At 45.2% G+C, this 72,089-nt stretch overlaps 2 protein-coding genes and 1 long non-coding RNA gene across 6 annotated transcripts; 1 reads left to right on the top strand and 2 right to left on the bottom strand.

Annotated features, from left to right (window-relative positions):
• Positions 1-37,102: 37,102 nt before the first annotated feature.
• LOC115126438 (uncharacterized) lies at positions 37,103-38,124 on the bottom strand. The gene is made up of 2 exons (XR_003863153.1): positions 37,706-38,124; positions 37,103-37,521 (listed from the first exon to the last, which is right to left on the bottom strand). It is a non-coding gene; the product is annotated as an uncharacterized LOC115126438 (long non-coding RNA).
• Positions 38,125-39,137: 1,013 nt separating this feature from the next.
• LOC115126437 (uncharacterized) lies at positions 39,138-60,590 on the top strand. 4 transcript variants are annotated; one of them, XR_010461810.1, is made up of 4 exons: positions 39,138-39,375; positions 41,360-41,481; positions 60,160-60,248; positions 60,503-60,590. XR_010461810.1 is itself a non-coding variant. In XM_029656051.2 (3 exons), exons 2-3 carry the CDS (start codon positions 41,471-41,473, stop codon positions 43,591-43,593), a joined length of 1,458 nt encoding a protein of 485 aa, XP_029511911.1. In that variant the 5' UTR covers positions 39,213-39,375; positions 41,363-41,470; the 3' UTR covers positions 43,594-43,750. The 4 variants fall into 4 exon arrangements, 3 of the variants coding, with proteins under 3 accessions (XP_029511909.1, XP_029511911.1, XP_029511910.1); XM_029656051.2 differs by lacking the exons at positions 60,160-60,248; positions 60,503-60,590 and adding an exon at positions 42,147-43,750 and having other exon boundaries at positions 39,213-39,375; positions 41,363-41,481; XM_029656050.2 differs by lacking the exons at positions 60,160-60,248; positions 60,503-60,590 and adding an exon at positions 42,147-43,750 and having other exon boundaries at positions 39,213-39,375.
• LOC115126436 (uncharacterized) lies at positions 57,732-60,528 on the bottom strand. The gene is made up of 2 exons (XM_029656048.2): positions 60,436-60,528; positions 57,732-59,677 (listed from the first exon to the last, which is right to left on the bottom strand). Exon 2 carries the CDS (start codon positions 59,668-59,670, stop codon positions 58,207-58,209), a length of 1,464 nt encoding a protein of 487 aa, XP_029511908.1. The 5' UTR covers positions 59,671-59,677; positions 60,436-60,528; the 3' UTR covers positions 57,732-58,206.
• Positions 60,591-72,089: the final 11,499 nt, after the last annotated feature.

The following is a 72,089-nucleotide window of genomic DNA, read 5'->3' as shown; positions in this document are numbered from 1 at the left end:
CTTATCTCTCCACCTCTCCTAGCTCGCCCCACCCTACTAAGTTCTGTTTAATGGTACTGCTTATCTCTCCACCTCTCCTAGCTCGCCCCCACCCTACTAAGTTCTGTTTAATGGTACTGCTTATCTCTCCACCTCTCCTAGCTCGCTGCTCCCCCCACCCTACTAAGTTCTGTTTAATGGTACTGCTTATCTCTCCACCTCTCCTAGCTCAGCTGCCCACCCTACTAAGTTCTGTTTAATGGTACTGCTTATCTCTCCACCTCTCCTAGCTCGCCCCCACCCTACTAAGTTCTGTTTAATGGTACTGCTTATCTCTCCACCTCTCCTAGCTCGGCTGCCCCACCCTACTAAGTTATGTTTAATGGTACTGCTTATCTCTCCACCTCTCCTAGCTCAGCTCGCCCCCACCCTACTAAGTTCTGTTTAATGGTACGGCTTATCTCTCCACCTCTCCTAGCTCAGCTGCTCCCACCCTACTAAGTTCTGTTTAATGGTACTGCTTATCTCTCCACCTCTCCTAGCTCAGCTGCTCCCACCCTACTAAGTTCTGTTTAATGGTACTGCTTATCTCTCCACCTCTCCTAGCTCGCCCCCACCCTACTAAGTTATGTTTAATGGTACGGCTTATCTCTCCACATCTCCTAGCTCACCCCCACCCTACTAAGTTCTGTTTAATGGTACGGCTTATCTCTCCACCTCTCCTAGCTCAGCTCCCCCACCCTACTAAGTTCTGTTTAATGGTACTGCTTATCTCTCCACCTCTCCTAGCTCAGCCCCCACCCTACTAAGTTCTGTTTAATGGTACTGCTTATCTCTCCACCTCTCCTAGCTCGCCCCCACCCTACTAAGTTCTGTTTAATGGTACTGCTTATCTCTCCACCTCTCCTAGCTCGCCCCCCACCCTACTAAGTTCTGTTTAATGGTACTGCTTATCTCTCCACCTCTCCTAGCTCGCCCCCACCCTACTAAGTTATGTTTAATGGTACTCTCTCCACCTCTCCTAGCTCGCCCCACCCTACTAAGTTCTGTTTAATGGTACTGCTTATCTCTCCACCTCTCCTAGCTCGCCCCCCACCCTACTAAGTTCTGTTTAATGGTACTGCTTATCTCTCCACCTCTCCTAGCTCGCCCCCACCCTACTAAGTTCTGTTTAATGGTACTGCTTATCTCTCCACCTCTCCTAGCTCGCCCCCACCCTACTAAGTTCTGTTTAATGGTACTGCTTATCTCTCCACCTCTCCTAGCTCAGCTCCCCCCACCCTACTAAGTTCTGTTTAATGGTACTGCTTATCTCTCCACCTCTCCTAGCTCAGCTGCCCCACCCTACTAAGTTCTGTTTAATGGTACTGCTTATCTCTCCACCTCTCCTAGCTCAGCTCCCCACCCTACTAAGTTCTGTTTAATGGTACTGCTTATCTCTCCACCTCTCCTAGCTCAGCCCCCCACCCTACTAAGTTCTGTTTAATGGTACTGCTTATCTCTCCACCTCTCCTAGCTCGCCCCCCACCCTACTAAGTTCTGTTTAATGGTACTGCTTATCTCTCCACCTCTCCTAGCTCAGCCCCCCCACCCTACTAAGTTCTGTTTAATGGTACTGCTTATCTCTCCACCTCTCCTAGCTCAGCCCCCACCCTACTAAGTTCTGTTTAATGGTACTGCTTATCTCTCCACCTCTCCTAGCTCAGCTGCCCCACCCTACTAAGTTCTGTTTAATGGTACTGCTTATCTCTCCACCTCTCCTAGCTCGCCCCCACCCTACTAAGTTCTGTTTAATGGTACTGCTTATCTCTCCACCTCTCCTAGCTCCCCCCACCCTACTAAGTTCTGTTTAATGGTACTGCTTATCTCTCCACCTCTCCTAGCTCAGCTCCCCACCCTACTAAGTTCTGTTTAATGGTACTGCTTATCTCTCCACCTCTCCTCTCACCCTACTAAGTTCTGTTTAATGGTACTGCTTATCTCTCCACCTCTCCTAGCTCGCCCCCACCCTACTAAGTTCTGTTTAATGGTACTGCTTATCTCTCCACCTCTCCTAGCTCGCCCCCACCCTACTAAGTTCTGTTTAATGGTACTGCTTATCTCTCCACCTCTCTACTAAGTTCTGTTTAATGGTACTGCTTATCTCTCCACCTCTCCTAGCTCGCCCCCACCCTACTAAGTTCTGTTTAATGGTACTGCTTATCTCTCCACCTCTCCTAGCTCGCCCCCACCCTACTAAGTTCTGTTTAATGGTACTGCTTATCTCTCCACCTCTCCTAGCTCGCCCCCACCCTACTAAGTTCTGTTTAATGGTACTGCTTATCTCTCCACCTCTCCTAGCTCGCCCCCCACCCTACTAAGTTCTGTTTAATGGTACTGCTTATCTCTCCACCTCTCCTAGCTCAGCTCCCCCCCACCCTACTAAGTTCTGTTTAATGGTACTGCTTATCTCTCCACCTCTCCTAGCTCAGCTGCCCCACCCTACTAAGTTCTGTTTAATGGTACTGCTTATCTCTCCACCTCTCCTAGCTCGCCCCCACCCTACTAAGTTCTGTTTAATGGTACTGCTTATCTCTCCACCTCTCCTAGCTCGCCCCCACCCTACTAAGTTCTGTTTAATGGTACGGCTTATCTCTCCACCTCTCCTAGCTCGCCCCCACCCTACTAAGTTCTGTTTAATGGTACTGCTTATCTCTCCACCTCTCCTAGCCCCCTCCACCCTACTAAGTTCTGTTTAATGGTACTGCTTATCTCTCCACATCTCCTAGCTCGCCCCCACCCTACTAAGTTCTGTTTAATGGTACTGCTTATCTCTCCACATCTCCTAGCTCCCCCACCCTACTAAGTTCTGTTTAATGGTACTGCTTATCTCTCCACCTCTCCTAGCTCGCCCCACCCTACTAAGTTCTGTTTAATGGTACTGCTTATCTCTCCACCTCTCCTAGCTCGCCCCCCACCCTACTAAGTTCTGTTTAATGGTACTGCTTATCTCTCCACCTCTCCTAGCTCGGCTGCTCGCCCCCACCCTACTAAGTTCTGTTTAATGGTACTGCTTATCTCTCCACCTCTCCTAGCTCAGCTCCCCCACCCTACTAAGTTCTGTTTAATGGTACTGCTTATCTCTCCACCTCTCCTAGCTCGCCCCCACCCTACTAAGTTCTGTTTAATGGTACTGCTTATCTCTCCACCTCTCCTAGCTCAGCTCGCCCCCACCCTACTAAGTTCTGTTTAATGGTACGGCTTATCTCTCCACCTCTCCTAGCTCAGCTGCCCCACCCTACTAAGTTCTGTTTAATGGTACTGCTTATCTCTCCACCTCTCCTAGCTCAGCTGCTCCCACCCTACTAAGTTCTGTTTAATGGTACTGCTTATCTCTCCACCTCTCCTAGCTCGCCCCCACCCTACTAAGTTATGTTTAATGGTACGGCTTATCTCTCCACATCTCCTAGCTCACCCCCACCCTACTAAGTTCTGTTTAATGGTACTGCTTATCTCTCCACCTCTCCTAGCTCAGCTCCCCACCCTACTAAGTTCTGTTTAATGGTACTGCTTATCTCTCCACCTCTCCTAGCTCAGCTGCTCCCACCCTACTAAGTTCTGTTTAATAGTACTGCTTATCTCTCCACCTCTCCTAGCTCGCCCCCACCCTACTAAGTTATGTTTAATGGTACTGCTTATCTCTCCACCTCTCCTAGCTCGCCCCCACCCTACTAAGTTCTGTTTAATGGTACTGCTTATCTCTCCACCTCTCCTAGCTCGCCCCCCCCCACCCTACTAAGTTCTGTTTAATGGTACTGCTTATCTCTCCACCTCTCCTAGCTCGCCCCCACCCTACTAAGTTCTGTTTAATGGTACTGCTTATCTCTCCACCTCTCCTAGCTCGCCCCCACCCTACTAAGTTCTGTTTAATGGTACTGCTTATCTCTCCACCTCTCCTAGCTCGCCCCCCACCCTACTAAGTTCTGTTTAATGGTACTGCTTATCTCTCCACCTCTCCTAGCTCGCCCCCACCCTACTAAGTTCTGTTTAATGGTACGGCTTATCTCTCCACCTCTCCTAGCTCAGCTGCTCCCACCCTACTAAGTTCTGTTTAATGGTACTGCTTATCTCTCCACCTCTCCTAGCTCAGCCCCCCACCCTACTAAGTTCTGTTTAATGGTACTGCTTATCTCTCCACCTCTCCTAGCTCGCCCCCACCCTACTAAGTTCTGTTTAATGGTACTGCTTATCTCTCCACCTCTCCTAGCTCGCCCCCACCCTACTAAGTTCTGTTTAATGGTACTGCTTATCTCTCCACCTCTCTAGCTCTCGCCCCCACCCTACTAAGTTCTGTTTAATGGTACACTTATCTCTCCACCTCTCTAGCTCAGCCCCCACCCTACTAAGTTCTGTTTAATGGTACTGCTTATCTCTCCACCTCTCCTAGCTCGCCCCCACCCTACTAAGTTCTGTTTAATGGTACTGCTTATCTCTCCACCTCTCCTAGCTCGCCCCCACCCTACTAAGTTCTGTTTAATGGTACTGCTTATCTCTCCACCTCTCCTAGCTCCCCCCACCCTACTAAGTTCTGTTTAATGGTACTGCTTATCTCTCCACCTCTCCTAGCCCCCCCCACCCTACTAAGTTCTGTTTAATGGTACTGCTTATCTCTCCACATCTCCTAGCTCGCCCCCACCCTACTAAGTTCTGTTTAATGGTACTGCTTATCTCTCCACATCTCCTAGCTCCCCCCACCCTACTAAGTTCTGTTTAATGGTACTGCTTATCTCTCCACCTCTCCTAGCTCGGCCCCACCCTACTAAGTTCTGTTTAATGGTACGGCTTATCTCTCCACCTCTCCTAGCTCGCCCCCCACCCTACTAAGTTCTGTTTAATGGTACTGCTTATCTCTCCACCTCTCCTAGCTCGGCTGCTCGCCCCCACCCTACTAAGTTCTGTTTAATGGTACTGCTTATCTCTCCACCTCTCCTAGCTCAGCTCCCCCACCCTACTAAGTTCTGTTTAATGGTACTGCTTATCTCTCCACCTCTCCTAGCTCGCCCCCACCCTACTAAGTTCTGTTTAATGGTACTGCTTATCTCTCCACCTCTCCTAGCTCAGCCCCCCCACCCTACTAAGTTCTGTTTAATGGTACTGCTTATCTCTCCACCTCTCCTAGCTCAGCTGCTCCCACCCTACTAAGTTCTGTTTAATGGTACTGCTTATCTCTCCACCTCTCCTAGCTCAGCTGCTCCCACCCTACTAAGTTCTGTTTAATGGTACTGCTTATCTCTCCACCTCTCCTAGCTCGCCCCCACCCTACTAAGTTCTGTTTAATGGTACGGCTTATCTCTCCACATCTCCTAGCTCACCCCCACCCTACTAAGTTCTGTTTAATGGTACGGCTTATCTCTCCACCTCTCCTAGCTCAGCTCCCCCACCCTACTAAGTTCTGTTTAATGGTACTGCTTATCTCTCCACCTCTCCTAGCTCAGCTGCTCCCACCCTACTAAGTTCTGTTTAATAGTACTGCTTATCTCTCCACCTCTCCTAGCTCGCCCCCACCCTACTAAGTTCTGTTTAATGGTACTGCTTATCTCTCCACCTCTCCTAGCCTCAACCTACTAAGTTCTGTTTAATGGTACTGCTTATCTCTCCACCTCTCCTAGCTCCCCCCACCCTACTAAGTTCTGTTTAATGGTACTGCTTATCTCTCCACCTCTCCTAGCTCGCCCCCCACCCTACTAAGTTCTGTTTAATGGTACTGCTTATCTCTCCACCTCTCCTAGCTCAGCTCCCCACCCTACTAAGTTCTGTTTAATGGTACTGCTTATCTCTCCACCTCTCCTAGCTCGCCCCCACCCTACTAAGTTATGTTTAATGGTACTGCTTATCTCTCCACCTCTCCTAGCTCGCCCCCACCCTACTAAGTTATGTTTAATGGTACTGCTTATCTCTCCACCTCTCCTAGCTCCCCCCACCCTACTAAGTTCTGTTTAATGGTACTGCTTATCTCTCCACCTCTCCTAGCTCGCCCCCACCCTACTAAGTTCTGTTTAATGGTACTGCTTATCTCTCCACATCTCCTAGCTCCCCCCACCCTACTAAGTTCTGTTTAATGGTACTGCTTATCTCTCCACCTCTCTAGCTCCCCCCACCCTACTAAGTTCTGTTTAATGGTACTGCTTATCTCTCCACCTCTCCTAGCTCGCCCCCCACCCTACTAAGTTCTGTTTAATGGTACTGCTTATCTCTCCACCTCTCTAGCTCGGCTGCTCCCCCCACCCTACTAAGTTCTGTTTAATGGTACTGCTTATCTCTCCACCTCTCCTAGCTCGCCCCCACCCTACTAAGTTCTGTTTAATGGTACTGCTTATCTCTCCACCTCTCCTAGCTCGCCCCCACCCTACTAAGTTATGTTTAATGGTATGGCTTATCTCTCCACCTCTCCTAGCTCGCCCCCCACCCTACTAAGTTCTGTTTAATGGTACTGCTTATCTCTCCACCTCTCCTAGCTCGGCTGCTCGCCCCCACCCTACTAAGTTCTGTTTAATGGTACTGCTTATCTCTCCACCTCTCCTAGCTCGCCCCCACCCTACTAAGTTCTGTTTAATGGTACTGCTTATCTCTCCACCTCTCCTAGCTCAGCTCCCCCACCCTACTAAGTTCTGTTTAATGGTACTGCTTATCTCTCCACCTCTCCTAGCTCGCCCCCACCCTACTAAGTTCTGTTTAATGGTACGGCTTATCTCTCCACCTCTCCTAGCTCGCCCCCACCCTACTAAGTTCTGTTTAATAGTACTGCTTATCTCTCCACCTCTCCTAGCTCCTGCTCCCCCCACCCTACTAAGTTCTGTTTAATGGTACTGCTTATCTCTCCACCTCTCCTAGCTCAGCTCCCCCACCCTACTAAGTTCTGTTTAATGGTACTGCTTATCTCTCCACCTCTCCTAGCTCGCCCCCACCCTACTAAGTTATGTTTAATGGTACTGCTTATCTCTCCACCTCTCCTAGCTCAGCTCGCCCCCACCCTACTAAGTTCTGTTTAATGGTACGGCTTATCTCTCCACCTCTCCTAGCTCAGCTGCTCCCACCCTACTAAGTTCTGTTTAATGGTACTGCTTATCTCTCCACCTCTCCTAGCTCAGCTGCTCCCACCCTACTAAGTTCTGTTTAATGGTACTGCTTATCTCTCCACCTCTCCTAGCTCGCCCCCACCCTACTAAGTTCTGTTTAATGGTACTGCTTATCTCTCCACCTCTCCTAGCTCGCCCCCACCCTACTAAGTTCTGTTTAATGGTACTGCTTATCTCTCCACCTCTCCTAGCTCAGCTCCCCCCCACCCTACTAAGTTCTGTTTAATGGTACTGCTTATCTCTCCACCTCTCCTAGCTCAGCTGCTCCCCACCCTACTAAGTTCTGTTTAATGGTACTGCTTATCTCTCCACCTCTCCTAGTTCTGTTCTGTTTAATGGTACTGCTTATCTCTCCACCTCTCCTAGCTCGCCCCCACCCTACTAAGTTCTGTTTAATGGTACTGCTTATCTCTCCACCTCTCCTAGGCCCCACCCTACTAAGTTCTGTTTAATGGTACTGCTTATCTCTCCACCTCTCCTAGCTCGCTCCCACCCTACTAAGTTCTGTTTAATGGTACTGCTTATCTCTCCACCTCTCCTAGCTCGCTGCTCCCCACCCTACTAAGTTCTGTTTAATGGTACTGCTTATCTCTCCACCTCTCCTAGCTCGCCCCCACCCTACTAAGTTCTGTTTAATGGTACTGCTTATCTCTCCACCTCTCCTAGCTCGCCCCCACCCTACTAAGTTCTGTTTAATGGTACTGCTTATCTCTCCACCTCTCCTAGCTCGCCCCCACCCTACTAAGTTCTGTTTAATGGTACTGCTTATCTCTCCACCTCTCCTAGCTCGCCCCCACCCTACTAAGTTATGTTTAATGGTACTGCTTATCTCTCCACCTCTCCTAGCTCGCTCCCCACCCTACTAAGTTCTGTTTAATGGTACTGCTTATCTCTCCACCTCTCCTAGCTCAGCTGCTCCCACCCTACTAAGTTCTGTTTAATGGTACTGCTTATCTCTCCACCTCTCCTAGCTCGCCCCCCACCCTACTAAGTTCTGTTTAATGGTACTGCTTATCTCTCCACCTCTCCTAGCTCGCCCCCACCCTACTAAGTTCTGTTTAATGGTACTGCTTATCTCTCCACCTCTCCTAGCTCCCCCCACCCTACTAAGTTCTGTTTAATGGTACTGCTTATCTCTCCACATCTCCTAGCTCGCCCCCACCCTACTAAGTTCTGTTTAATGGTACTGCTTATCTCTCCACATCTCCTAGCTCCCCCCCACCCTACTAAGTTCTGTTTAATGGTACTGCTTATCTCTCCACCTCTCCTAGCTCAGCTGCTCCAACCCTACTAAGTTTTGTTTAATGGTACGGCTTATCTCTCCACCTCTCCTAGCTCGCCCCCACCCTACTAAGTTCTGTTTAATGGTACTGCTTATCTCTCCACATCTCCTAGCTCGGCTGCTCGCCCCCACCCTACTAAGTTCTGTTTAATGGTACTGCTTATCTCTCCACCTCTCCTAGCTCGCCCCCACCCTACTAAGTTCTGTTTAATGGTACTGCTTATCTCTCCACCTCTCCTAGCTCGCCCCCACCCTACTAAGTTCTGTTTAATGGTACGGCTTATCTCTCCACCTCTCCTAGCTCGCCCCCACCCTACTAAGTTCTGTTTAATGGTACTGCTTATCTCTCCACCTCTCCTAGCTCCTGCTCCCCCCACCCTACTAAGTTCTGTTTAATGGTACTGCTTATCTCTCCACCTCTCCTAGCTCCCCCCACCCTACTAAGTTCTGTTTAATGGTACTGCTTATCTCTCCACCTCTCCTAGCTCGCCCCCACCCTACTAAGTTCTGTTTAATGGTACTGCTTATCTCTCCACCTCTCCTAGCTCAGCTCCCCCCCACCCTACTAAGTTCTGTTTAATGGTACTGCTTATCTCTCCACCTCTCCTAGCTCACCCCCACCCTACTAAGTTCTGTTTAATGGTACTGCTTATCTCTCCACCTCTCCTAGCTCGACTGCTCGCCCCCACCCTACTAAGTTCTGTTTAATGGTACTGCTTATCTCTCCACCTCTCCTAGCTCAGCTGCTCCCACCCTACTAAGTTCTGTTTAATAGTACTGCTTATCTCTCCACCTCTCCTAGCTCGCTGCCCCACCCTACTAAGTTCTGTTTAATGGTACTGCTTATCTCTCCACCTCTCCTAGCTCAGCTGCTCCCACCCTACTAAGTTCTGTTTAATGGTACTGCTTATCTCTCCACCTCCCTAGCTCGCCCCCACCCTACTAAGTTCTGTTTAATGGTACTGCTTATCTCTCCACCTCTCCTAGCTCGCCCCCACCCTACTAAGTTCTGTTTAATGGTACTGCTTATCTCTCCACCTCTCCTAGCTCGCCCCCACCCTACTAAGTTCTGTTTAATGGTACTGCTTATCTCTCCACCTCTCCTAGCTCGCCCCCACCCTACTAAGTTCTGTTTAATGGTACTGCTTATCTCTCCACCTCTCCTAGCTCGCCCCCCCCTACTAAGTTCTGTTTAATGGTACTGCTTATCTCTCCACCTCTCCTAGCTCGCCCCCACCCTACTAAGTTCTGTTTAATGGTACTGCTTATCTCTCCACCTCTCCTAGCTCGCCCACCCTACTAAGTTCTGTTTAATGGTACTGCTTATCTCTCCACCTCTCCTAGCTCGCCCCCACCCTACTAAGTTCTGTTTAATGGTACTGCTTATCTCTCCACCTCCCTAGCTCACCCCCACCCTACTAAGTTCTGTTTAATGGTACTGCTTATCTCTCCACCTCTCTAGCTCACCCCCCCCTACTAAGTTCTGTTTAATGGTACTGCTTATCTCTCCACCTCTCCTAGCTCGCCCCCACCCTACTAAGTTCTGTTTAATGGTACTGCTTATCTCTCCACCTCTCTAGCTCGCCCCCACCCTACTAAGTTCTGTTTAATGGTACTGCTTATCTCTCCACCTCTCCTAGCTCGCCCCCACCCTACTAAGTTATGTTTAATGGTACTGCTTATCTCTCCACCTCTCCTAGCTCAGCTCCGCCACCCTACTAAGTTATGTTTAATGGTACGGCTTATCTCTCCACCTCTCCTAGCTCAGCTCCCCCACCCTACTAAGTTCTGTTTAATGGTACTGCTTATCTCTCCACCTCTCCTAGCTTGCCCCCACCCTACTAAGTTCTGTTTAATGGTACTGCTTATCTCTCCACCTCTCCTAGCTCGACTGCTCGCCCCCACCCTACTAAGTTCTGTTTAATGGTACTGCTTATCTCTCCACTTCTCCTAGCTCAGCTGCTCCCACCCTACTAAGTTCTGTTTAATGGTACTGCTTATCTCTCCACCTCTCCTAGCTCGCCCCCACCCTACTAAGTTCTGTTTAATGGTACTGCTTATCTCTCCACCTCTCCTAGCTCAGCTGCTCCCACCCTACTAAGTTCTGTTTAATAGTACTGCTTATCTCTCCACCTCTCCTAGCTCGCCCCCACCCTACTAAGTTCTGTTTAATGGTACTGCTTATCTCTCCACCTCTCCTAGCTCGCCCCCACCCTACTAAGTTCTGTTTAATGGTACTGCTTATCTCTCCACCTCTCCTAGCTCCCCCCCACCCTACTAAGTTCTGTTTAATGGTACTGCTTATCTCTCCACCTCTCCTAGCTCGGCTGCTCGCCCCCACCCTACTAAGTTCTGTTTAATGGTACTGCTTATCTCTCCACCTCTCCTAGCTCGCCCCCACCCTACTAAGTTCTGTTTAATGGTACTGCTTATCTCTCCACCTCTCCTAGCTCAGCTGCTCCCACCCTACTAAGTTCTGTTTAATGGTACTGCTTATCTCTCCACCTCTCATAGCTCGGCTGCTCGCCCCCACCCTACTAAGTTCTGTTTAATGGTACTGCTTATCTCTCCACCTCTCCTAGCTCGCCCCCACCCTACTAAGTTCTGTTTAATGGTACTGCTTATCTCTCCACCTCTCCTAGCTCGGCTGCTCGCCCCCACCCTACTAAGTTCTGTTTAATGGTACTGCTTATCTCTCCACCTCTCCTAGCTCGCCCCCACCCTACTAAGTTCTGTTTAATGGTACTGCTTATCTCTCCACCTCTCCTAGTTCGCCCCCACCCTACTAAGTTCTGTTTAATGGTACTGCTTATCTCTCCACCTCTCCTAGCTCGCCCCCCACCCTACTAAGTTCTGTTTAATGGTACGGCTTATCTCTCAGATCACAGTTACTACTCTAGAAACCTCCACAAAGAGAAATGATTGTACCCTTGTGGCCATCGGAAGAGAGACTCAAGAGAGCTGCCCTTAGTCCTATGCTATTTCTTTCTTCTCATTGGTTCAAATTACAACTATGTCAAAGAACTATAACCTCGTTCATAATGATCAATTACTCAATTTACCTTAAAATCAGTATCACAAAATGACCTTAAATTCCTTATCCAAATGGCCCTCCCACGAGGCTGATCAGACCACAAGGGAAATGACGCAGTTTTACGTTATCAAGCAATCATATCACAACGTCATTTAGCAACAAATCAACCTGCCTCCAGCAGCTTACCCTGAAAATTAGTTGACAACACTGCAACCAACCCTCTTGTTCCTGCCTCTAGGAAAATATATACCCCCTACTCCAACTGAGTTCTGCTTTAATTCTATCGTAAGAGTAAAACCAAACTTTCAAACTTTCTCTACCCCAAAATGTAAAAGTACCATGTACTTCGCTAAATATATAACTTATGTCAGTCAATCCATAACAATAAAAAACATTCGATGGGCACAACTATCGTAATTATCTCTCCGTTATTATTTAGAATTCATTAGATTTAGGTAACTGTCTCCTCTATGATACAGTCATTTAAATATGACTCCATTCTCAATACATTATTCCAGCAGATCATTTAGGCAACAGACACCGTCTGGCATCGAAATTTGCTTCGCTATTATTTTGAATGAATTAGTCTGAATGAATCAATTTAACCAGAACAATCTATGAAAAAGTTCAATTTATCCCTTCTTTCAATTTGACCCAAACAAGCTATTAAAACGTTCAGTTTCTATCTTAACAACACCCTAACAACCGTATCTCTCGCGGCAAAACATAAATACTTTCAGAATGAAATTGAGTCTATCGGTGCCTAGGCTGAGATACAAACCCGAGTCGTAGGCAAGAGTTCAACCCCTCGACCACCATCACTATTGGAATGATGGAGCCTCCCCGCAAACAACCCTACTATTATAATTGTCTGTAGTCTCAAACTCCGGCACCGAGATGATTCCCAGAAAATAGCCCTAATTTAAAGGTCCAAGCTTTTCCCCAGTGAGGATTCTCCTTACTCTCTCTCTCATTGTCTCTGTATTTACATCCCACTGTAATACAGCCACTGCCCCCCGTCCTGGGGTCCCTTCTCCTTTTACAGCCGCTGCCCCCTGTCCTGGGGTCCCGTCTCCTTTTACAACCGCTGCCCCCTGTCCTGGGGTCCCGTCTCCTTACTCTCTCTCTCATTGTCTCTGTATTTACATCCCACTGTAATACAGCCACTGCCCCTCGTCCTGGGGTCCCTTCTCCTTTTACAGCCGCTGCCCCCTGTCCTGGGGTCCCTTCTCCTTTTACAACCGCTGCCCCCTGTCCTGGGGTCCCGTCTCCTTACTCTCTCTCTCATTGTCTCTATATTTACATCCCACTGTAATACAACCGCTGCCCCCTGTCCTGGGGTCCCGTCTCCTTACTCTCTCTCTCATTGTCTCTATATTTACATCCCACTGTAATACAACCGCTGCCCCCTGTCCTGGGGTCCCGTCTCCTTACTCTCTCTCTCATTGTCTCTATATTTACATCCCACTGTAATACAACCGCTGCCCCCTGTCCTGGGGTCCCGTCTCCTTACTCTCTCTCTCATTGTCTCTGTATTTACATCCCACTGTAATACAACCGCTGCCCCCCGTCCTGGGGTCCCGTCTCTTTTTACAACCGCTGCCCCCTGTCCTGGGGTCCCGTCTCCTTACTCTCTCTCTCATTGTCTCTGTATTTACATCCCACTGTAATACAACCGCTGCCCCCCGTCCTGGGGTCCCGTCTCTTTTTACAACCGCTGCCCCCTGTCCTGGGGTCCCGTCTCCTTACTCTCTCTCTCATTGTCTCTATATTTACATCCCACTGTAATACAACCGCTGCCCCCTGTCCTGGGGTCCCGTCTCCTTTTACAACCGCTGCCCCCTGTCCTGGGGTCCCGTCTCTTTTTACAGCCGCTGCCCCCTGTCCTGGGGTCCCGTCTCTTTTTACAGCCGCTGCCCCCTGTCCTGGGGTTCCGTCTCTTTTTACAGCCGCTGCCCCCTGTCCTGGGGTCCCGTCTCCTTTTACAGCCGCTGCCCCCTGTCCTGGGGTCCCGTCGCCTTTTACAGCCGCTGCCCCCCGTCCTGGGGTCCCGTCTCCTTTTACAGCCGCTGCCCTCCCTCCTGGGGTCCCGTCGCCTTTTACAGCCGCTGCCCCTGTCCTGGGGATCCGTCTCCTTTTACAGCCGCTGCCCCTGTCCTGGGGTCCCGTCTCCTTTTACAGCCGCCCAATCCTTTCCTTCTACCTATCTGACCTTTTTCTGTCTCATCTCCATATCTCTTATGTATCTAATTTATCATTCGTTCAAAAAAATGTACATCTAGACTTCTCTCAAATTTCTACTTCTTTCTCCATTTTGGGCTAAAATAGGCGTTGTTCTTATCTTTTCCCTGCATATATTTCTCATATCCCATTAATTCCGGGACCTCATTTGAGGATTTAATGGCCATTGTTAGTTAACTTCGTAGTTACTATGTTTATTCTCCCTATCTAGGTGTATGTGCTTCTATGATCTATGTTTGTGCTTTTTTACTATAGTTTTGTCCTATGGTATATTCTCACAATCTACGTATTTACCTCCTTTCCGTTAGTTTCCGTAAGTTCACAAATAGTTTACATTCATTTGTAATGGCCCCCTATATCTCGTCTCTTTACCGACCCACTAATATACTCTTGATCAGGTTCCCGCTTAGATCTCAATATTAGTTTGTTTACATTGGTAGTGCAGACACCTCCTGTTATTTCGGACTAGTCACTGAGGACTTTCCATTCATAGGTGGCTTCTAAATCCAATTCCTGTCTTCCAATTGCATAGAATACTAACTATATCAGGGTTCGTTCCACAAAATTCTAAAGACACGTCACCAGATCAGAATGCCCCATCGATTCTAAAAGTCAACGTCTAAACCACACAAGGGTCATTCTCCAAATGTAGCCCAAAAGTCAAATCCCCAAATCAGCAAATAAAGTTTTACTGACCTTGTTTGTATGCTGGGAAAAGCAATGTTCGTGAGATTCTGTCACCATCTATGTCGACCTTAGATATATACCGGCCTGTTATTGAACCCCAATTTCAGGGGACAGGTCTTTAATTTACGGGTCAACGACCCGCCTGTGCACGGTTTTCGGCGTGTTATCTTCGGACGACAGGGACAGATTTTGGAAATCCGCTCGAAGGACCAAATTGGTAAGTAATTTTGTAATCAATGTTCATAAATTTAAATAATCTTTATCTGTCTGCTACCCAGAGGTTGTAAAGTTCTGGTCTTAAATGAAACAGACAGAATCCCCAGCTCACAATTGATCAGATCCAAGTTTATTTGCGAGAGCTCCCCTGTACATTCACAAAGACGTTCCTTTTATAACATTCTAACCTACGCACATACATACACACTAAGATTTGGATTCTCTCTTCTTCTCCTGAAGTCTCCCCAGAGTTTATTACCACTCAGCTGACAGTTCCAGTCCTCCCCAGATACGGGAAACCTGGAGGGGCTCTCCCTGTCCTATCTTATCTCTCCAGAGTTATAGCTGGGTCGGTTCAAACATAGGTTAAGGATCCTCTTTGTTTTCATTAGGCACACACGTGCATTCCTTTCTTCCCCCCTCCAACCTAGTTGGAGCTGTGTTTATTATTTTTAATTACTCATTGTTCATGCTACATAACCTCTAATCCCTAATGGTTAAGTTTCCGGGTAGAATTATATAATCAATTATCTTAAACCTTCATAAAATCTTTTAACAAGAACCCCCCTATCCATGTCGATGGGACAGTAGTGGTGTCCTCGGATGGGGCCACAGTGTCTCCTGACCCCTCCTGTCTCAGCCTCCAGTATTTATGCTGCAGTAGTTTGTGTCGGGGGGCTAGGGTCAGTTTGTTATATCTGGAGTACTTCTCCTGTCCTATTCGGTGTCCTGTGTGAATCTAAGTGTGCGTTCTCTAATTCTCTCCTTCTCTCTTTCTTTCTCTCTCTCAGAGGACCTGAGCCCTAGGACCATGCCCCAGGACTACCTGACATGATGACTCCTTGCTGTCCCCAGTCCACCTGGCCATGCTGCTGCTCCAGTTTCAACTGGCCTGGGCCCTAGGACCATGTCCCAGGACTACCTGACATGATGACTCCTTGCTGTCCCCAGTCCACCTGGCCATGCTGCTGCTCCAGTTTCAACTGTTCTGCCTTACTATTATTCAACCATGCTGGTCATTTATGAACATTTGAACATCTTGGCCACGTTCTGTTATAATCTCCACCCGGCACAGCCAGAAGAGGACTGGCCACCCCACATATGCTCTCTCTAATTCTCTCTTTCTTTCTCTCTCTCGGAGGACCTGAGCCCTAGGACCGTGCCCCAGGACTACCTGACATGATGACTCCTTGCTGTCCCCAGTCCACCTGACTGTGCTGCTGCTCCAGTTTCAACTGTTCTGCCTTATTATTATTCGACCATGCTGGTCATTTATGAACATTTGAACATCTTGGTCATGTTCTGTTATAATCTCTACCCGGCACAGCCAGAAGAGGACTGGCCACCCCACATAGTCTGGTTCCTCTCTAGGTTTCTTCCTAGGTTTTGGCCTTTCTAGGGAGTTTTTCCTAGCCACCGTGCTTTTACACCTGCATTGTTTGCTGTTTGGGGTTTTAGGCTGGGTTTCTGTACAGCACTTTGAGATATCAGCTGATGTACGAAGAGCTATATAAATAAATTTGATTTGATTTGATTTTAGTGGAGAAGTTGGAAAGTTTTAAGTTCATCGGCGTACACATCACGGACAAACTGAAATGGTCCATCCACACAGACAGTGTGGTGAAGAAGGCACAACAGCGAAGACATATGGCTTGTCACCTAAAACCCTCACAAACTTTTATAGATGCACAATTGAGAGCATTGTGTTGGGCTGTATGACCGCCTGGTACTGCAACTGCACTGCCCAAACCTGCAGGGCTCTCCAGACGGTGGTGCGGTCTGCACAACGCATCAAGTACCTGCCCTCCAGGACACCTACAGCACCGTCACAGGATGGCCAAAAAGATCATCGAGGACAACAACCACCCGAGCCACTGCCTGTTCACCCCACTACCATCCAGAAGGTGAGGTCAGTACAGGGGCATCAAAGCTGGGGCCGAGAGACTGAAAATCAGCTTCTATATCAAGGCCATCAGACTGTTAAACAGCCACTTTAATACTGTTTACATATCTTGCATTACACATCTCATATGTACATACTGTATTCTAAACTATCTATTGCATCTTGCCTATGCTACTCTGTCATTGCTCATCCATATAATTATATTCATATCTTCTTATTCCATTCCTTTATTTAGATTTGTGTGTATTAGGTAGTTGTTGTGGAATTGTTTGATTACATGTTAGATATTGCTGCTCTTTCAGAACTAGAAGCACAAGCTTCTCTACACTCGCAATAACATCTGCTAACCCTATGTATGTGACCAATAAAATTTGATTTAACTTGACACACACATACACTCATAAATACAAATCCATAAATGTGTTTCATTTGTTCAGCATATACACTCAGATACACTCTTCATCGTTATCCTAAACCTACAGTGTGCAACAGTACTTCCGTCCTCCTGTCAAGCTTCCCTCTTAATTAGTCTTGATTGGCAATTAAGTGTTAAATTAAAGGTTTAGAGAGGAGGGAGTGCCTGCTGGAACCATATGGCAAATGAATCAGGTCCTAATTAACAGCCTACCGTTGAAGATGTGAATACTACAGTGTGTGTGTGTGTGTGTGTGTGTGTGTGTGTGTGTGTGCGTGTGTGCGTGCGTGCGTGCGTGCGTGCGTGCGTGCGTGCGTGTGTGCGTGTGTGAGAGAGAGTTTGTTTGTGTGTCTTTGGGTGCTTTCCTTTAAGATCTGGCCTGTTACAGTACGTAAACACATGACATTTACAGGAAAACATGTCAAGCTCAAAATTGAACAACTTCAATGACTGAAAATCTGCATTGACCAGCTTCAGAATCATCCCAGTTAGCTTTTTACTCTCAGTTTACAGGAGCATATTGAAGCCATCAAGAGTCCTGACATGAGACAAACTCAGACTGTTCACAGATTCTTATTGTATTTCCCCTTGAACTTAGCAGAAAGCTATTTGAGAGCAGGCTCTCTGTTTTTCCACTTCGCACAGGTTAGCCATTCAAATCATTCAATGAAAAGTACAAGCAGGGTGCAGAAATTTAACAAACATTGACAGAGGCAATTACATAATCAGATATCAACAAAATATCAACTTGGCTTAAAAAGGAAGAAATGGGATACCAATGTGTACTAAACCATTCATAACACTGGAAGGCAGAAGGACATCTGAGAAGACAGCTAATGCAATGTACAAAACAATGCTAATAGAAAAAATATAATGATTGTGTAAATTGTTGATGTTTTCCACATGACGGGGAGATTTCAAATTTCTCTGTTAATTCATTCAGTGACTACAGCTCATCTCTAAATCCCTCTGTGACATGGTCTGGTCGCGCTGAGCTCAACTCTCTCCCAGGGCAGAGTACAGGCTACTTCACTGGATCTTCTCTGCAGCATGAATCTGGCCTGGACCCCAGGAGACATGACCATACTGGAGTAATACACATAGACATCATGCTCAGGTACATCCTCCAAATCTGATCGTATTTCCTTAGAAAAAGACACTGCCCATTGCCAGGTATTATAGTTGAGCATGGATTTGTTATGGGAAGAGTAGAACCCAACCCAGAAGTTATCCAACTTTATGTTCCGGTCAGTGAATAACTTTTTCACACACTGGAGACCGCAGGCCTTTCAGTCCAAGAATAATTGCTGGAGTTAGACCTGTAGGTGCTTACTGTAGATCAACAGGAATCTCTCGTCTCTTGTCGACAACAGTAGGACGTCTAAAGAACCTTGTAAAGAAGTATGGTACCTTCTTGTGGAGCCTGACCTGGAGACCAGTGTTGAGGAGTAGTGAGGTGTCCCAGCTCCCAGATTCTCTGCCAGCCGAGTCACTGACTAGCTTGCTTTCACTGTCATTGTTCTCATAAAGAACTACCGTCACACCCTGGTCCAAAAGCCTCTTGGGCCTCAAGACTTTCTTGGCTTTTCCTTCTGCGCGGTTTTCACTTCAAGCTTAATTGATTTATAGGTGTCATCCTCCATGCCACTCTGGGTTTCAACTGCACCAAGCCTTCATGGTCTACATGCAAAGTACAATACAATTTCTATAAGAAGTGACAGACCATTAGAGCACTCTCCCGCCAGTTGTGTTCAAGATCATTCAGTATGTTGTTGTTGAACTCGACATTAAATCTACATGGAATTTCAGATTGGTAAATGGTTGAGAGACTTTGGATCTGGGGTTGGGGTGATGCAGTAGGTGTTCTGTTGGTAGTATGCTGTACCTATGTTCTGAATGTATGAGGTTGCTGTGTGATGAAGACATTATCAACTACTATGGACTGATCTAACCTTTCTGGAATAACATGGAGAATGATCCTGTCTCTGTTTCTCTAATCTCTCTCCGCACCTGTTCTTGAGTTATGGTATAGTTGAGAAACATAACTAGGAAGTGCTCTAACATTAGGCCTAATAGGAAGTGCTCTGGCATTAGGCCTACTAGGAAGTGCTCTGGCATTAGGCCAACTAGAAAGAGCTCTATCATTAGGCTTACAAGGAAGTGCTCTGGAATTAGGCCTGCTAGGCAGTGCTCTAACACTTGGGCTACTAGGAAGTGCTCTAACACTAGGCCTACTAGGAAGTGCTCTAACACTAGGCCTACTAGGAAGTGCTCTAACACTGGGCCTACTAGTAAGTGCTCTAACATTAGACCTACTAGTAAGTGCTCTGGTATTAGGCCTGCTAGGCAGTGCTCTAACACTTGGGCTACTAGGAAGTGCTCTAATACTAGGCCTACTAGGAAGTGCTCTAACACTAGGCCTACTAGGAAGTGCTCTAACACTGGGCCTACTAGTAAGTGCTCTAACATTAGACCTACTAGTAAGTGCTCTGGTATTAGGCCTGCTAGGCAGTGCTCTATCATTAGGCTTACAAGGAAGTGCTCTGGAATTAGGCCTGCTAGGCAGTGCTCTAACACTTGGGCTACTAGGAAGTGCTCTAACACTAGGCCTACTAGGAAGTGCTCTAACACTAGGCCTACTAGGAAGTGCTCTAACACTGGGCCTACTAGTAAGTGCTCTAACATTAGACCTACTAGTAAGTGCTCTGGTATTAGGCCTGCTAGGCAGTGCTCTAACACTTGGGCTACTAGGAAGTGCTCTAATACTAGGCCTACTAGGAAGTGCTCTAACACTAGGCCTACTAGGAAGTGCTCTAACACTTGGGCTACTAGGAAGTGCTCTAATACTAGGCCTACTAGGAAGTGCTCTAACACTAGGCCTACTAGGAAGTGCTCTAACACTAGGCCTACTAGGAAGTGCTCTAACACTAGGCCTACTAGGAAGTGCTCTAACATTGGGCCTACTAGTAAGTGCTCTAACATTAGACCTACTAGTAAGTGCTCTAACATTAGACCTACTAGGAAGTGCTCTGGCATTACGCCTGCTAGGCAGTGCTCTAACACTTGGGCTACTAGGAAGTGCTCTAACACTAGGCCTACTAGGAAGTGCACTAACACTAGGCCTACTAGGAAGTGCTCTAACACTAGGCCTACTAGGAAGTGCTCTAACACTAGGCCTACTAGGAAGTGCTCTAACATTGGGCCTACTAGTAAGTGCTCTAACATTAGACCTACTAGTAAGTGCTCTAACATTCATTAGACCTACTAGGAAGTGCTCTGGCATTAGGCCTACTAGGACGAGCTTTATCATTAGGCCTGCTAGGAAGTGCTCTGGAATTAGGCCTACTAGGAAGTGCTCTGGCATTAGGCCTACTAGGAAGTGCTCTAACATTAGGCCTACTAGGAAGTGCTCTAACATTAGATTATACTAGGAAGTGCTCTAACATTAGGCCTATTAGGAAGTGCTCTAACATTAGGCCTAATAGGAAGTGCTCTAACATTAGATTATACTAAGAAGTGCTCTAACATTAGGCCTACTAGGAAGTGCTCTAACACTAGGCCTACTAGGAAGTGGTCTGACATTAGGGCTACTATATCGTGCTCTAACATTAGGCCTACTAGGAAGTGCTCTAACATTAGATTATACTAGGAAGTGCTCTAACATTAGGCCTACTATATCGTGCTCTAACATTAGGCCTACTAGGAAGTGCTCTAACATTAGTCCTACTAGGAAGTGCTCTGATATTAGGGCTACTGTATCGTGCTCTAACATTAGGCCTACTAGGAAGTGCTCTAACATTAGGCCTACTAGGAAGTGCTCTGACATTAGGGCTACTATATCGTGCTCTAACATTAGGCCTACTAGGAAGTGCTCTGGCATTAGGGCTACTATATCGTGCTCTAACATTAGGCCTACTAGGAAGTGCTCTAACATTAGGCCTACTAGGAAGTGCTCTGACATTAGGGCTACTATATCGTGCTCTAACATTAGGCCTACTAGGAAGCGCTCTGACATTAGGGCTACTATATCGTGCTCTAACATTAGGCCTACTAGGAAGTGCTCTGACATTAGGGCTACTGTATCGTGCTCTAACATTAGGCCTACTAGGAAGTGCTCTAACATTAGGCCTACTAGGAAGTGCTCTGACATTAGGGCTACTATATCGTGCTCTAACATTAGGCCTACTAGGAAGTGCTCTGACATTAGGGCTACTATATCTTGCTCTAACATTAGGCCTACTAGGAAGTGCTCTGGCATTAGGTTTATTGATGCAAGGTGACGTAGCAGTGCAGATGTTGTTTGTCGTTCTCCCTTTGTAAAAGCAACCCGCCTCAAATGTTATATGGATCAGCTGTTTTTAGACCATACAGCCAGAAGTTCCATCAGAAGCTAGCCATCAAAAGCTATCCAGCAAATTAGCTACTTAGTCATTGTTAGCCACTTTTATCGGTCTTTGCCTTTAGTACAGACACCAGTCGCTTTTAGCCTGGATAATACTTGCCAGTCTGCCAGTCTGCGCAGCATGTTATCAACCCTGACCATACCGGACTCCACTACAACACCTGATTCCTTCCGTAAGCCCTGGACCATTACTCCTGATCATCGCAGCTTGCTAGCTGCTACCGAGTGGCCCAGTCCCGAAGCTAGCCTTGAGCCAGGCCAATCTCCCGGCCTACTCAGTGGACCCTATGCTCACTCGGCTACACAGTTGGTGCCTCCAGGACTCTTCACTAACATAACTAGAATCCACTACATTCTTGCCGTAAGCCCTGGACCTTTTCATCGAATCATCGCTGCTAGCTAGCTCGTATCGAGTGGCTATAGTGGCTAACACCTTTGTCCCGAAGCCAACACTACTTAACCTCGAGCCAGGCGCATCTCCAGGCTACAAACAAATTTACTCCAGCTAATACCTCTTTTGCCAACTGGCCTGGACCCTTTCTCGACACGGAGGCCCGCCTGTTCCATCATGACTGGTCTGACTGGTCTGTAATTCCATCCGTTGCGCCCTCAACCGGCCTTTGCCGGACGTCGGTGCAGACGCTTCTACTAGCCCCGGCCTGCTAACTGTTTTTGAACAAACATGTCTCCCGCTTGCTAGCGTAGTAACGACTACCTAGCGGCTTCCCTGTTTCATCTATTGCTCTTCACTGGACCCTATGATCACTTCGCTATATAGTTGATACCTGTTGGACTGTTCATTAATCATGGTACTCCATTTTGTTTATTTTGTTTATCTGTCGGCCCCAGCCTCGAACTCAGGCCCTGTGTGTAGTTAAATGACCCTTCTTGCCCATTCATCGCCATTTTACCTGTTGTTGTTGTCTTACCCGTTGTTGTCTTAGCTAGCTCTCCCAATCAACACCAGTGATTGCTTTATACCTCGCTTTATGTCTCTCTCTAATGTCAATATGCCTTGTATACTGTTATTCAGGATAGTTATCATTGTTTTAGTTTACTGCGGAGCCCCTAGTCCCACTCAACATGCCTCAGATACCTCTTTTGTCCCACCTCCAACACATGCGGTGACCTCACAAAGCATAACTAGTGCATCCAGAGATGCAACCTCTCTTATCGTCACTCAATGCCAAGGTTTACCTCCACTGTACCCGCACCCTACCATACCCCTGTTTGTACATTATGCCCTGAATCTATCCTACCACGCCGAGAAATCGCCTCCTGCCCCAATGTACTAGACGGCCAGTTTTGATAGCCTTTAGCTGTACCCTCAACCTACTCCTCCTCTGTTCCTCGGGTGATGTAGAGGTTAACCCAGGCCCTGTGCGTCCTAAGCGCTTTCATTTGTTGACTTCTGTAACCGTAAAAGCCTTGGTTTCATGCATGTTAACATCAGAAGCCTCCTCCCTAAGTTTGTTTTACTCACTGCTTTAGCACACTCCGCCAACCCTGATGTCCTTGCCGTGTCTGAATCCTGGCTTAGGAAGGCCACCAAAAATTTGCAGATTTCCATCTCCAACTACAAAATTTTCCGTCAAGATAAAACTGCCAAAAGGGGAGGAGTTGCAATCTACTGCAGAGATAGCTTGCAAAGTTCTGTCATACTTTCCAGGTCTTTGGCCAAACAGTTCGAGCTTCTAATTGTAAAAATTAATCTCTCCGGAAATAAGTCTCTCACTGTTGCCACCTGTTATAGACCCACCTCAGCTCCCAGCTGTGCCCTGGACACCATATGTGAATTGATTGCCCCCTATCTATCATCAGAATTCGTTCTGTTAGGTGACCTAAACTGGGATATGCTTAACACCCCAGCAGTCCTACAATCTAAGGTAGATCGTGCAATCTCACACAAATTATCAACGAACCCACCAGATACAACCCTAAATCCGTAAACATGGGCACCCTCATAGATATTATCCTGACCAACTTGCCCTCCAAATACACCTCAGCGATCACTGCCTCATTGCCTGCATCCGCTACGGGTCTGCTGACGAGCAAACGAGTACCCCTCATCGAGCTGGCCCGGATATCCTGGAAAGATATTGACCTCATCCCGTCAGTAGAGGATGCCAGGTCATTCTTTAAAAGTAATTTCCTCACCATCTTAGATAAGCATGCCCCTTTCAAGAATTGTAGAACTAAGAACAGATATAGCCCTTGGTTCACTCCAGACCTGACTGCCCTCAACCAGCACAAAGACATCCTGTGACGGACTGCGCTAGCATCGAATAGTCCCCGCGATATGCAACTTTTCAGGGAAGTCAGGAACCAATACATGCAGTCAGTCAGCAAAGCAAAGGCTAGCTTTTTCAAACAGAAATGTACATCCTGTAGCTCTAACTCCAAAAAGTTTTGGGACATTGTAAAGTCCTTGGAGAACAAGAGCACCTCCTCCCAGCTGCCCACTGCACTGAGGCTAGGAAACACTGTCACCACCGATAAATCCACGATAGTCGAGAATTTCAATAAGCATTTCTCTATTTCCTCCTGGCTACTCCAACCCCGGCCAACTACTCTGCACACCCCAAAACTTCTCGCCCAAGCCTCCCCAGCTTCTCCTTCACCCAAATCAAGATCACAGATGTTCTGAAAGAGCTGCAAAACCTGTACCCGTACAAATCAGCTGGGCTAGACAATCTGGACTCTCTCTTTCTAAAAGTATCCGCCGCCATTGTTGCAACCCCTATTACCAGTCTGTTCAACCACTCTTTCGTATTGTCCGAGATCTCTAAAGATTGGAAATCTGCCGCGGTCATCCCTCTCTTCAACGGGGGTGACACTAGACCCAAACTGTTACAGACCTATATCCATTCTGCCTTGCCTATCTAAAGGGCCCAATGTGCCCTTGAGCAAGGCACTTAAACCCTATTGTGCTCCAGGGGTGCTGTAATACTATTGCTGACCCTGTAATACAACACTTTCACTGCACCTTTCTGGTGCATGTGACAATAAAACATATTTTTATTTTATGTGTGGGTGTGTCTGCACAATACTTTATTACCCTCTTCTTTATAAATAGCTGTCATGATCCAAGGATGTAAAGATCCAAGATGGATAGTACTGACTTCTCTGAATCTGCATTGACCAGCTCCAGAATCATCCCGGTAAGCTTTTCACTCTGTTTCCAGGAGCATATTGAAGGCATCAAGAGTGAATCCTGAGACTTTTTTGTTATTTTTTAGCACGTTTTTCCTCGTAGCTTACTGAGAACAGACCTTTTTCTACTTTACACATATTAGCAATTCAAATCTATCATTAAAGCGAACAAGCAGGGTACAGACATGTTAATAAACAAACATTGACAAAGGCAATTATTACCCCTAGTCTAAGCCTGGGAGGGGGTTCTACTAAGCTAATATATGGAATTGATCAAGGATCATTTAGGTATTTGAATAACAACTTCATACATGGAAAAAAAGATACTCCAAAAATACATAAAAATATAATTTGTTTTAAAGTGTCTTTCCTATTTCTGAGCGATATAAGAAATATCAAAATATTGTTATTTTGTTTTCCCATATTTACTGTATGTTTTGGTGAGAAGAGCGATTTTTGGGATGTCTTATGGTCTGACAAACACCGCTCTAGTTCTGACTGTGCAAATGCCATATACTTTAGGCCTAAATAGTCTCATTGATGCTATATGAGTGATAAAGGATGGTCACATTTTATTTGCACTGTTAAACCTACCCTTTGGAATGACTTCCATAGCAACAGTGAATCTATTTAGTTCTTAAGAGACCTCAGAACAACAAAAGATCTCTCCTTCTCACGAAAGCACATTGGTAATAGTCAGTGACAAATATCATAACCAAGCCCAGCCCTGCTAAGCTAGACCAAACGGTAGCTGTAGATAGATACATTCTGCAGTGGGAGGTGCTTCCCAGCCTATTGTATTTTTCTGATAGTGGTTATGACTTTGAGGAATTCAACATGTACAGTTGAAGTCTGAAGTTTACATACACTTAGGTTGGAGTTGTCGTGTCTTTGGCTATGCAGGGTTAAGTGATATGACATGCTATTCTATAAAATCCTCTCTCTGTAATAATATTACCTGACTGAGCTAATCATGTAAATGTAATTAACTAGAAATTCGGGGCACCACGAATATTTATAGAGCGGTTATCTTCCGAATAAACTCTAAAAGACCTAGTAATATTTTACATTAATAGCAGTCAATATTAATCGTCACCTTATTTCAGTCTCATCTGAAAGTTGTAAATTGTTGGTTATCTTCACAAACCCTGGCTAACAAGTTGAATAAGCAATACAAAATTGGGTTTAATTATGTATTTACTAAATACCTAATAACTATTCACACAGAATTACACATACACACAATGAATCATACCTTGATTACAAATTAAGTCATAAAGGAAAACGTCCCTAGCGGACGGAACAGATATGACAGCTAGTTACACAAAAGAAAAGGATTTGAGTGAAAGAGAGGGAAGACTTGAGGAACAAAATGTGAAGCCATGCTATTGTAAATACAGTATCTTATGCATTCTAAATTACCGCCCATTTGGAAAAAGAAAATGCAATCAATATTTACTCTGAGCTGCGCTTCGGTAGGTTGGTGGTAGATGGAAGGCCGTGTTGCCCAACAGAGTCCTTTGTCCTTTGAAGAATGTCTCTGCTGGTAAATTGGATATGTTGTAGTAACGTCTTTGTGTGGTAGATGGGAGAATCTGTCTGTTTTTTCCTAGCCCACATTTGCAGCTTCTGTTGCTAACTCAACGGCTAGGAGGTGTCACTTCTGTAGTGAATAAGAGTTCAAATTTCATACCATTCGCAACCAAAGCTCACACTGAGGTTGGCTTCGTTCTGTAGTTATTATCTGAACCCTTCTGTCATCGGATCGTCATCCTGATGTACCCGGAAAAGGAGGTTACATTTTCGTCAAGGCTTTATATAGTGGAGGGAGAAGGGTGTGTTTTCATAGTTTTATAACCCATGTCTCTTCACAGGGGCGGGCCACTGATTAAGCAGAGCCCTAACCTTACAAAAACTCAAATCTCTCATTTGGAAGCTAAAGTTGCATTTCATCTTTTCACCAATAATTTTATATTCAAACATTTAAATTGTACAACAATTCCATGTGAATCTGATAGCTACAATGTGTAGACTTTCCACTGTAGAGTTTATGTCATTGATGAGAATGTCTCAGATGACAACCAAACTGACATCATATTCATTAAGTACCAACGCATATGTCCAACTGGTTGGATTACCAAAATATGGTTAATTTCCCCCCACCTTCTGATGTTCCCAGAATCCCTATGTTAACCAAGGGATTTTCAATAGTCCCATCAGTAGGGTAGAGAGAGGAAAAGGGAGGGTAGAGGTATTTATGACTGTCATAAACCTACCCCCAGGCCATCATCATGACAGAGTCATTAACTAATTTTTAACCACTCCACAAATTTCTTCGTAACAAACTATAGTTTTGGCAAGTCGGTTAAGACATCTACTTTGTTCATGACACAAGTAATTTTTCCAACAATTGTTTACAGACAGATTATTTCACTTATAATTCACTGTATCACGGCCTCCCGGGTGGTGCAGTGGTCTAAGGCACTGCATCGCAGAGCTAGCTGTGCCACCAGAGATTCTGGGTTTGAGTCCAGGCTCTGTCGCAGCCGGCCATGATCGGGAGGCCCATGGGGCGGCGCACAATTGGCCATAGCATCGTCCATGTTAGGGAGAGTTTGGACGGCAGGGGTATCCTTGTGTCATCGCGCTCTAGTGCCTCCTGTGGTGGGTCGGGCGCAATGGACTCTGACCAGGTCGTCAGGTGTATGAAAGGTTTCCTCCGACACATTGGTACGGCTGGCTTCCGGGTTGGATGGGCATTGTGTCAAGAAGCAGTGTGGCTTGGTTGGCTTGTGTTTCGGAGGACACATGGCTCTCGACCTTCACCTCTCCCGAGTCCGTACGGGAGTAGCAGCGATGAGACAAGACTGTAACTACTACCAATTGGGGAGAAAAGAGAGGTAATAAAAACACACACATAAATATATATAGATTCCGATAGGCTAATTGACATAATTTGTGTCAATTGCAGGTGTACCTGTGGAGGTATTTCAAGGCCTACCTTCAAACTCAGTGCCTTTTTTTTGTGAATGTTGACCTGTTTAAAGGTCTTGCTCACATCGGCTACCGAGAGCGTTATCACACAGTCATACAGAACAGCTGGTGCTCTCATGCTTCAATGTTGCTTCCCTCGACGCGAGCATAAAAGGCATTTAGCTCGTCTGGTAGGCTCGTGTCACAGGGCAGCTTGTGTCTGGGTTTCCCTTTGTAGACGTAATAGTTTTCAAGCCCTGCTAATCCTAACCGTAGGTCATCAATTTTATTTTCCAATGCGTCCTCTTTTCCTCTGTCTTTTCTTCATGCAAATGACGGGGATCTGGGCCTGTTCCCGGGAGACCAGTATTTCTTTCTCGTCGGACTCTTCAAAGGAAAAAACTTCTTCCAGTTTGTGGTGAGTAATCCCAGATCTGATGTCCAGAAGTTATTTTCGGTCATAAGAGACGGTAGCAGCAACATTATGTACAAAATAAGTTATAAACAACGCAAAAAAACGAACAAAATTGCACAATTTGTTACTGGCATGTAAAACATAATCCATCATCTATGGTGCCATCTTAACTATCCCTTTCTATGATGTCACTGGGTCACTCATGTTTCATCAGAAATTAAACTTATCTTTACTTAGGAGTATGTGATTATTTTTTTGGTCTATTATATTAGGATCCTCATTAGCTGTTGCGATAGCAGCAGCTACTCTTCCAGGGATCCACACAAAACATGAAATAAGACAGAACATTCATAGACAAGGACAGCTGAAGGACAGAACTACATTTCAAACTTCACACATTGCCTACATATCAGCACATACACACAATATCTAGATAAAATAGGGGAGAGGAGTTATACCGTGAGGTGTTGCTTCATCTGTTTTTTTAAACCAGGTTTGCTGTTCACTTTTTGCAATCTTTGATTAATTCAGTGTTGCTGACCCTTGCTGACCCTTAAATTGTTTGGGCAAAAGTCCATCCTCTACATTCTCTCTCCTCTGTCCTCTGTGACCGACACTGACATTCCTGTCTTGCAGGAAATCACGCACAGAACGAGCAGTATGACTGGTGGCATTGTCATGCTGAAGGATCATGTCAGGATGAGCCTGCAGGAAGGCTACCACATGAGGGAGGAGGATGTCTTCCACGTAAAGCACAGCGTTGAGATTAGCTGCAATGACAACAACCTCAGTCTGATGATGCTGTGACACACCGCCTCAGACCATGACGGACCCTCCATCTCAACGCTGTGCGTTACGTGGAAGACATCCTCCTCCTTCATGTATTACCCTTCCTGCAGGCTCATCCTGACATGACCCTTCAGCATGACAATGTCACCAGCCATACTCCTTAAATTGTATCTGCACATTGGCAAAAGTCCATCCTCTACATTTTCTCTCCTCTGTCCTCTGTGACCGATAAGTGGTTGAGGAGATGAAAATTCATTAATAGTTGAATGTAAAAATGTCCTATCAATAGCCACCTTTAATCGAGGAGAGTCATGTGTATCCTACTTGAGTCCTTCAAATCTGTCACACCCCTTTGAATCATCTTTTGTTTTGTTGGAGAAGGAAAGTGTGCACACGTTTAAAAACAATATACTAAACTCAGTTAAAAAAAAGAAATGTCCTCTCCACTGTCAACTGCGTTTATTTTCAGCAAACTTAACATGTGTAAATATTTGTATGAACATAACAAGATTCAACAACTGAGACATAAACTGAACAAGTTCCACAGACATGTGACTACCAGGAATAGAATAATGTGTCCCTGAACAAAGTGGGGGTTAAAACCAAAAGTAACGGTCAGAATCTCGTGTGGCCACCAGCTGCATTAAGTACTGCAGTGTATCTCCTCCTCATGGACTGCACCAGATTTGCCAGTTCTTGCTGTGAGATGTTACCCCCCTCTTCCACCAAGGCACCTGCGAGTTCCCGGACATTTCTGGGTGGAATGGCCCTAGCCCTCACCCTCCAATCCAACATGTCCCAGAAGTGCTCAATGGGATTGAGATCCAGGCTCTTCGCTGGCCATGGCAGAAAACTGACATTCCTGTCTTGCAGGAAATCACGCACAGAACGAGCAGTATGGCTGGTGGCATTGTCATGCTGGAGGGTCATGTCAGGATGAGCTTACAGGAAGGGTACCACATGAGGGAGGAGGATGTCTTCCACGTAAAGCACAGCGTTGAGATTGCCTGCAATGACAACAAGCTCAGTCCGATGATGCTGTGACACACCGCCTCAGACCATGACGGACCCTCCAACTCCAAATTGATCCTGCTCCAAAGTACAGGCCTCAGTGTAATGCTCATTCCTTCGACGATAAACGCGAATCCGACCATCACCCCTGGTGAGACAAAAACACGACTCATCAGTGAAGAACAATTTTTGCCAGTCCTGTCTGGATCAGCGACAGTCGGTTTGTGCATATAGGCGACGCTGTTGCCGGTGATGTCTGGTGAGGACCTGCCTTACAACAGGTATACAAGCCCTCAGTCCAGCCTGTCTCAGCCTATTTTTATTTATTGATTTATTTTCACCTTTATTTAACCAGGTAGGCTAGTTGAGAACAAGTTCTCATTTGCAACTGCGACCTGGCCAAGATAAAGCAAAGCAGTGTGACACAGACAACAACACAGAGTTACACATGGAATAAACAATAAATAAGCCAATAACACAATAAACAAGTCAATGACACTGTAGAAAAAAGAAAGTCTATATACAGTGTGTGCAAAAGGCATGAGGAGGTAGGCAATAAATAGGCCATAGGAGCGAATAATTATAATTTCGCAACTTAAATGAGCAAATGATGATGTGCAAGTAGAGATACTGGTGTGCAAAGAGCAGAAAAGTAAATTAAATAAAAACAGTATGGGGATGAGGTAGGTAGATTGGGTGGGCTATTTACAGGTGGACGATGTACAGCTGCAGTGATCGGTTAGCTGCTCAGATAGTTGATGTTTAAAGTTGATGAGGGAAATAAAAGTCTCCAACTTCAGCGATTTTTGCAATTCGTTCCAGTCACTGGCAGCAGAGAACTGGAAGGAAAGGCGGCCAAATGAGGTGTTGGCTTTGGGGATGATCAGTGAGATATACCTGCTGGAACGTGTGCTACGGGTGGGTGTTGTTATCGTGACCGGTGAACTGAGATAGGGCGGAGCTTTACCTAGCATAGACTTATACATGACCTGGAACCAGTGGGTGTGGCGACGAATATGGAGCGAGGGCCAGCCGACTAGAGCATACAGGTCGCAGTGATGGGTGGTTTAAGGCGCTTTGGTAACAAAACGGATGGCACTGTGATAGACTGCATCCAGTTTGCTGAGTAGAGTGTTGGAAGCTATTTTGTAGATGACATTTCCGAAGTTGAGGATCGGTAGGATAGTCAGTTTCACTATGGTAAGTTTGGAGGCGTGAGTGAAGGAGGATTTGTTGCGAAATAGAAAGACGATTCTAGATTTGATTTTGGATTGGAGATAATTAATATGAGTCTGGAAGGAGAGTTTACAGTCTAGCTAAACACCTAGATATTTAGAGTTGTCCACATATTCTAGGCTGGTGCGGGCAGCGAATGGATGAAAAGCATAATTTGGTTTTACTAGCATTTAAGAGCAGTTGGAGGCCATGGAAGGAGTGTTGTATGGCATTGAAGCTCGTTTTGAGGTTAGTTAGCACAGTGTCCAAGGAAGAGCCAGAACTATACAGAATGGTGTCGTCTGCCTAGAGGTGGATTAGGGAATCACCCGCAGCAAGAGCGACATCATTGATATATACAGAGAAAAGAGTCGGCCCAAGAATTGAACCCTGTGGTACCCCCATAGAGACTGCCAGAGGTCCGGACAACATGCCCTCCGATTTGACATACTGAACTCTGGAGGCGGAGCTGTTGGCTGGGGTTGGAGTTGCCAGGAGGAAGGCATGGCATGGTTGAGAAATGCTTATTGAAATATTCGATTATCATGGATTTATCAGTGGTGACCATGTTACCTAGCCTCAGTGCAGTGGGCAGCTGGGAGGAGGTGCTCTTGTTCTCCATGGACTTTACAGTGTCCCAAAACATTCTGTAGTTAGAGCTACAGGATGCAAATTTCTGCTTGAAAAAGTTAGCATTTGCTTTCCTGACTGACTGCGTGTATTGGTTCCTGACTTCCCTGAACAGTTGCATATCGTGGGAACTATTCGATGCTATTGCAGTCCGCCACAGGATATTTTTGTGCTGGTCAAGGGCAGTCAGGTCTAGAGTGAACCAAGGGCTATATCTGTTCTTAGTTCTGCATTTTTTGAACGGGGCATGCTTATCTAAGATGGTGAGGAAATTACTTTTAAAGATTGACCAGGCATCCTCGACTGACGGGATGAGGTCAATATCCTTCCAGGATACCCGGGCCAGGTCGATTAGAAAGGCCTGCTCGCAGAAGTGTTTTAGGGAGCGTTTGACAGTGATGAGGGGTGGTTGTTTGACCGAGGACCCATAGAGGATGCAGGCAATGAGGCAGTGATCGCTGAGATCCTGATTGAAAACAGCGGTGTATTTGGAGGGCAAGTTGGTCAGGATCATGTCTATGAGGGTGCCCATGTTTACGGATTTAGGGTTGTACCTGGTGAGTTCCTTGATGATTTGTGTGAGATTGAGGGCATCTAGCTTAGATTGTAGGACTGCCAGGATGTTAAGCATATCCCAGTTTAGATCACCTAACAGAACGAACTCTGAAGCTAGATGGGGGGGGGCGATCAATTCACAAGTGGTGTCCAGGGCACAGCTGGGAGCGGAGGGGGGGTCGATAGCAGGCGGCAACAGTGAGAGACTTACTTCTGGAGAGGTTAATAAATAAAAAAATTGCTGACAGTCTGAGCACTGATGAAGGGATTGTGCGTTCCTGGTGTAACTTGGGCAGTTGATGCCATCCTGTACCTGTCCCGCAGGTATGATGTTCGGATGTACCAATCCTGTGCAGGTGTTACACGTGGTCTGCCACTGCGAGGACGATCAGCTGTCTGTCCTGTCTCCCTGTAGTGCTGTGTTAGGCGTCTCACAGTACGGACATTGCAATGTATTGCCCTGGCCACATCTGCAGTCCTCATGCCTCTTTGCAGCATACCTAAGGCACGTTCACGCAGATGAGCAGGGACCCTGGGCATCTTTCTTTTGGTGTTTTTCAGAGTCAGTAGAAAGGCCTCTTTTAGTGTCTTAAGTTTTCATAACTGCTACCTTAATTGCCTACTGTCTGTAAGCTGTTAGTGTTTTAACGACTGTTCCAGAGGTGCATGTTCATTAATTGCTTATGGTTCATTGAACAAGCATGGGAAACGGTGTTTAAACCATTCACAATAAAAATCTGAAGTTATTTGGAATTTTACTAATTATCTTTGAAAGACTGTTTCCTGGAAAAGGGACATATCTTTTTTTGCTGAGTTTACTGATGGTTTATCTATAAAATGTCTTGCACAACTAACGTCATTTGTTTTGATCACCTTACACATTTATTTTGGGGTTCACCCCCGGAAACGTCATTTGCCTGATAACGCTCAAGTGGAGAACGAGAGTCTCACGGAGTAACGGCAGATCAGTAAGTGTCCATAACTTTAATCAAAGAAAGCACTGAACACTGAATACAAAAATAACAAAAGAAACGTGAAGAACCGAAACCGAAACAGTACCGTGTGGCGACAAACACTGACACGGAAACAAACACCCACAAACCAACAGTGAAATCCAGGCTACCTAAGAATGATTCTCAATCAGAGACAACTAACGACACCTGCCTCTGATTGAGAACCATACTAGGCCGAAACAGAAACCAAACATGGAAGACTGTCCACCCCAACTCACGCCCTGACCATACTAAATAAAGACAAAACAAAGGAAATACAGGTCAGAACGTGACACACGGCTCGTGTACACTAGCACACGATAAATTGCCACCTGCCGATGTGGGTATGCTGGCGGCATATACCAGCACATTCATTCGGTGGTACATCAAGAATTCAGCATAGCAAGTTTATGACATTCTGGGTAAGAAATGGGTAAATATTTTAATCCATTCTCCGTTTCATGAATTTATTCACAGATTCATAGCCATTGAAGCATTTTAAAATTATTAATAAAAACTGTTTAAAATCAGAAAATGTATTTAATTGTTTATTTGCATATAATAGGCACATTTTTGAAATTCAAAATAATTGACACCTTGACACCAAATGACCTGTCTTCCAGGTAATATGTAGATTTTTGGAGGGAGAGTATTTGCCTATAAAAAGTTATTACATCTTCATATCTATATTTCCATGATGAATCGCAAACTGAAGAACACTACTGGATATTGAGACGATCTATCAATGGTGGAACCTGCGGCGACGGTGCTCCATGTGGGTTCCCCATCCTGATGGCCTGCTGCCGGTGTGGAGAGTACCATCTGGTGCAGGAGCTGCGGTTCCACAATGTGATGTTCCAGGGCCAGTTCAGGCTTGATAAAGCCCAGTTTGATAATCTGCTGTCCAGGATAGGACCTCACATTGCAAGGGAAGACATGACAATAGCCTATGACTAGATCAGAACAGTAACAAATAGCATTGTAACACAACATTTTTCATAGGCTACAATAAAATACATTCTTTATGGGATTAATTGACAAATGTGTATTGATGACATATTTGAGGTTACTGATGCTACTGTTGTATTGTGGTATCTACAGTGCATTCAGAAAGAATTCAGACGCCTTCCGTTTTCCACATTTTGTTAAGTTACAACCTTATTCTAAAATGGATTACATATATATTTTACTCATCGATCTACACACAATACCCGATAACGACAAAGCAAAAACAGTTTTTTAGACATTTTTGCTAATTTATTACAAATAAAAAAACGATACCTTATTGACATAAGTATTCAGACCCTTTGCTATGAGACTTGAGATGTTTCTACAACTTGATTGGATTCCACCTGAGGTAAATTGAATTGATTGGACATGATTTGGAAGGGCACACACCTGTCTAAGTAAGGTCCCACAGTTGACAGTGCATGTCAGAGCAGAAACAAAGCCATGAGGTTGAAGGAATTGTCCGTAGAGCTCTGAGAAAGGATTGTGTCGAGGCACAGATCTGGGGAAAGGTACCATTTCTTAAATGGTAGAAGTTTGGAACTACCAAGACTCTTCCTAGAGCTGGCCGCCCGGCTAAACTGAGCAATCGGGGGAGAAGGACCTTGGTCAGGGAAGTAACCAAGAACCAGATGGCCCCTCTGGCAGAGCTCCAGAGTTCCTCTATGGAGATGAAAGAAACTTCCAGAATAACAACCATCTCTGCAGCCCACTCCTCAGTAACAGGCACAGGACAGCCTGCTTGGAGTTTGCCAATAGGCACCTCAAGGACTCTTAGAGCATGACAAGCAAGATTCTCTGGACTGATTTAACCAAGATTGAACTATTTGGCCTGAATGCCAAGCGTCACGTCTGGAAGAAACCTGGCACCACCCCTACGGTGAAGCATGGTGGCAGTATCACGATGTTGGGATGTTTTTCAGCGACAGGGACTGGGAGGATAAACGGAGTAAAGTACAGAGGGACTCTCGATGAAAACCTGCTCCAGTTCACCTTCCAACAGGACAACAACCCTAAGCACACAGCCAAGACAATGCAAGAGTGGCTTCGGGAGAAGTCTCAATGTCCTTGATTGGCCCAGCCAGTGCCTGGAATTGAACCCGATCAAACATGTCTAGATAGCTGTACAGCGACATCCCAATCCAACCTGACAAGAGATTGAGAAAAATGGGAGAAAGTCCCCAAATACAGGTGTGCCAAGCTTGTAGCGTCATACCCAAGCATGTAGCATCATACCCAAGCTTGTAGCGTCATACCCAAGCATGTAGCGTCATACCCAAGAAGAGTCAAGGCTGTAATTGCTCCCAAAGGTGCTTCAACAAAGTACTGCGTAAAGGGCCTGAATACTTACGTAAATGTGATATCAGTTTTTAATTTTTTATTAATTTGAAAATAATTCAACAACTGTTTTAGCTTTGTCATTATGAGGTATTGTGTGTAGAGTGTAGATTGAAGGAATTCAAAAAAGAAATGTAGAATAAGGCTGTAACGTAACAGAATGTGGAAATAGTCAAGGGCTCTGAATAATTTCCGAATGCACTGTATATATTAATTTGTGATGCTGTCCTTGTAGAAAAGGCCAGACCTTCATATTTAGTATTTTTCTATGCACCCCGAGTTTGTCCCGTTAGTTAGAATGTCCGACCGTGCATCAGTTAATCACCCCTAACTTTCTATCCAATCAAGAGACATTATCTTTAACCTGCTAGTTGTAACTCCCACTTCCAGCCAGTGAATTTCAGTGAAGACCGAGTACGGATACTGCACGATTATCCACAGAAGTAATAAGACAAGTTGCAGTATGTTTAACTGTATTTGTGTGTGCATCTAAAAAAAACACACCCTACAGTTCATGAAAGAACCCTAAAGAGTACCTGTGTGGTTCATGATGGTGAGGTGACAAGTCAATAAAGACGACAACCAAATTGGTCTAGTAGGCAGCCTTGTAGTGATCAATATCCAACCCAGCTACCTAGCTTAGTATCACAACACAGGTGTAACCCTGCCCTATTTTACAATCCATCATATGATTCTGTGGTCACATGCTGTACATGCACTATGTTATCATGTGTTATGAAAGATATTATACATTTACATTACATTTAAGTCATTTAGCAGACGCTCTTATCCAGAGCGACTTACAAATTGGTGCTTTCACCTTATGACATCCAGTGGAACAGTAGTGCATCTAAGTCTTTTAAGGGGGGGGGGGTGAGAAGGATTACTTTATCCTATCCTAGGTATTCCTTAAAGAGGTGGGGTTTCAGGTGTCTCCGGAAGGTGGTACTGAAGTAATCCACAATGACCTGGTGACGTAAAAGTCTGACATTATCTTCCTGATTACTACAGATACCTTGTAACTGGAGATGACTTCAAAACCATTGCCTACAGTTACTGTGCAGGTTGGGTGCATCATCAAGAGGTTCACATTAGGGAATTAATGCCTGTCCCAACCAAGGACGACTGGAGGGCCAAAGCTACTGGCTTTGAAGAACGGTGGAACTTTCCTCATCGTCTGGGATCAGTGGATGGCAAGCTCGTGGTCTTGCAATCCCCCCTAAACTCCAGCTCCCTGTTCTACAACTACAAGGGGACATTTTCCATTGTCCTCTTGGCGGTTGTGGATGCCAATTACCTCTTCCGGTTAGTGGATGTCGGCAGCTTTGGGAGGAAGAGCGGCAATCTGCCGTTGGTCCTCAGGGATGGCACCCTGGACCTCCCCGAAGACAGCCTGATTCTGGAGCAGAGCACCGGGGACGAGTGGTGCCCGGGTCAGCTGTTTGTTCACCTGCCCACAATTGCTAATATCCTATCCGCAACTGTCCGACAATATGTGATAAAGTGAAAAGCTGAGGCCTGCACTCAACCCTAACCTGCAAATATAGAAAATGCGCTATAGGCTACAGTATGCAGAACCGGAAGGTTGCAAGTTCAAACCCCTGAGCTGACATGGTACAGATCTGTCATTCTGCCCCTGAACAGGCAGTTAACCCACTGTCATTGAAAATAAGAATTTGTTCTTAACTGACTTGCCTAGTTAAATAAAGGTAAAAAAATATATAATAATTTGATGCTTTTCAGAGTGTCTTGAAGTCTACAACCAGCTATGATAGCTGAGGTTCATAGCTAGCTATTTAATATTGACATTGTACTATTGACAGTTAACAATCATGTGCATATTTATTTCGGATTAACTGGTGGAAGCAATTAAAAACACTGTTCTGAACTAATATTTATACCAAACATTTTAGGTTCCATACACAGATCGGCTACATAGCTAGCTACACATCCATAGGCATACACTTATTGTTATCCTCCACTACACAAAAAGCAAGAAAAGAGTTAGCTAACTACATTACTTCAACTGCATTGCATGGAAAATATCAGCAAGGCCAACTTACAAAATTGTCCATTCAATTTTGCAGTAAATGCTTTAGCTAGCTAGATTCTTTACATCCACTGTTTCACAAGACGACTGCCTGGCTTGATGGTTTTCTCAGGAGACCCTAAAACATGAAACACAAATTACAATTTCATACTCATGTCAAGATGCCCATAAAGGTAACGTTAGCGAGCTAGCAGGCTAATTTGAGCCAGTCAGCAAGCTTGCTAAATAGCAATTTTCGTAAATTAACTTTATGACAAAAAAAATTGCATAATCATTTCTCTACATTAACTAACATACTCAACTGTCCCCCCTAGTATTTTTGTCAGCCATATTTTCTGGGGAAACTCTCCAGCGTTGAGTCTCAGAGCGTAATATTCATGATAGGAATCACTCCACATGATTGGTCATTGGCCAGCGTTTGCGGCTTGTGATTTGCACGAAGTTGGGAAATTCTGTTCTTTTCCACCGCTGCACACGCCGTGCCAACGGACCCGTCCACTAGCGTACGGCCCTCATACAAGCGCATTTTCATCCACGTTCCCTTTCCTCGCCGCCTATCCTGTTTTAACTTGTACCTTTTTCAAAAGGACGGAAGAAATTGCGCAGGAGTTGAGCAAATCCAATTGTACTGGTTATGTATCTGTAGGCTACAAGATAGTGATGGGTCGTTTCGCGAACAAATGGCTCTTTTTGAACGGATCTTTTCGGAACCGAATCACTTGTGAAAGAGCCGTTCATTTGGCTCGCTGATTTTGATACTGTTACTACTACTTGTTGACCTCCTGACACCTATCTGCAGATAAAAATATTCTCTGAAGATGGTAATTCTTCACTGCAAGAACAATGGGTAGTGAGTGTTAGTAATTAGATATGTAGATGGGTGAGCCGGTCAAGGATCGATTCAGACAAAGTGGTAAATTGTATGACAAGTAACAGTTTATTCAGTGTGAAGATATCTAGTACTGCGTAATTACGGCTCCTCTGTTAGTTCGTATGGAACAGCAGGCAAAGAGACTGCCAACAATCAGTACAGCCCTAATATACGGCACAGAAAGTAGGTTGACTCCGGAAGATCGGATCTCCGGATTGGTTCAGCTGGGTGTAGTCTGTAGTCTTCCGCCATTGGCTCAGTTGTCTGTCCGTCATCGTAGAATCCTCTTCGGGCCTGTCTGTTCTTGGTCACACAATGTTCGACTAGAGAGGAGATTATGTGTGTGCGCTGGTTTTGGCAGTTAGTGTAATGCGGGAGCTATCCTGTAGGGGACCCCACAGGCTTTACTGTGAAAATACGTTGCTATGTGTTGTCTCAGTTATAACAATGCAATAGCCATGTATTTAGCAGTAGGTTGGTCTCCTGCATAATAGCAATTCTTTACATGAGGAGAGAGCCTCATTCTGGTCCACACATTTTTGCAGTGCCATCTAATCATTTGGTCAGTTAAAATGTATGTGAACACACGTGTCAGGATCTGATATCATGGCAGGCAACTTTTTAGGCTTTACATGAGAGATTTGCAATTGCTTCATAGTCGTAGGTACATTTTTTTAAGCGCGACTGAACGAAGAGTCGTTTGGGAACCAAATGTCTCTTTTAGCTGAATGTAGCCAAATGATCCGGCTCACCGAAAAGATTCGGGATGTCCATCCCTAGTACCAGAAGCATGGCTTTCATTTCTATAGAAACTCTCAGATCCCGCCCATTATATTTTCTGAGTTCTGAAAGGGAAATGTATTCACTCTAGGGATAAGTTTCACTTCTATAGAAACATGAGTGACCCAGTGACATCACAGATCAGCCTTTGTAAAACTGTGTTTATCTTACCCTTGTTTTGTATCTGCCCTGTGTACTGGTTATGTGTATGTAGGCTATAAGAAGCACCTTTTAGTTAGTTTCATTCTCGGGTTCTGTTGATAGAGAAGAGAGAAACAAACACAGTCAAGACTAGATTATGGTATTTGGCTGCACAAGAAGGTGAGATGATTATTATTATTAATACTTTTTTGATGTGAGGACTTATTACATCACATTACAATACAGTATTAATCATGTTTACAAGTTTTCAAATGTTATTTTAGAAAAAACCTTATAGTTTAAAACACTTGTTGGGACCATACTCCTGTCTTTTTTTTACATTGTTTTGCTTTACTTGTTTTAGAAAATCTCATTCTCTGAGCAATTGTATTAGTATAAATTAATATAATTTCAGATTTTGCATACAATATAGCTTAGTATTCATATTTATTTTATGCAGTCTTTTTGCTCATCTTTATCAAGGGTGCCAATAATCTTTTACCTGGTAGGTCAGATTAAAGTGACATTTCACTCCAAAATGAAAATTTGTTGATTTTTTTCAGATATTTATAAAACCAACATTTTCAGATCATTAACTGTTTTTTGGTCCTGAACCCTTTTTAAAGGGCCAGTGCAATTCAAAATAACCACACCACAAAAAAACAATATACAATACATAGGTACAAAACTGAAAAAGATTTGTTAAAACAGGTAACAAAACCCATTAATCATAAATGTACAAATGAACATCAGCAATCTTCAACTTAAATGCACCAAATAGCTGTTTATGCCTGTCACTGCCAGAAATACAGGCATATTGTTTTCCCGTCTATGAGAGCCAGCTTCTCCTGGTGGATATGACAGATGGCAACATGGTTCAGTCTGCTTTGTGTCTTTGTTGATCGCTGCCACGTCTTCAAACTCCATGACAACCAAATGAAATCAGAATGAAGGCAACAACATTTCTTTTGTTTTGACTACAGGCAGCAAAGATGAGTTGAACCGATAGTTCCAATCTCTGTGTGATGTAAATGTGCAACATGCTTTACTACCACACTGCCTAATAATGGCTGGTCTTAACAATGATTGGGTTAGCTTTTTAACATGATAGATTCTGCTTTTATTAGCAAAATCATCTATTAATTGTCTGGCAATAGGTATAGTTAGCTAGCTGACCACATAGTACCAGTCTATTATGAATTGCACAGTCCCCAAATATTTTTCTTGTCAGCACTCAAGTTTTCAAGATGTGTAACTTTCAAAATACAGAAATCATCCCCTATGATCCATTTTGCATCATATGATGCTGCGGTTTGATAAAATAAAGGAAACACTTGAGTAAATGAAGAACACAAAGTACATTGAAAGTAGGTGCCTCCACACAGGTGTGGTTCTTGAGTTAATACGCAAGTAACATCCCATCATGTTTAGGGTCATGTATAAAATTGCCCAGTTGCCCGTTATTGTGGTTACATGGCTAGAAGAAGAGATGTCAGTAACTTTGAAAGAGGGGCCTCAAAGGGGGTTTAAAGTGTGTGTCACCAGATCTCAATCCAATTAAACACTTACGGGAAATTCTGGAGTGGTGCCTGAGACGGCGTTTTCCACCACCATCAACAAAACACTCAATTATGGAATTTCTTGTGGAAGAATGGTGCCAAGGTGCATTGAAGCTATTCTGGCTGTTCGTGGTGGCCCAGTGCCCTATTAAGAAACTTTATGTTGGTGCTTCCTTTATTTTGGCAGCTACCTGTACATAAATAATTAGCCTACATCTCAAAGTGTTGTCTAGGTGATATAATGTAGGATAATTAACATGAACGTTTAAAGGCTTAATTCGGTTTACATCCTTGAGGGATGTTTGTCAAATCAAAGGTTCATAACAGAAAGAAAGGACAGTGCCTGGTGCACACATCACCCACCTTGCAATCCGAGCGGCGGCCGTTTGAAACTTTTTTACCATGAACATAGTTATATAAAACATGGAGGTTTATGTCATTTTATGAGGCATGTCTTACTTTTTTTCAAAGTAGCCTAACCAAGATCAGACCATAGAAATGTTGAGGGAATTATTTTATAAACAACACTTCCTTATGCCATTGAAACCAGAATTTCTCTCATGTTCAATTGGATTTCTCATGTTCAACTTTCTTTCATTGTCCAGCAGACAAAGACACAATCCGGCGGGCGCCCTTAATTTCGAGCCCTGTAGCTACCTCTCCTCAGCAAACACCACAAAGAGAGGAAGATAGCGAGAGCATAATATACTTAGTGCATGCTGATGAAGTAAGTATACCCCCTGTAACGGCTTTCTAATGGTGAAGGAGAGTCGGACCAAAACGCAGCGTGTCGATTGCGATTCATGTTTTAATAAACAAACGTAACACGAATCTAAACAACACTACAAAACAATAAACGAAACCCGCCTATACATGTGTCAACTAACATCTAACACGGACATCAAGACACTCAGGACAATCACCCACAATACAACCAAAGAATATGGCTGCCTAAATATGGTTCCCAATCAGAGACAACGGTAAACACCTGCCTCTGATTGAGAACCACTTCAGACAGCCATAGACTCTCCCAGAACACCCAACTAAGCTACAATCCCACTAAGCTACACACCACATACAAAAACCCATGTCACACCCTGGCCTGACCAAAACATAAAGAAAAACACAAAATACTTCGACCAGGGCGTGACACCCCCGTTACCCCCGCAAGGTATGCGCCTGCAAAATTCTTGCTTGAGATTGTTATTTGCTAAAAAGCTACTTTTGTCCACTTTAATGGAAATCTACTATAGTAAGGAACTTCATTGTTACCCAGAAATGATTTGATATTGATAGAAAATATCTGCATTGGAACTGTAATGTATTACCAACCACTAGAAATAAGTTACAGGTATCATTCCAAACGTTGACACAACCGTTGTTTTGTCTTAGGTCGACCATGGTTGGAAGGGGCATCCTGGGTTGTTTCATCTTGTGTCTGTCTCTGACCTCAGTATGCGCTGTCAGAGGAACCCTTAGTTCAATAAAGGACCTCAAGGGAATAGAGTTTGGTCACACCTCTCCTCGACACGGCCTCATGCTGCTCCACTGGCTAGCCAACAACATTTACAATGACAACAATGGCAACATGAGACTCAATTTCAACCCAGCCAGGAGAGACTATGGCTTTCATTTCTATAGAAATGCAGATGATCCCCGTCCATTACCTATTCTGCCCCATCAACGTGAAAGTTACTACTCACTAGGGAACCTTGTTCACAATAACAACAACGGTGCTTTGGCACTTCCTGATTATGTAACTCGAAGATTCTACAACTCAAGGGGACATGAGAACAATAGGGACAGGGTCATACTCAGAGTTAGGGAGGAAGAGTCCAATCAGTTCATAGTAGATGAGGTCTATGTCACACAGCACTATCCACCAAATGGAAACACAGGGACTGGCTATGATCCAGACAATACATACCTTGTCAGTTTCAACCTCTTAACACAAATCCAACGTCTCGCAACCATTGACCGAAATGACATTCCACGTATATATAATGTAGAGATCAACCACAACAGTCTGCAAGAACTGGAAAACATCTGGGGACACACACCTGGTCTGGCACTTCTTCTGGCTATTGTATTGTCCTTTACATTTAGGGCGCAATCATGTCGTGTAACATCACAAAGTACCTTGAAGCATGAAGGTAATGCAGTGATTAAGCTTGAGGTGAAAACCACAGATAGAGGAAAAGCCATGATCATCTGGAGTGGGATCCCCAAGAGGCTATTAGACCAGGGTTTAATGGTGGTTCTTCATATGAACAATAACAGTGACAGTAAGAGCGAGCTAGACAGATCATCAGTCGGGGGCAAATCCTCTGGGAGCTATAACACCTCAGTACCCCTTAACCCTGGTCTCCAGGTCCGGCTCCGTAAGGAGGTAAACAATTGGTGGAATTACTTGGGGTTTGGGTCCACTATCGGAGAGGAGATCTGGAGAGGTTCTGAGTTTCACAATGCCAACCGAGAGATTCCTGTTGATATTATCGGCTATGACGCCAGTCTGCAGCTCTTCGTAAAGGATGGAAAGGCCTGCGCTCGTCTGTATGTAAAGAAATCCTTCACTGCCTGGAAGAAAACGTTTCATAACTCCTGGGTTGGGTTCTACTCTTCTCATAACAAATCCATGCTCAACTATAATACCTGGCAATGGGCAGTGTCTTTTTCTAAGGAAATACGATCAGATTTGGAGGATGTACCTGAGCATGATGTCTATGTGTATGAGTCTAGTATGACCATGTCTTCTGGGGTCCAGGTCAGATTCATGCTGGAGAAATATGGGGGTGAAGAGGCACGCACTCCACCCTGGGAGAGACTTGTCCAGTGGTGAGCTCACCTGATAACATGATATATGACGTTGATATTCTCATTTTTAACTGCTTGTGTAACTGCTTTTGTTCAACATTTCTATACCCTGTTTTTCATTTAGATGTATTTTAATTGTTCATCTGTGTGAAGTGTAAAAGAGAATCTGTTCCAAAAAGCTACCTGGTATCCCTTCTGTTCCTCTTTTTTTGCTATTTTGAGGGGATGACTACAGGTTGTTGGTGTGGGAGGGAGACTTGACCTGTCCTCATGACAAATCATTCAGTACAATAAAGAGTCTTTTTCTCTTTTTTTCTGTTTGATGTATCATGGGCGGGAGACCTTTGTAGGGAAAGAGTGGATACCTAGTCAGTTGTACAACTGAATGCATTCAACTAAAATGCATATTCCTCATTTTACCCAATCGCTCTGAATCCACGTCATCGGTGCCCGGGGAGCAGTTGTTGGGGGTTAATTGCCATGCTCAAGGGCAGAACGGCAGATTTTTCCACCTTGGCGGCCTGAGGAATTGAACCAGTAACCTTACTGGGTTGCTGGCCCAATGCTCTAAAACCACCATGCTACCTGCTTTTGTTGGTTCTGTTTGTTGGTTCTGTTTGTTGGTGTTCATTTTTGTGTTTTGTGAAAATTCTATAAAAATGGAATCACAAAAAAACGATGATAAATTCAGAGAAAATATACAATAAAAACCTAAGAAAAACAAACAAGATGGTGGTTTTAATCATCCCAGGATCCACTCTTGAGCCCTTCAATGATATGTTCTTGGAAGATGAGTGTGAAAAGATAGACTGGGATTATGATGGAGCTGGACAATGGTGATTTTGGACAAATCTCATATCAGTAGTCGGTTTATAGTGGTTTCCATACCTATTCACACTATTGTTTGCAAGCGGAGTCAGCCATTACCCACCAGCCAGTCCTGAACCACCATTTAGGAAAGTGAAACACATAATGTAAGGTCAGCCCAGAGCGGTGGGGAACTCCATCACCATGAACCACAGTGTGATGTAGCAACTGATTTAGACCAGGGAATCCTGATGACTTCACTCAGACCAATCATTGGTATTAAAGGATCGGGTACATTTAGTGCCAGTCAAAGGGAGAAGAGAAAAATCAGCAGAGATTGTAGGTCCCAGGAACCCATGTTGCATACCTCTGGTCCAACCATATCTGTGTGATATACTGCCCTCTACTGGACGTTACAAAGTACTATATTTATCTCACATCAGGGCTGAGTTTCATTTAGATATTTTTGACCCAGAGTCATACAAAATTGTGTTTCTATACTCCAACAATTAATCCACAGATAAAAGGGAAAACCTAGTTAGTCTGATTAATCTTTGATTACGTACTGAGTATGTGGGTTAGTATCACTGAGGTATCTACTTAAATCAAATCAAATCAAATTGTATTTGTCACATACACATGGTTAGCAGATGTTAATGCGAGTGTAGCGAAATGCTTGTGCTTCTAGTTCCGACAATGCAGTAATAACCAACAAGTAATCTAACTAACAATTCCAAAACTACTGTCTTATACACAGTGTAAGGGGATAAAGAATATGTACATAAGGATATATGAATGAGTGATGGTACAGAGCAGCATAGGCAGGATACAGTAGATGGTATCGAGTACAGTATATACATGAGGTGAGTATGTAAACAAAGTGGCATAGTTAAAGTGGCTAGTGATACATGTATTACATAAAGATGCAGTAGATGATATAGAGTACAGTATACACGTATGCATATGAGATGAATAATGTAGGGTAAGTAACATTATATAAGGTAGCATTGTTTAAAGTGGCTAGTGATATATTTACATAATTTCCCATCAATTCCCATTATTAAAGTGGCTGGAGTTGAGTCAGTGTCCGTGTCAGTGTGTTGGCAGCAGCCACTCAATGTTAGTGGTGGCTGTTTAACAGTCTGATGGCCTTGAGATAGAAGCTGTTTTTCAGTCTCTCGGTCCCAGCTTTGATGCACCTGTACTGACCTCGCCTTCTGGATGATAGCGGGGTGAACAGGCAGTGGCTCGGGTGGTTGATGTCCTTGATGATCTTTATGGCCTTCCTGTAACATCGGGTGGTGTAGGTGTCCTGGAGGGCAGGTAGTTTGCCCCCGGTGATGCGTTGTGCAGACCTCACTACCCTCTGGAGAGCCTTACGGTTGTGGGCGGAGCAGTTGCCGTACCAGGCGGTGATACAGCCCGCCAGGATGCTCTCGATTGTGCATCTGTAGAAGTTTGTGAGTGCTTTTGGTGACTGACCGAATTTCTTCAGCCTCCTGAGGTTGAAGACACGCTGCTGCGCCTTCTTCACGATGCTGTCTGTGTGAGTGGACCAATTCAGTTTGTCTGTGATGTGTATGCCAAGGAACTTAAAACTTGCTACCCTCTCCACTACTGTTCCATCGATGTGGATAGGGGGGGTTCCCTCTGCTGTTTCCTGAAGTCCACAATCATCTCCTTAGTTTTGTTGACGTTGAGTGTGAGGTTATTTTCCTGACACCACACTCCTGACACCACACTCCGAGGGCCCTTACGTTCACATACACCGTTTCATGGTTGCTGTCATCTTTCTTACTGGGATTACTCCAGCTGCACTAGAGCTCAGTGCTCACTGGACAGACAGCAGTATGCCGTGAACATGCTCTGGGAACTCTGTTTAATATCTTCAGCTCTCCGTCAACAAACAATTGTAATAATTCAATTCAATGGATGTTTTGTGCGCAAAAGTGATGACTAAAGTGTCTTATTAGGAACTTTCTCATTTGACTTTATGGGGCCATCAGTGGGAATTGTCTTTCTCAGCCGTGATTCAGTTAAACTGCAATACCGAAACAATGCTGTAGATGCAGTCAAAGTGTTCTTCGAGACTGAAACCCTGGCCCCTTGGTTACCCTGCTCGTGAAAACAATGAGGAGATGGGTCTCGGTATCAGCTGAATCAGAATATATTTTGATACTTAGATATTTCTTAATTCCATTATTTTAATTGTATATGTTGTTGTGAATTGTTACATACTACTGCACTGTTGGAGCTAGGAACACATTTCGCTATACCCACATTAACATCTGCTAAATATGTGTATGTGACCAATACAATTTGATTTGATTTGGTTTGAAGTGGTACTCGCTAAGCGTGACGTCCTTTACACATTCTCACATTGTAGTTGTAACTTCTCAACAGTAAATGCAGGAGATCAACAATCCAAATAGCAGACAACATTACTCCAATTACAAAACATATTTTCAATAAACAGTTTTAATAATGACTGGTTTTTTGTTGCTAGGATTATCAAAGGCACATAAAGTTTGAAGCCGACATACCCCAGTTAAATAAATGAAACATTTCAAATTATTAAATCATTTTTCAGAACCTAATATGAGCCTTGTATTTATTAGATAAAGGTGTGTATTTGTAATGAGTCAGGATTTTCAGGTTCTCATCAACAGGCCCCTGGTCAGCCATGATGTAACGTGATCAAATAATGTCACATATTCCCTCAGGACCACATTATATGAAGGGGTATACATAACACCTTTATGAATCCAGTCATAACACCTTTATGAATCCAGTCATAACACCTTTATGAATCCAGTCATAACACCTTTATGAAACCAGTCATAACACCTTTATGAAACCAGTCATAACACCTTTATGAAACCAGTCATAACACCTTTATGAAAACAGTCATAACACCTTTATGAAACCAGTCATAACACCTTTATGAAACCAGTCATAACACCTTTATGAAACCAGTCATAACACCTTTATGAAAACAGTCATAACACCTTTATGAATCCAGTCATAACACCTTTATGAAAACAGTCATAACACCTTTATGAATCCAGTCATAACACCTTTATGAATCCAGTCATAACACCTTTATGAAAACAGTCATAACACCTTTATGAATCCAGTCATAACACCTTTATGAAAACAGTCATAACACCTTTATGAATCCAGTCATCACACCTTTATGAAAACAGTCATAACACCTTTATGAAACCAGTCATAACACCTTTATGAAAACAGTCATAACACCTTTATGAAAACAGTCATAACACCTTTATGAAAACAGTCATAACACCTTCATGAAAACAGTCATAACACCTTTATGAATCCAGTCATCACACCTTTATGAAAACAGTCATAACACCTTTATGAAAACAGTCATAACACCTTTATGAATCCAGTCATCACACCTTTATGAAAACAGTCATAACACCTTTATGAAAACAGTCATAACACCTTTATGAAAACAGTCATAACACCTTCATGAAAACAGTCATAACACCTTTATGAAACCAGTCATAACACCTTTATGAAAACAGTCATAACAATTCTGTGTTGCAGTTTCATTAATTACAACAGTCAAAACACATTTATTTCAAATCCTTTGTAAGGAATTCTCAAAATTAATGTCCCTACGAATAGCTGTTAAATTATCAGTACAAAATGCATGTTTTTACTGTCCTCGTATCCAAGCCCCTGACACACTATTCACACAACAGTCTGGGAGCACTGGGTAGGCCTCAGAACATTACCCAGGTAGCATTAGTAATTTAGGGTTTATATGCCTTGCTCAAGGCCACAATGGCAGCATAGGGGTTGGAACCAGACCTGTGTGTAAATAGTACATTTCAATTACTCTAACTAGCTGTACTTGATGATTGAGCTTGCCTGGTGACATGGAACCTATGGAATAGTCCCATGAGTGTAAAACCCATCAATCTGGCACTCCAGGCAGGCTCAAACAAATGGTTGAAGTATTTTATCAATTTCAAATACTATTTGAACCCAATTATAAATCCCCCTACCAAGGCAGCAGGGGATGGCACCTGAAAAGTGATGCAGGTGTGGTTAAACTTGTGTACGTATTGTGTTAGCTCCCGGAGCTAATGCCTACGCTTAAGCTCAGCAAGGTAACACAATCTTGTGGCCTGCAGGTGACCTAGGCTAGAAACCAGTCTATTTATTTGGTGCAGTGACCTGAATAGGTACCTGTGTGGAGTTGGTGAAATGGGTGGTGGAGAGTAACGAAGATGGTTCTGCATGTTTAGTAACCTAAAGAGGCTAGAGAGACAGGCCAGTAACTGGAAGGTTGTCAGTTCAACCCTGGGTCTCTTGTTACCTTGTTGAACTATGGGGCCACGTGTAATGTAGCCTAGAGGTTGGAGGGGAGGCTAACTTCTGGGGGGGTTGCTGGTTTGAATCTGATGGATGGATGGAAAAAATCTGGTGGACGTGAACCTGCAACTGGAGGGTTGCTGGTGTCTGCCGTTGTGCTCTTGAGGAAGGCACAACCACAAAACGGTCTAAAGTGTAGTCTTCTTCTTTAAGGAAGCTAACACAAGTCTCACACAAGGTTACTCAACAAGAAAGTGTGGTTCACCAAACAAAAAAACAACCCGTGTTACACTTCACCCCATTTGACCTTCCCCTCCTAGCAGAGACCCGTCTGGGCACAGACTGGATTCTAACCCAGGTCTCCTGGGCACCACAAGGTCTCAAACAAGGTTACTCATCATGATACACAGCCTGTTGTGTGTAAGTTGTGTCAGGGGTCGGATACTGTAACATCAAAATGAAAAGTTCCAGTTATACAATGGCTAACTGTGTGTAGAGGTGTTTGTGTGTGTGTGTGTGTGTGTGTGTGATTGGTGGTATGTGGTATCAAATTGAGGGAAGTAATACGTAAAAACATTGATTTTGATATTATTGTGGACATTCTACACATGGGACACCTGGAGTCAATCTTAAATGAATAATTTTTTATTTCACCTTTATTTAACCAGGTAGGCTAGTTGAGAACAAGTTCTCATTTGCAACTGCGACCTGGCCAAGATAAAGCATAGCAGTGTGAACAGACAACACAGAGTTACACATGGAGTAAACAATTAACAAGTCAATAACACAGTAGAAAAAAAGGGAGTCTATATACATTGTGTGCAAAAGGCATGAGGAGGTAGGCGAATAATTACAATTTTGCAGATTAACACTGGAGTGATAAATGATCAGATGGTCATGTACAGGCTGTTTTGCACATTGGTGTGCAAAAGAGCAGAAAAGTAAATAAATAAATAAATAGTTTATTAACAGCAAGCTGGGGAGGTCAAACTTAGATGCATAAAGTACCAGTCTGAAGTGAGCTCCGCTGGGGCAGTCTCATTAGTTCTCTTATATACTGCTTACACAGACAAGTTATAGTTGCATGATTTCGATAATTCATAATTAATTCCTCATTAACGTTTAGTTCATGCATGTGACAGACCAATACCTCACAAGGCTTCTTCTCTCCAAGCTGAGACCTTGAATCTGAGATATCCCTTTGTTCTCAAAACAAGGTTCTGGGCGTACTGCCAAATTGCTCTACTGATAGTGAGGATTCTTCACAGGTATACATTCAGTCAGTCACTTGCATGAACTCAGGAATTGGTTATTAGAAAAGCACAAACATCCATAACAGTATGTTATTACAAGACTGGTTGAAGTTATTATTGTTATTCTTAAAAAAATATGTATTTGCCTGAATACGTAATAACCAGTGGGTAGGGTAACGTAATAACGTATTACATTTAGGGAAAAGTTAATACGTTAACCGTTCAACATTTAACCAGGTTATCCGGCAAATTATATTTTATTACATAGAAACTCTATTACATTAACCGTTGTTACATGCCCTCCTAAATCGTAGAATGTACTGTGTTTCTCTCACATGAAGGAGGGCTCAGGGCCGAGTTTCATTCCAAAACGTGGGTTTCTTATTTCTACCCTTATCACATTTTCCGGTCATTATAACCTTATTCATTCTACCTATATTAAACAAAATGTGTATTTAGTATATAAATGTATTCTAACCCATTGTGTAAAATAACCTAAATGAAAATGTTAGTAGATGACTAATAAACAAACTGTTTCATAAATAAAAAGATATGTTTAACTTGTTGCCTAGAAACAGGAAAATCACACTGTTGAAATTGCGTACAGTGTTGATTCCCTCCACTGCCTTCACCCTGGGAGACAAGACGTTATGTTTCAGGAAAAGTTATGGCAACGTTCTTCTGCTCCTAAGCAACAAGCTACCAACTGTTCAGGGCAAGGTATTTAGCGTAGAAGGACGAGATCAACTCTACTGAAATGAAACTCAGCCATGAGTTGTCCTCCATGTTGACTATGCGTGATAAATATAATACTTTATAATGACCAATAGAGGGCAGTACATCACAGAGCTGTGGCTAGACCAGAGGTGTGCACCATGGGTTCCTGGGAGCCACAGTATCTGCTGATTGTCCTTTGACTGGCACTTAACTGACCCATTTATGCCCCTGATTCGTCTGAGAGTGAATTATTTTGGTTTGTCTAAATCAGTTGCTACATCATACTAACATGCTGACCAAACCGGACACACGCGAGCGACCGTGTGCCATCATACGCACGTTGATTTTGTTTACCCACACCAGAAGCGATCAGGACACGCAGGTTGAAATATCAAAACAGACTCTGAACCAATTATATTAATTTGGGGAGAGGTCAAAAATCATTAAACATTTATGACAATTTAGCTAGCTAGCTTGCTGTTGAAAGCTAATTTGTCCTGGGATATAAACATTGGGTTCTTATTTTACCTGAAATGCACGAGGTCCTCTACACCCACAATTAATCCACAGATAGGAATTCGGTTTACCGTTTTATCTCGTCATCTCTCCTCCTTCCTCAGGCTTCTTCTTCTTATTTTTGACTTAATATGGCGATTGGCAACCAACTTTACAGCATTACTACAACCTACCGGAGTGTGGACCTAAATGAATCTTTCAATCATCCACGTGGGTATATGCTTCTAAAAACCTATGAGGAGATGGGAGAGGCCGGACTTGCAGCGTGTTGAGCATCACAAATAGAACCGATTTCTATTTTAGCACCTGGCCACGCAGATGCTCGCTGATGCCCACAAGCAGTGTGAGTGCAATGACTGAATAATATGTATGTGTACATTTATTTTGCAACCCTCGCGCACACAACATGTCCGGTATGGTCAACATGTAAAGCTCCAGGACTGGCTGGTCGCTGGTTAGTCATGGCTGATTCCTTTTTCAGCTCTGTCTCTCTATCTGCGATTGTTACTGTAATGCTGCGGGTGTCGTGGGTGTGGAGTCAGACGCAGGAGACAGAGAGTGCAATGCTGTGCGTCTTTAATTGCACCAACGCACCACAGGGTACTCACAATAGTAACGACCCCAAACACAGGGAATGAAAATGTACAACGGAAAAGACACGACCAGGCACTAACACGTACCTCTACAACAGAGCCGAAGGTTACACTGAAATAATCCCGCACAACAACCAGGCGGGCCGGCTGTCTAATAAAGACAAACTAATCATACCTAAACAGGTGCTACCAATAAACATACAAGGAGGGGGAGGAAAGACAATCAGTGGCAGCTAATAGGCCGGTGATGACGACCGCCGAGCGCCACTCGTGACAGTACCCCCCTGACGCGCGGCTCCCGCAGCGCGCGCACACCGGCCTCGAGGTCGCCCGGAGGACGAGGTGCAGGGCGATCCGGATGGAGGCGATGGAAATCCCTCAACATGGATGGATCCAAGATGTCCCCCACCGGTACCCAGCACCTCTCCTCCGGGCCGTACCCCTCCCAGTCCACGAGGTACTGCAGGCCCCTCACCCGGCGTCTTGAGTCCAGAATGGCCCGGATCGTGTACGCCGGGGACCCCTCGATGTCCAGAGGGGGGAGGGACCTCCAGCACCTCACTGTCCTGCAGGGGACCAGCTACCACCGGCCTGAGGAGAGACACATGAAACGAGGGGTTAATACGATAATAGGAAGGGAGTTGTAATCGATAACACACCTCGTTTATCCTCCTCAGGACTTTAAAGGGCCCTACACACTGCGGACCCAGCTTCCCGGCAGGGCAAGCGGAGAGGTAGGTTTCGGGTCGAGAGCCAGACCCTGTCCCCGGTACAAACACGGGGCCTCACTGCGGTGGCGGTCAGCACTCCTCTTCTGCCGTCCACTCGCTTGTTGTAGAGATTCCTGGACGGCCCTCCAGGTCTCCTTGGAGCGCTGTACCCATTCCTCCACCGCAGGAGCCTTGGTCTGGCTCGGATGCCATGGTGCCAGGACCGGCTGGTACCCCAACACACACTGAAAAGGGGACACGTTAGTAGAGGAGTGGCGTAGTGAGTTCTGAGCCATTTCAGCCCAGGGAATGTAGCGTGCCCACTCCCCTGGCCGATCCTGGCAATACGACCACAGAAACCTACCCACCTCCTGGTTCACTCTCTCCACCTGCCCATTACTCTCGGGGTGATAACCGGAGGTCAGGCTGACAGAGACCCCCAAGCGTTCCATGAACGCTCTCCATACCCGAGACGTGAATTGGGGGCCCGATCAGAAACGATGTCCTCCGGCACCCGTAGTGCCGAAAGACATGGGTGAATAACGCCTCCGCAGTCTGTAGGGCTGTAGGGATACCGGGCAACGGGAGGAGACGGCAGGACTTAGAGAACCGATCCACAATCACAAGAACCGTGGTGTTCCCCTGAGACGGCGGAAGATCGGTCAGGAAATCTATGGACAGATGTGACCATGGCCGCTGTGGAACGGGGAGGGGTTGTAACTTCCCTCTAGGAAGGTGCCTAGGAGCCTTACTCTGAGCGCACACTGAACAGGAGGAGACATAACCCTTAACGTCCTTAGCCAAAGTAGGCCACCAATACCTCCCCTGAAGGCTCCCCACTGTCCTCGTCACCCCAGGGTGACCCGAGGAGGGTAGGACATGAGCCCACCGAATCAGCTTGTCCCGAACACCAAGCGGCACGTACCTTCGCCCCGCTGGACACTGAGGAGGAGCGGGTTCAGCCCGTAACGCCCGCTCGATATCCGAGTCCACCTCCCATACCACTGGTGCTACCAGCTTTGAGGCGGGAAGGATGGGAGCAGGTTCGGTGGACCCATCCTCCGTGTCGTAAAGGCGGGACAGTGCGTCAGCTTTTACGTTCTGGGAGCCCGGTCTATAAGACAAAGTAAACCGGAACCGGGTGAAGAATATGGCCCACCTTGCCTGACGTGGGTTAAGTCTCCTAGCTGCCCGAATATACTCCAGGTTCTGGTGGTCGGTCCAGATGAGAAAAGGGTGCTTAGCCCCCTCAAGCCAGTGTCTCCACACCTTCAGAGCTCTAACCACCGCTAACAACTCCCGGTCCCCCACATCATAGTTACGCTCCGCTGGGCTGAGCTTCCTTGAGAAGAAAGCGCAGGGGCGGAGTTTTGGTGGCGTACCCGAGCGCTGCGATAGCACGGCACCCACCCCAGCCTCGGACGCGTCCACCTCCACTATGAATGCTAGAGAGGGGTCCGGATGCGCCAACACGGGCGCATCAGTGAACAGCGCCTTCAACTTGTTGAACGCTCCGTTCGCCTCTGCTGACCACTGCAACCGCACCGGGCCCCCCTTCAGCAGTGAGGTAATGGGAGCCGCTATCTGGCCAAAACCCCGGATAAACCTCCGGTAGTAGTTGGCAAAACCCAAAAACCGCTGCACCTCCTTTACCGTGGTTGGAGTCGGCCAATTACGCACGGCCCTAATGGGGTCGCCCTCCATCACTACCCCGAGGTGGAAATGCGATATCCCAGAAAAGAGACGGCTCGTTTAGAGAACACGCATTTCTCAGCCTTGACGTATAGGTCATGCTCCAGCAGTCTACCAAGCACCTTGCGCACCAGAGACACATGCGCGGTGTAAGTGGCCGAGTAGATCAGAATGTCATCGATATAAACAACCACTCCCTGCCCGCACAGGTCCCTGAGAATCTCGTCTACAAAGGATTGAAAAACGGCTGGAGCATTTTTTTAACCCATACGGCATGACGAGGTACTCATAGTGGCCTGATGTGGTACTAAATGCGGTTTTCCACTCGTCTCCCTTCCGAATACGCACCAGACTATACGCGCTCCTGAGATCCAGTTTTGTGAAGAACTGCGCTCCGTGGAATGATTCCACCGCCGTAGCGATGAGAGGTAGAGGGTAACTATACCCCACTGTGATGGCGTTTAGACCTCTATAATCAATACACGGACGCAAACCTCCCTCCTTTTTCCTCACAAAAAAGAAACTCGAGGAGACGGGTGAAATGGAGGGCCGAATGTACCCCTGTCCCAGCGACTCCGTGACATATGTCTCCATTGCCAACGTCTCCTCCTGGGACAGCGGGTACACGTGACTCTTGGGAAGCGCAGCGTCTACCTGGAGATCTATCGTACAATCCCTTCCCGGTCGATAAGGTGGTAATTTAGTCGCTTTCACTTTACTGAAAGCGATTGCCAAATCGGCATACTCGGGAATGCACACCGTGGAACCCTGGTCTGGACTCTCCACCGACGTAGCACCGATGGAAACTCCCAAACACCTTCCAGAACACTCCTCTGACCACCCCTGGAGAACCCCTGTTTCCACGAAATTTTAGGATTGTGCCGGGCCAGCCAGGGAGTCCCCAGCACCACTGGAAACGCAGGCGAATCAATAATAAAAAAACTGATACGCTCCCTATGATTCCCCTGCGTCACCATGTCCAGTGGGACCGTGGTCTCCCTGACCATCCCTGACCCTAATGGCCGGCTATCTAGGGAGTGCACGGGGAAAGGAGAATCTATCGGCACCAGCGGAACCCCTAATTTAAGGGCGAGTCCGCGATCCATAAAGTTCCCAGCTGCGCCTGAATCGACTAGCGCCCTATGCTGGGAAGAGGGAAAAAAGTGAAGAAAAAAGGTTAAGACAAACATGTGGCCAACAGGGGGTTCTGGGTGAGTTTGATGCAGACTCACCTGGGATGATCGAGAAGCGTTCCGCCTGCCATCTCTACTCCCAGACGGACCCCCCCAGCACCGATCAGACGTGTGTCCTCTCCGACAACAGTTGGTGCAGGGAAGACCTCCTCCTCCGGTACCCCTCGGCGCAGCCCCTCCCAACTCCATCGGAATGGGAGCGGAGGGGCTGGGTGGTGGAACGCACAGGACCCTCTCTGAACGCCCGCGGGCAGCCAGCAGATTGTCCAGTCGAATGGACATGTCAATCAGCTGATCCAGTGACAGAGTGGTGTCCCGACACGCTAACTCCCGGCGGACGTCCTCTCGGAGACTACACCTGTAGTGGTCCATAAGGGCCCTGTCGTTCCACCCAGATCCGGCTGCCAAGGTCCGGAACTCCAGCGCGTAATCCTGGGCGCTCCTCCTCTCCTGCCTGAGATGAAAAAGTCGTTCTCCCACCGCTCGGCCGTCTAGAGGGTGATCAAACACGGCACGGAAGCGGAGGGAAAACTCTGGGTAGTGCTCCCGCTGAGTCTGGGCCATTCCAGACTGTGTTCGCCCACTCCAGAGCACGACCCGTGAGGCAGGAGATGAGGACACTCACCCTCTCCGCTCCTGAGGGAGTGGGTCTAACGGTGGCCAGGTATAGCTCCAGCTGAAGCAGAAACCCTGGCAACCCGACGCCGCTCCATCATAAGCCCTCGGTAGCGTCAGACGGAGGGTGCTGGAGTCGAGTGATGGGGAGTCCGGGCCGTGGGTGCCGAAGGTGGAGAGAGAGACCACTGCTCTCCCATCGGTCCATTCTCTCCATTACTTGATCCATCGCGGATCCGATCCGATGGAGAACGGTGGTGTGGTGGAGAACCCGTTCCTCCATCGATGGGAGAGGGTTGGCTGCTGCTCCTGCTGACTCCATTCAATTTGATTTAGGTGCGGGATTCTGTAATGCTGCGGGTGTCGTGGGTGTGGAGTCAGACGCAGGAGACAGAGAGTGCAATGCTGTGCGTCTTTAATTGCACCAACGCACCACAGGGTACTCACAATAGTAACGACCCCAAACACAGGGAATGAAAATGTATAACGGAAAAGACACGACCAGGCACTAACACGTACCTCTACAACAGAGCCGAAGGTTACACTGAAATAATCCCGCACAACAACCAGGCGGGCCGGCTGTCTAATAAAGACAAACTAATCATACCTAAACAGGTGCTACCAATAAACATACAAGGAGGGGGAGGAAAGACAATCAGTGGCAGCTAATAGGCCGGTGATGACGACCGCCGAGCGCCACTCGTGACAGTTACAGATCTACCTGTGACCATCCCAACACAAACTACCCACTAGGCAAACACTGGTTCAATCAACACAAACTCTGGATTACCACACCAAACCCACCAGAGGTTAATACTGTAGGCCCATGGTTAATAGATCCATGGATTATGATGGGTAATTAAAAGTACAGGGTAATCTCTCTCTATCTCTCTCTTACACACACACAGAAACAAGCACACATGCTGCACTGCACTACACTACATTGGTAATTCAAAAGGGAGGTGGGGGAGGGAAATAAACTCACACTGACATTTCAGCGTCATGGGGTCTGAATCATGTAGCATGGACATGGGACATGTCAGCTAAATAACGTAATTAAGAGTCCGATCATATTGGAGGAAGGACTTCTGTTCTCAGTAGAACAACACATACTCCAGGTGTGAAGGGAGAAAAGAGAGGGAGGAAGGACTTCTGTTCTCAGTAGAACAACACATACTCCAGGTGTGAAGGGAGAAAAGGAGGGAGGAAGGACTTCTGTTCTCAGTAAGGGAAAAAGAACACATACTCAGTCATACCCAGGTGTGAAGGGAGAAAAGAGAGGGAGGAAGGACTTCTGTTCTCAGTAGAACAACACATACTCCAGGTGTGAAGGGAGAAAAGAGAGGGAGGAAGGACTTCTGTTCTCAGTAGAACAACACATACTCCAGGTGTGAAGGGAGAAAAGAGAGGGAGGAAGGACTTCTGTTCTCAGTAGAACAACACATACTCCAGGTGTGAAGGGAGAAAAGTAGAGGTGTGAAGGGAGAAAAGAGAGGGAGGAAGGACTTCTGTTCTCAGTAGAACAACACATACTCCAGGTGTGAAGGGAGAAAAGAGAGGGAGGAAGGACTTCTGTTCTCAGAGAGGTGTGAAGGGAGAAAAGAGAGGGAGGAAGGACTTCTGTTCTCAGTAGAACAACACATACTCCAGGTGTGAAGGGAGAAAAGAGAGGGAGGAAGGACTTCTGTTCTCAGTAGAACAACACATACTCCAGGAAGGGAGAAAGGAGAGGGAGGAAGGACTTCTGTTCTCAGTAGAACAACACATACTCCAGGTGTGAAGGGAGAAAAGAGAGGGAGGAAGGACTTCTGTTCTCAGTAGAACAACACATACTCCAGGTGTGAAGGGAGAAAGGAGAGGGAGGAAGGACTTCTGTTCTCAGTAGAACAACACATACTCCAGGTGTGAAGGGAGAAAAGAGAGGGAGGAAGGACTTCTGTTCTCAGTAGAACAACACATACTCCAGGTGTGAAGGGAGGAAGGACGGTGTAGTGGGCTGGGATTGGATGGCCCGGCCAAAGCTAAATCCTATCATAACTCATTCAAAATACACTTTACCTCATCAATATTCTGTCAAGAGTATTATGAGTTACTGGAAAGTGTAACAAATGTATTTGGAGTGGATAAGTAACCTAAATAACTCAATAACAGTAAAAAACAGTAATAACAGTGAAAACAGTAATAACAGCTCATCTCTAAAGCTCTCTGTGACATGGTCTGGTCGCGCTGAGCTCAACTCTCTCCCAGGGCAGAGTACAGGCTACTTCACTGGATCTTCTCTGCAGCATGAATCTGGCCTGGACCCCAGGAGACATGACCATACTGGAGTAATACACATAGACATCATGCTCAGGTACATCCTCCAAATCTGATCGTATTTCCTTAGAAAAAGACACTGCCCATTGCCAGGTATTATAGTTGAGCGTGGATTTGTTATGAGAAGAGTAGAACCCAACCCAGGAGTTATGAAACGTTTTCTTCCAGGCAGTGAAGGATTTCTTTACATACAGACGAGCGCAGGCCTTTCCATCCTTTACGAAGAGCTGCAGACTGGCTTCATGTCCGTTAATATCAACAGGAATCTCTCGGTTGGCATCGTGAAACTCAGAACCTCTCCAGATCTCCTCTCCGATAGTGGACCCAAACCACAAGTAATTCCACAATTTTTTTACCTCCTTATGGAGCCGGACCTGGAGACCAGGGTTAAGGGCTACTGAGGTGTTATAGCTTCCAGAGGCTTTGCCCCCGACTGACGATCTGTCCAGCTCGCTCTTACTGTCACTGTTATTGTTCCTATGAAGAACCACCATTACACGCTGGTCTAATAGCCTCTTGGGGATCCCACTCCAGATGATCCTGGCTTTTCCTCTATCTGTGGTTTTCACCTCAAGCTTAATCAATGTATTATCCTTATCCTCCATGACACTTTGGGTTTCAACTGCCCGTGCACAACGGCCTTTGAGTTTGGGAAGTGTTAAGGACAATACAATAGCCAGAAGAAGTGCCATACCAGGTGTATGTCCCCAAATGTTTTCCAGGTCTTGCAAACTGTTGTGGTTGATCTCTACATTATATATACTTGGAATGTCATTTTGGCCAATGGTTGCGAGACGTTGGATTTGTCTAAGGAGGCTGACATTGACACGGTATGTATTGTCTGGATCATAGCCACTTCCTCTGTTTTCATTTTGTTGATAGTGCTGTGTGACATAGACCTCGTCTACTATGAACTGATTGGACCCATCCTCCCTAACTCTGAGTATGACCCTGTCCCTGTTGTTCTCAGGTCCACTTGAGCTGTAGAATCTTTGAGCTACATAATCAGGAAGTGCCCTTGAGCCATTACTGTTCATATTCCCTAGTGAGTAGTAACTTCCGCTTTCAGGAAGCAGAAAAGGTAATGAAGGTGGTCTGTTTCCATAGAAATGAAAGCCATAGTCTCCCCTGGTTGGGTTGAAATTGAGTCTCATGTTGCCGTTGTTGTCAATGCGAATGTTGTTGGCTAGCCAGTGGAGCAGCATGAGGCCGTGTCGAGGAAAGGTGTGACCAAACTCTATTCCCCTGAGGTCCTTTATTGAACTAAGGGTTCCTCTGACAGCGCATACTGAGGTCAGAGACAGACACAAGATGAAACAACCCAGGATGCCCCTTCCAACCATGGTCGACCTATGACAAAACAAATATTGTGTCAACATTTACACATTTATTAAATAAATTAATAAACAAATGAATAAATACATCTGTAACTTATTTCTAGTGCTCGGGAAAACATTAAAGGTTTTAGGAGCTCCCCCCAAAACATCAGAAAATATCTGACAAACTTTCATTTTGAAGTTAACTGTCACTATATCGGACCTTTGTCCCAATAATATAATATGAGTTAATAAGTCCTCACATTACACTGTATGTATAGTCTGTATCAGTAGCTTATTTCTTGTGGTTGGCAATAGGTTTAACGTTTTAGGATTCCCCAAAAAAAGGTAGATCTGAAAATGTTAGCACTAAAAATGCCAGAAGATATCAGACAAACTTTTATTTTGGAGTGAACTGTAACTATATCAGAACAATATGTCCCAATATGTACGATGAGGTTTTCCAAAATAACATTTGGAAACTTGTAAATGTAACAGTTTTACTTATGTCCCTAGCCCCGAACCAGAGACCCTCTGCACACACACAACAGTCACCCAAGAAGCATCGTCACCCATCGCGCCACAAAAGCCGCGCCCATTGCAAAGTAAGTGGAGCCACTACTTTAAGGCTTCAGAGCGAGTGACGTCACCGATTGAAACGCTATTAGTACGCACCACCGCTAACTAGCTAGCCATTTCACATCGGTTACATAAACACGATCAATACTGTAATATGATGTAATAAATCCTCACATCAAAATAAAACGAGTTCCAATAAAACATCTCACTCACCTTATTGTGCAGCCCACCACCAGAATCTAGTCTTGACTGTGTTTGTTTCTCTCTTTTCTGTCAACAGATCCCAGGATTGAAACTAAGTAAAAGGTGCTTCCTGTAGCCTACATACACATAACCAGTACACAGGGCAGATACAAGACAAGGGTCAGAAAAACTGAGTTTTACAAAGGCTGATCTACGAAGTCACTGGGTCACTCGTTTCATCAGAAATGAAACTTATCGCTAGAGTACTTTCACTTTCAGGACGCAGAAAATATAATGGGCGGGATCTGTCAGAGTTCCTATAGAACATTGCATTGTAACATAATTATTATTGGTGATTCCACTTATCACTCTATTGTAAGCCAATTGGTCTTTTGGTTTTGGTTTTGGTTTGTCTTGCATTCACTCATTCAACATGGACTCTTACTGACTGATTTGCGTGGCTTGCTTTTACGAGGGCCGTGTTTGAGTTAGAATTGTCCCAGTCTAATACATTCAGAGAAGCTACTGTACTAGGTTGCTTTATAATATATCAGCTTGTTGATACACACATATATTGACTAGGTGATCACACCACCAGGGAGTGATCACATGTATAAAATCAGCTGTGCCCTTAGGTGGGTTGCAGAACTTACTCTGAAACATGTGTGCTATGTTCCTGTTGTCAACTTCTGTCTGCAATTGCATTAAATAAAGGTTTGATTGATTTACTTAAAGAATATATTGTCTGACTGCTGATTTCACCAATAGGCAAATGCTTGACAAGGAACAAGGAACGATCCCCGACATCCTCATTGCCAAAATCTTAAAGTATCCCTTTAAGATATGCTCCAGGAAACTGAGCGTGAGGGTGAAAAGATGACTGGGATTATGCTGGAGCTGGACAATGGTGATTTTCTGACAAATCTCATATCAGTAGTCAGTCACTGAAGTAGACCTACAGTGGTTTCCAAACCTTTCGCACTATGGTTTGAAAAATGAATCAGCCATGACCCACCAGCCAGTCCACCATTTGGACAGCCCAGAGGGGTGAGGAATTATACCATTAAGAACCACAGTATAATATAGCAACTGATTTAGACTGGGGAATCCTAATGTCTTCACTCTCAGACCAATCAGTGACATTAAGGGATTAGGTCAATTAAGTAACAGTCAGAGGGAGAAGAGAAAATCAAATGATATATGTCACATGTGCAGAATACAACTGGTGTAGACTTTACAGTGAAATGCTTGCATACAAACCTTTCCCAATGAGGCATAGTTTAAATACAATAATACCAAATTAAATAGTAACTAACACAAGAGGAATACAATAAAATACACAAGAAAGGAATTACATACAGGGAGTACCTGTTATGCAGGTGAGTGAGGACCCAAAAGCGGTTTAACAGAAACAGAGTCCTTTAATGTCAAAACACAGGGAAGACATAGATCCTCTTCAGATGTATCGATTGACAAAATAGACAACCCGCAGAGAGGGCGACAAATAAATCATAAAGTCCTCTGATCTTTACAGAAGAGTCCCCTTCTAGCAGCAGAGGAGAATAGCAGGGTTAGCGGCGACAGACTGCTGGTCTCTCCGGGTAGGCGCGGGTTGTAGAGGACAGAGGTACCTGATCACACGTAGCATCAGATGAAGAGGCAGATACGACAGGACTGGACAAGGGTGAAGCAAACGAGAATCTGACAAAGACAGAAGCAGAAACAGAGAGAGAAATAGAGACCTAATCAGAGGGAAAAAGGGAACAGGTGGGAAAGGGTGAACGAGGTAGTTAGAGAAGATGAGGCACAGCTGGGGGAAGGAAAGGAAGAGAAGGTAACCTAATACGACCAGCAGGGGGAAACGGAGTGAAGAGAAAGAACAGGAACAAGACATAACATGACAATACATGACAGTACCAGTAACAGATCAATGTGCAGCGGTACAAGTTATTTGAGTTAGATATGTACATATCAGCAGACATTGTGGCTCCCAGGAACCCATGTTGCATACCTCTGGTCCAGCCACATCTGTGTGATGTACTGCATTCTACTGGACTTTACAAAGTACTATATTTATCTCACATCCAAAATGGGAGGTCAGGGCTTAATTTAAGTTTAATTTACATTTACATTACATTTAAGTCATTTAGCAGACGCTCTTATCCAGAGCGACTTACAAATTGGTGCGTTCACCTTATGACATCCAGTGGAACAGCCACTTTACAATAGTGCATCTAAATCTTTTAAGGGGGGGGGTGAGAAGGATTACTTTATCCTATCCTAGGTATTCCTTAAAGAGGTGGGGTTTCAGGTGTCTCCGGAAGGTGGTGATTGACTCCGCTGTCCTGGCGTCGTGGGAGTTTGTTCCACCATTGGGGGCCAGAGCAGCGAACAGTTTTGACTGGGCTGAGCGGGGAACTGTACTTCCTCAGTGGTAGGGAGGCGAGCAGGCCAGAGGTGGATGAACGCAGTGCCCTTGTTTGGGTGTAGGGCCTGATCAGAGCCTGGAGGTACTGAGGTGCCGTTCCCCTCACAGCTCCGTAGGCAAGCACCATGGTCTTGTAGCGGATGCGAGCTTCAACTGGAAGCCAGTGGAGAGAGCGGAGGAGCGGGGTGACGTGAGAGAACTTGGGAAGGTTGAACACCAGACGGGCTGCGGCGTTCTGGATGAGTTGTAGGGGTTTAATGGCACAGGCAGGGAGCCCAGCCAACAGCGAGTTGCAGTAATCCAGACGGGAGATGACAAGTGCCTGGATTAGGACCTGCGCCGCTTCCTGTGTGAGGCAGGGTCGTACTCTGCGGATGTTGTAGAGCATGAACCTACAGGAACGGGCCACCGCCTTGATGTTAGTTGAGAACGACAGGGTGTTGTCCAGGATCACGCCAAGGTTCTTAGCGCTCTGGGAGGAGGACACAATGGAGTTGTCAACTGTGATGGCGAGATCATGGAACGGGCAGTCCTTCCCGGGAGGAAGAGCAGCTCCGTCTTGCCGAGGTTCAGCTTGAGGTGGTGATCCGTCATCCACACTGATATGTCTGCCAGACATGCAGAGATGCGATTCGCCACCTGGTCATCAGAAGGGGGAAAGGAGAAGATTAATTGTGTGTTGTCTGCATAGCAATGATAGGAGAGACCATGTGAGGTTATGACAGAGCCAAGTGACTTGGTGTATAGCGAGAATAGGAGAGGGCCTAGAACAGAGCCCTGGGGGACGCCAGTGGTGAGAGCGCGTGGTGAGGAGACAGATTCTCGCCACGCCACCTGGTAGGAGCAACCTGTCAGGTAGGACGCAATCCAAGCGTGGGCCGCGCCGGAGATGCCCAACTCGGAGAGGGTGGAGAGGAGGATCTGATGGTTCACAGTATCGAAGGCAGCCGATAGGTCTAGAAGGATGAGAGCAGAGGAGAGAGAGTTAGCTTTAGCAGTGCGGAGCGCCTCCGTGATACAGAGAAGAGCAGTCTAAGTTGAATGACTAGTCTTGAAACCTGACTGATTTGGATCAAGAAGGTCATTCTGAGAGAGATAGCGGGAGAGCTGGCCAAGGACGGCACGTTCAAGAGTTTTGGAGAGAAAAGAAAGAAGGGATACTGGTCTGTAGTTGTTGACATCAGAGGGATCGAGTGTAGGTTTTTTCAGAAGGGGTGCAACTCTCGCTCTCTTGAAGACGGAAGGGACGTAACCAGCGGTCAGGGATGAGTTGATGAGCGAGGTGAGGTAAGGGAGAAGGTCTCCGGAAATGGTCTGGAGAAGAGAGGAGGGGATAGGGTCAAGTGGGCAGGTTGTTGGGCGGCCGGCCGACACAAGACGCAAGATTTCATCTGGAGAGAGAGGGGAGAAAGAGGTCAGAGCACAGGGTAGGGCAGTGTGAGCAGAACCAGCGGTGTCGTTTGACTTAGCAAACGAGGATCGGATGTCGTCGACCTTCTTTTCAAAATGGTTGACGAAGTCATCTGCAGAGAGGGGAGGAGGGGGAGGGGGAGGAGGATTCAGGAGGGAGGAGAAGGTGGCAAAGAGTTTCCTAGGGTTAGAGGCAGATGCTTGGAATTTAGAGTGGTAGAAAGTGGCTTTAGCAGCAGAGACAGAAGAGGAAAATGTAGAGAGGAGGGAGTGAAAGGATGCCAGGTCCGCAGGGAGGCGAGTTTTCCTCCATTTCCGCTCGGCTGCCCGGAGCCCTGTTCTGTGAGCTCGCAATGAGTCGTCGAGCCACGGAGCGGGAGGGGAGGACCGAGCCGGCCTGGAGGATAGGGGACATAGAGAGTCAAAGGATGCAGAAAGGGAGGAGAGGAGGGTTGAGGAGGCAGAATCAGGAGATAGGTTGGAGAAGGTTTGAGCAGAGGGAAGAGATGATAGGATGGAAGAGGAGAGAGTAGCGGGGAGAGAGAGCGAAGGTTGGGACGGCGCGATACCATCCGAGTAGGGGCAGTGTGGGAAGTGTTGGATGAGAGCGAGAGGGAAAAGGATACAAGGTAGTGGTCGGAGACTTGGAGGGAGTTGCAATGAGGTTAGTGGAAGAACAGCATCTAGTAAAGATGAGGTCGAGCGTATTGCCTGCCTTGTGAGTAGGGGGAAGGTGAGAGGGTGAGGTCAAAAGAGGAGAGGAGTGGAAAGAAGGAGGCAGAGAGGAATGAGTCAAAGGTAGACGTGGGGAGGTTAAAGTCGCCCAGAACTGTGAGAGGTGAGCCGTCCTCAGGAAAGGAGCTTATCAAGGCATCAAGCTCATTGATGAACTCTCCGAGGGAACCTGGAGGGCGATAAATGATAAGGATGTTAAGCTTGAAAGGGCTGGTAACTGTGACAGCATGGAATTCAAAGGAGGCGATAGACAGATGGGTAAGGGGAGAAAGAGAGAATGACCACTTGGGAGAGATGAGGATCCCGGTGCCACCACCCCGCTGACCAGAAGCTCTCGGGGTGTGCGAGAACACGTGGGCGGACGAAGAGAGAGCAGTAGGAGTAGCAGTGTTATCTGTGGTGATCCATGTTTCCGTCAGTGCCAAGAAGTCGAGGGACTGGAGGGAGGCATAGGCTGAGATGAACTCTGCCTTGTTGGCCGCAGATCGGCAGTTCCAGAGGCTACCGGAGACCTGGAACTCCACGTGGGTCGTGCGCTGGGACCACCAGATTAGGGTGGCCGCGGCCACGCGGTGTGGAGCGTTTGTATGGTCTGTGCAGAGAGGAGAGAACAGGGATAGACAGACACATAGTTGACAGGCTACAGAAGAGGTTACGCTAATGCAAAGGAGATTGGAATGACAAGTGGACTACACGTCTCGAATGTTCAGAAAGTTAAGCTTACGTAGCAAGAATCTTATTGACTAAAATGATTAAAATGATACAGTACTGCTGAAGTAGGCTAGCTGGCAGTGGCTGCGTTGTTGACTTTGTAGGCTAGCTGGCAGTGGCTGCGTTGTTGACACTACACTAATCAAGTCGTTCTGTTGAGTGTGATAGGGAGTTTTTGCCCAGTGTCATACAAAATTGTATGTTTCTCTACTCCAACTATTAATCAACAGATAAAAGTAGAAACCTAGTTAAATAAAGGTTAAAAAAAATGGAGATCTGAGAGCATTAGGATAGTCATCTGAAATTAGTTGGAAGAAAGGAAGCACATGAGAATATCTCAACTTTATCAAGTAACTGTGTTAATCCTTAATCAAAAGTTTAATAAATACATCCTTCATGGTTGTCCTACACATTATAGTGTGCTACAGTACTTTAGTCCTCCTGTCAAGCCTTCCCCTAATTAGCCTTAATTGGCAATGAGGTGTTTAATTAAACGTTTAAAGAGGAGGCAGTTCCTGCTGGAAACATATGGCAAATTAATCAAGTCCTAATAAACAGCCTACCTTTGAAGATGTGAATACCACGTTAGGCCTACTAGGAAGTGCTCTAACATTAGGCCTACTAGGAAGTGCTACAACATTAGGCCTACTAGGAAGTGCTCTAACATTATGCCTACTAGGAAGTGCTACAACATTAGGCCTACTAGGAAGTACTCTAACATTAAGCCTACTAGGAAGTGCTACAACATTAGGCCTACTAGGAAGTGCTCTAACATTAGGCCTACTAGGAAGTGCTCTAACATTAGGCCTACTAGGAAGTGCTCTAACATTAGGCCTACTAGGAAGTACTCTAACATTAGGCCTACTAGGAAGTGCTCTAAAATTAGGTCTACTAGGAAGTACTCTAACATTAGGCCTCCTAGGAAGTGCTCTAACATTAGGTCTACTAGGAAGTACTCTAACATTAGGCCTACTAGGAAGTGCTCTAACATTAGGCATCCTAGGAAGTGCTCTAACAGTAGGCCTAATAGGAAGTGCTCTAACATTAGGCCTACTAGGAAGTGCTCTAACATTAGGCCTAATAGGAAGTGCTCTAACATTAGGAATCCTAGGAAGTGCTCTAACATTAGGCCTAATAGGAAGTGCTCTAACATTAGGCCTAATAGGACGTGCTCTAACATTAGGCATCCTAGGACATGCTCTAACATTAGGCCTACTAGGAAGTTCTCTAACATTAGACCTAATAGGAAGTTCTCTAACATTAGGCCTACTAGGAAGTGCTCTAACATTAGGCCTACTAGGAAGTGCTCTAACATTAGGTCTACTAGGAAGTGCTCTCACATTAGGTCTACTAGGAAGTGCTCTAACATTAGGCCTACTAGGAAGTACTCTAACATTAGGCCTACTAGGAAGTGCTCTAACTTTAGGTCTACTAGGAAGTGCTCTAACATTAGGCCTAATAAGAAGTGCTCTAACATTAGGTCTACTAGGAAGTGCTCTAACATTAGGCCTACTAGGAAGTGCTCTAACATTAGGCCTACTAGGAAGTGCTCTAACATTAGGCCTACTAGGAAGTGCTACAACATTAGGCCTACTAGGAAGGGCTCTAACATTAGGCCTACCAGGAAGTGCTCTAACATTAGGCCTACTAGGAAGTGCTACAACATTAGCCCTACTAGGAAGTGCTCTAACATTAGGCCTAGTAGGAAGTGCTCTAACATTAGGCCTACTAGGAAGTGCTCTAACATTAGGCCTACTAGGAAGTGCTCTGGCATTAGGCCTACTAGGAAGTGCTCTAACATTAGGCCTACTAGGAAGTGCTCTAACATTAGGCCTACTAGGAAGTGCTCTAACATTAGGCCTACAAGGAAGTGCTATAACATTAGGCCTACTAGGAAGTGCACTGGCATTAGGCCTACTAGGAAGAGCTCTGGCATTAGGCCTACTAGGAATAGCTCTAACATTAGGCCTACTTGGAAGTGTTCTAACATTAGGCCTACTAGGAAGTGCTCTAACATTAGGCCTACTAGGATGTGCTCTAAAATTAGGTCTACTAGGAAGTGCTCTAACATTAGGCCTACTAGGAAGTGCTCCAACATTAGGCCTACTAGGAAGTGCTCTGGCATTAGGCCTACTAGGAAGTGCTCTAACATTAGGCCTACTAGGAAGTGCTCTAACATTAGGTCTACTAGGAAGTGCTCTCACATTAGGTCTACTAGGAAGTGCTCTAACATTAGGCCTACTAGGAAGTACTCTAACATTAGGCCTACTAGGAAGTGCTCTAACTTTAGGTCTACTAGGAAGTGCTCTAACATTAGGCCTAATAAGAAGTGCTCTAACATTAGGTCTACTAGGAAGTGCTCTAACATTAGGCCTACTAGGAAGTGCTCTAACATTAGGCCTACTAGGAAGTGCTCTAACATTAGGCCTACTAGGAAGTGCTCTAACATTAGGCCTACTAGGAAGTGCTCTAACATTAGGCCTACTAGGAAGTGCTACAACATTAGGACTACTAGGAAGGGCTCTAACATTAGGCCTACCAGGAAGTGCTCTAACATTAGGCCTACTAGGAAGTGCTACAACATTAGCCCTACTAGGAAGTGCTCTAACATTAGGCCTAGTAGGAAGTGCTCTAACATTAGGCCTACTAGGAAGTGCTCTAACATTAGGCCTACTAGGAAGTGCTCTGGCATTAGGCCTACTAGGAAGTGCTCTAACATTAGGCCTACTAGGAAGTGCTCTAACATTAGGCCTACTAGGAAGTGCTCTAACATTAGGCCTACAAGGAAGTGCTATAACATTAGGCCTACTAGGAAGTGCACTGGCATTAGGCCTACTAGGAAGAGCTCTGGCATTAGGCCTACTAGGAATAGCTCTAACATTAGGCCTACTTGGAAGTGTTCTAACATTAGGCCTACTAGGAATTGCTCTAACATTAGGCCTACTAGGATGTGCTCTAAAATTAGGTCTACTAGGAAGTGCTCTAACATTAGGCCTACTAGGAAGTGCTCCAACATTAGGCCTACTAGGAAGTGCTACAACATTAGGCCTACTAGGAAGTGCTCTAACATTAGGCCTACTAGGAAGTACTCTAACATTAGGCCTACTAGGAAGTGCTCTAACATTAGGCCTACTAGGAAGTACTCTAACATTAGAACTACTAGGAAGTAGTCTAACATTAGGCCTACTAGGAAGTACTCTAACATTAGGCCTACTAGGAAGTGCTCTAACATTAGGCATCCTAGGAAGTACTCTAACATTAGGCCTACTAGGAAGTACTCTAACATTAGGCCTACTAGGAAGTGCTCTAACATTAGGCCTACTAGGAAGTACTTGAACATTAGGCCTACTAGGAAGTACTCTAACATTAGGCCTACTAGGAAGTACTCTAACATTAGGCCTACTAGGACTAGGAAGTACTTGAACATTAGGCCTGCTCTAACATTAGGCCTACTAGGAAGTGCTCTAACATTAGGCCTACTAGGAAGTGCTCTAACATTAGGCCTACTAGGAAGTGCTCTAACATTAGGCCTACTAGGAAGTACTCTAACATAGGCCTACATTTAGGCCTACTAGGAAGTGCTCTAACATTAGGCCTACTAGGAAGTGCTCTAACATTAGGCCTACTAGGAAGTGCTCTAACATTAGGCCTACTAGGAAGTGCTCTAACATTAGGCCTACTAGGAAGTACTTGAACATTAGGCCTACTAGGAAGTGCTCTAACATTAGGCCTACTACGAAGTGCTCTAACATTAGGCCTACTAGGAAGTGCTACAACATTAGGCCTACTAGCAAGTGCTCTAACATTAGGCCTACTAGGAAGTGCTCTAACATTAGGCCTACTAGGAAGTACTCTAACATTAGGCCTACTAGGAAGTGCTCTAACATTAGGCCTACTAGGAAGTGCTCTAACATTTGGCCTAATAGGAAGTGCTCTAACATTAGGCCTACTAGGAAGTGCTACAACATTAGGCCTACTAGGAAGGGCTCTAACATTAGGCCTACTAGGAAGTGCTCTAACATTAGGCCTACTAGGAAGTGCTACAACATTAGGCCTACTAGCAAGTGCTCTAACATTAGGCCTACTAGGAAGTGCTCTAACATTAGGCCTACTAGGAAGTGCTCTGGCATTAGGCCTACTAGGAAGTGCTCTAACATTAGGCCTACTAGGAAGTGCTCTAACATTAGGTCTACTAGGAAGTGCTCTCACATTAGGTCTACTAGGAAGTGCTCTAACATTAGGCCTACTAGGAAGTACTCTAACATTAGGCCTACTAGGAAGTGCTCTAACTTTAGGTCTACTAGGAAGTGCTCTAACATTAGGCCTAATAAGAAGTGCTCTAACATTAGGTCTACTAGGAAGTGCTCTAACATTAGGCCTACTAGGAAGTGCTCTAACATTAGGCCTACTAGGAAGTGCTCTAACATTAGGCCTACTAGGAAGTGCTCTGGCATTAGGTGTATTGGTATTGAGATTCCCTAGTGAGTAGTAACTTCTGCTCTCCGAGGACAAAATAGGTAACGGAGGGTGTCTGTCAGTATTTCCATAGAAATTAAAGCTAAAGTTTCCCCTGGTTGGATTGAAATTGTTGTCTTTGTTGTCAATGTTCATGTTGTTGACTAGCCAGTGGAGCAGCATCAGGTCAAGTCTTGGACAGGTCTGGCCAAAGCGGCCAAAGTTCATGTCCTGGGGATCATCTATTGAGTTAAGCGTTCCTTTGATAGCACATACTGCATTCAGGGACATTAAAACAATGAAACAACACTTGAAGCCGTTTCCACCCATGGCCAAACTAAGAAAAAGGTCAAATAACAATGGTTGCATCTTTGATGAAAATGTTTTACAGAGAAAAGCACACACACAATTTGACTTAGAATTAGTTATGTTACTTATTTCTAGTGTTTGGAAACATGATGGTAAAACTTGTCAACACCTGATAAAGATAGGAAAAGACAGGACAATGGAAGGAGAACACATTAGTCCACTTTTGAGGTCTGCAAATGTCTGAACATATTTGACAATCTTGGAGTTAACTTTCCAAATGAACATGGAAACTATCAATCCTGTAATATTGTATATAATGTCCCCAAAAAAAATAAGTCTAAGTAGTTATTAATAAAACTGCCTGGTGTTGGGGAGTAGTGAACTGTAGTTCAACTATAATGTTATTAATTAAACTGCCCGGTGTTGGGGAATAGTGAACTGTAGTTCAACTATATTGTTATTAATTAAACTGCCTGGTGTTGGGGAGTAGTGAACTGTAGTTCAACTATAATGTTATTAATTAAACTGCCTGGTGTTGGGGAGTAGTGAACTGTAGGTCAACTATAATTTTATTAATTAAACTGCCTGGTGTTGGGGAGTAGTGAATTGTAGTTCAACTATAATGTTATTAATTGAAGTGCCCGGTGTTGGGGAGTAGTGAACTGTAGTTCAACTATAATGTTATTAATTAAACTGCCCGGTGTTGGGGAGTAGTGAACTGTAGTTCAACTAGTAATTTAACTACATTTTGCAGTAGCTTTGTGGTAGTTTAACTAAATTCTAATCTTGGGTGTGTTTTCAGTAGTTCATTGGGCATGAATGTACTTTATTTTTTGGCATCAGATCTACCTAATCATCACATTAAATACTCTGTGCCTAATTCTCACTATTTGTGTTTAATATGCTAAATGACACATTCTGTTAACATCTGACTCCAGAGTAATCTGTTTCTGCAATTTATATTCAATGACATTTCAGATTTGGATGCAGTGAACTATGTTTTCAAAGTAACTTTAGTTAAGTAAAATATATTTTTCTTCAGGGTAGCTTCAGTGTGAAGTGATTGGTAGCTTGGTAAACTATATTTTCAGAGTACCATCCCAAACACAGAACATCACACACCTTTGCATGCACCACTAGGATGTAGTCTTCTATTCTTCTGTCAGTTTTTCTCCTGTATCAACAGCACTCTAGATTGAAACTGTTTATTTAACTAGACAAGTCAGTGAGGAAAAACTTCTTATTTACAATGACGGCCTAGGAACAGTGGGTTAACTGCCTTGTTCATGGGCAGAACGACAGATTTTTACCTTGTCAGCTCAGGGATTTGATCTAGCAACCTTTCGGTTACTGTCCCAACGCTCCAACCACTAGGCTATCTGCTGACTCAAAGGTGCTTTGTTAATGTTCACACACGGCGTACACTCCTGTACACACATGATAAAGCAATACAAATGCAGTCATAAAAAGGCTCATATTTGCCGTTACTTGGTCACTCATTATATTTCTGTCAAATGGAACTTTAGTCTTTCTCACCATGTTCAGACTGTTTTATGACCAGCAATCAGTAGCAGTTGCTACAAATATAGAATCTTCATTTGATCACCCTGTTGCAGGAGAACTTTCCTGCTATGCA

This window comes from Oncorhynchus nerka, linkage group LG9b, assembly GCF_034236695.1.
Source record: "Oncorhynchus nerka isolate Pitt River linkage group LG9b, Oner_Uvic_2.0, whole genome shotgun sequence".
NCBI lineage: Eukaryota > Metazoa > Chordata > Actinopteri > Salmoniformes > Salmonidae > Oncorhynchus > Oncorhynchus nerka.
The sequence above is the reverse complement of the archived record's forward strand: the minus strand, read 5'-3'. Positions and strand labels throughout refer to the sequence as shown.

Coding starts and splice junctions, on each gene's coding strand:
- LOC115126437 (XM_029656049.2), top strand. CDS start 39,353: ATGGTATTTGGCTGCACAAGAAG. Junction 39,376..42,146: donor GTATTTGGCTGCACAAGAAG/GTGAGATGATTA, acceptor GTTTTGTCTTAG/GTCGACCATGGTTGGAAGGG.
- LOC115126436 (XM_029656048.2), bottom strand. CDS start 59,670: ATGGTTGGAAGGGGCATCCTGGGTTGTTTCATCTTGTGTCTGTCTCTG.